The 67,408-nt window shown below is 44.4% G+C and overlaps 3 protein-coding genes across 3 annotated transcripts in view; 1 reads left to right on the forward strand and 2 right to left on the reverse strand.

Moving 5' to 3' along the window:
* Positions 1-20,323, reverse strand: part of LOC107295070 (sialic acid-binding Ig-like lectin 11) — a 22,973-nt gene extending 2,650 nt beyond the window's left edge. The window contains exons 1-10 of the mRNA XM_015824361.1: positions 20,208-20,323; positions 16,655-16,791; positions 14,443-14,862; positions 11,940-11,993; positions 11,338-11,622; positions 6,905-6,970; positions 6,533-6,784; positions 5,651-5,974; positions 4,220-4,307; positions 2,207-2,327 (exon numbers count right to left, since the gene is read on the reverse strand). Coding sequence (XP_015679847.1) covers positions 2,207-2,327; positions 4,220-4,307; positions 5,651-5,974; positions 6,533-6,784; positions 6,905-6,970; positions 11,338-11,622; positions 11,940-11,993; positions 14,443-14,862; positions 16,655-16,754 — 1,710 coding nt within the window. The 5' untranslated portion in view covers positions 16,755-16,791; positions 20,208-20,323. The remainder of the gene's footprint in view (positions 1-2,206; positions 2,328-4,219; positions 4,308-5,650; positions 5,975-6,532; positions 6,785-6,904; positions 6,971-11,337; positions 11,623-11,939; positions 11,994-14,442; positions 14,863-16,654; positions 16,792-20,207) is intronic.
* Positions 20,324-29,642: 9,319 nt separating this feature from the next.
* PPP2R1A (protein phosphatase 2 scaffold subunit Aalpha) lies at positions 29,643-45,668 on the forward strand. Its single transcript, XM_015824367.1, has 15 exons — positions 29,643-29,730; positions 32,722-32,812; positions 34,025-34,125; positions 34,719-34,951; positions 35,095-35,242; positions 35,366-35,521; positions 35,738-35,852; positions 36,594-36,664; positions 37,113-37,247; positions 37,846-38,019; positions 38,387-38,447; positions 41,522-41,676; positions 42,951-43,093; positions 43,505-43,596; positions 44,833-45,668. The coding sequence occupies exons 1-15, from the start codon at positions 29,653-29,655 to the stop codon at positions 44,847-44,849; spliced, it is 1,770 nt and encodes a 589-aa protein (XP_015679853.1). The 5' UTR covers positions 29,643-29,652; the 3' UTR covers positions 44,850-45,668.
* A 5,977-nt stretch (positions 45,669-51,645) lies between these two features.
* On the reverse strand, positions 51,646-53,906 carry LOC114923166 (chemokine-like receptor 1). Its single transcript, XM_029285764.1, has 2 exons — positions 53,848-53,906; positions 51,646-52,612 (listed from the first exon to the last, which is right to left on the reverse strand). The coding sequence occupies exons 1-2, from the start codon at positions 53,904-53,906 to the stop codon at positions 51,646-51,648; spliced, it is 1,026 nt and encodes a 341-aa protein (XP_029141597.1).
* Positions 53,907-67,408: the final 13,502 nt, after the last annotated feature.

Consider the following 67,408-nt stretch of genomic DNA (forward strand, 5'->3'; position numbering starts at 1 on the left):
CTGCTCCACCCCTGCCCCACCCCCACTCCGCTTCCACCCCACCTGCCCACAGGGCCACTCACCGCCTCCAGGGCCCACCGCAGATCACCCGGGCAGCCCAGCAGTGCCATGGCGGCCACGCCCTCTGCCCACATGATGGGGCATGAGGGCAGAGTTTTGTCTACGCTGCCTGGCTGCCATGTCCTTTGTTGCGCTGCTCCACGTGGGCCATGCTCGGGGGCGACTCTCCTCCAGGGGGGCTGCTGGTGAGGAGGGAGTCGTGGGGGGGAGGCGAGGCTGGGGCAACAGCACGTGTGCCCACAGAGAGGGCTTTGAGTGCCGCCTCCGGCACCCGTGCCATAGCTTCGCCACCATTGAATTAGATCATTCCAAGCCTGAAGGAATTTACAAAAATTGTTTACATTTTTTTAAAATACCAGGAATCTATCTGATTTCAGAAAAAGCTTGATGGCTTCTAAAAGATTACTGGGGACAGGCTTGCTGATCTCTGCTTTAGTTATCTGGGTCCTCTTTTCTAATACATTGGCTTTTTAATGTATCTTTTCACAAGGTTCTTTTCGCCAATAGAAAGGTTCCTTACAAATGCAATAAAGCTCATAAACTCTTCTGGCAAGCTACATTTAAGGAAGGATTACAGCTTGACCAAAAAACAGGCCACGTTGGCTTTTGATGAAAGGATTACAACAACAATGTTTTGTTAGCTTTGGAAAACCCCTGACTTAGGATCTCTTAGGGCAGCAAGAACTGGTTTTGTACGAACGGAAGAGTAAAACCAGCCACAGAAATGAAAGGTGCTTTTGTTAGGTTTGAATTTGACAAGATTGCTTGAGCAATCATTTTGCACTCCTAGGATGGATCAGTAATTTGGAACAAAATGCCAGAAGATGGTGATGAAATTCAGTTTCATAAAGACCTTGATTCAACCAGCCTGCCTTCCCTTGAGGACCTGTAAACTGCACCGGTCAGAAAGAAGGCTGAGAAAATAGTTAAAAGTTAATGTCCAAGATGTGTGAATAGTCTGTATATTCACATCTTGGACATAAACTTTCAACTCCTTTCCCTCAGGAAGGTGCTACAGAGCAGGGCTTTTCAACCTTTTCACCCATTGTACTACTTTTAGGATATGGCAACATCCGAGTACCACCAGTCACCTAGCAAGGTGTCAAAAACTTGATGACAAAAAAAGGAAAAAAGTGATAAAATACAGGTAGTCTTCGACTTATAACAGTTCACTTAGTGACTGTTCGAAGTTACAATGACACTGAAAAAAGTGCCCCCCAAGCCACAGTCGAGCAAGACACCTGCTTGCCCACCCGGCTGCGCTCTTCCTCCTGTCTGAGGTTTTCATTGTTGTGAGCATTTCTGTTGAGGATTGGCAGCGGGGGTGGGGTGGGGGGTTGGTTTTTATTCCCCCCATCTGCTGGGTGGTTGCAGCAGGTTTTGGTCACTTCACATGACCCTGGGACACTGTGACTGTCATAAATATGAATCAGTTGCCAAGCATCTGAATGTAAATCACAAGACCCTGGAGATGCTGCAACATTCCAGCTGATCGGTGCTTCTTCTGGGCTCAGCAGAAGCACCAGGATCAGCACCGAGCTCCAGCTGGAGCCTGGCGCTGATCCTGGCGCTTCCACTGAGCCCTGACAGCCCTGCAGCTCCAGCCATCTCTCCCTCAGGCTTGTGCGGTGCTGCCACCGGTTCAGCTCATTCCCCTCCCCTGCTACCACTTTTCTAAGATGGTCACGTACCACCTGCCAGGTGCCAATGTACCACAGGTGGTACCCGTACCACTGGTTGAAAAGCCCTGCTACAGAGCATCGCATGCCAAAACCACTAGACACAGGGATAGGTTTTTTCCCCTCATGCTATCGCTCGCTGAACACCTAATTCCCACAGTACTGTCTTATGCCTAAGTATATTTACCCATGTAGTATGGCTGTATTACTTTTATCCTTCTCATCTGTTCCACTACCTTCTCTTATTGGTATCATTATTATAATTATTATTAATTAGTTGATTTACATGTACATTGAGAGCTTATGCACCGGAGACAAATCCCTGGTGTATCTATCACACTTGGCCAATAAAGTATTCTGTTCTGTTCTGTTCTGTTCTGTTCTGTTCTAATTTAGTTTGAACTCACTACTTCCTTCATTTTCCAGATGAGGAGAAAGAGAAGAGCAAAAGTACATGTGAAACCTACCATTGGGAAAACGTTGCTGTAGATTTGGCTGGAATACTTGGGTTTCTCATGAGGTTCTCTTTCAGAAGAGGTTCCTTCGACATGACCAGCTTTGGACAATGCTTTCTTCTGCTTAAAAATCCTGGGAGCAAGTCAGTAGGACAATGTTAGGTTCTTACACTGTACATCCATGGAGTCATAGAACGGACGGGACCTAGAAAATAATCTAATTCAGGGTTCCCCAAAGGGATCAATATTGACCCCAAAGGCTGACGGGACTATCCAAGGGGTAATCAACACTACTTTAACTAACAGTACTATAGGACTATCCAAGAGATTGTTGCTATTATTTTTGTATATTTGTTACATTATTTTCATATAATAAATGTCTGGGGTCCAATGAGCAATTAGAAACTTCATCAAAGAGTTTGAAGACTCCTGATGTAGCCCAGTCTCTACTACTAGAGGAATCCACTAGTACAGCACTAGTTATTTCAGAAATGAAGCCACAGTCTTCTCTATTTTTTTCTCCTAAAACTGATCTCTTAATCCCTAGCTTTTTGCTTGTGTCAATTCCCTAATCAGTTTACATCCATCATTTTTCCATCTCTTTCTCTTACTAATGGTGCATTTCCTCCCCACAACAATGCAACACTCCATTTATGTGAAATCGTAATCAAATTGGGTTGGGGGCTTGTGTCTCTGTACACACTATATAAACAGTAAGGATTCAGATAGTGTCACCATAGTGGGGTAAATCATACTTTGGCTCCTCCCAAATGTAACAATGGCAGATGGATAGTTTAGGCCAGTGATGGCGAACCTTTTAGAGACCGAGTGCCCCAAATTAGCCCCGCCTCCGCTCCACCCCCTGCCCCGCCCCTGCTCCGCTCTCACCCCGCCTGCCCGCAGGACCACTCACCATCTCCAGGGCCCGCCGCAGATCACCCAGGCAGCCCAGCAGTGCCATGACGACCACGCCCTCTGTCCGTGCCCCGCAGCATCAACTGTGCGTGATGGGGCATGAGGGCAGAGTTTTGTCTACGCTGACTAGCTGCCATGTCCTTGGCTGTGCTGCTCCGCATGGGCCATGCTCAGGGGCGACTCTCCTCCAGGGGGGCTGCTGGTGAGGAGGGGGTCATGGGGGGAGGCAAGGCTGGGGCAACGGCACATGTGCCCACAGAGAGGGCTCCGAGTGCTGCCTCTGGCACCCGTGCCATAGGTTCGCCACCACTGGTTTAGGCTGAATATCTGGAGTCAAGCAGAATGTTTTCTGCACTATTATAGATACCCCTACTTGGGAGTAGCTTAGTGATAGTAATCAAGCAAGCAATTTGTTTTTAAACAAATTCCCATCCCTTTATCCAGTATGCTTCTAATCCTAGAGAAGCTGCTTCCTACTTTGAGATCTGTCTAAAGTAGACACATTAAAATTAGTAGTGGATGTCATTTATTCTACTGGATCTATTCCATGCATGAAAAGTTGTGGATCTTTAAAATTTAATGTGGCTTATTAAAGCAGCTGTGTGACAAAGCCTGAAAGAGTGGCTGCTTTAAAGAGATGCTGTGCCAATGCTGCTGCATGTACTGAAACACTTCATCTGAATCTTTTTGAAGCATAGAATAAACACACATATGTTGCTACACATTCTCTACCTTGTTCCTTACTTCCATCCCTTTTCCTTCTTTCTACAGTCAAATATCCCACAGAGAACGATATTTAGTATGTTGGCCCAGTTCTTCATTGTTGTTGACAACAGAACAATTAGCAAACTGTTCAGCATTGTAACTCTGCTGAAATATACTAGATCTAGAGCATAATGATTGTCAACATTTAATGATGCTTCTGAATTTCACCATTTACATATTGAAAACCTAGAATCTGGAATGGGAGACCAGGGCAGAATCTATAAAATCTGCAATGGGCTGGCCATGATTAACTTATAGTGAGTTTTATAGATTGATACAAGTTATTGGTCAGAATGTGATTTTTATCAATTCTGCCAAAACATAATGATCTGGAGAAAAACTCACCTGATCAGGAATAAACATACCATGAAGATTCCAGCTCCCAGAAAAATTCCACAGAGCCCGGCAATGAACAAAGTCTGATTAGATCTTTCTGCAACAATAAACCAAGAACTTTGGAGAAAACCAAAGAATAGTTTCTTCTGGTAATTGTTTGGTAAGAGATTTTGGGAAATTTAGGAAGTCTAATTCCTAAGACTATACTGCATGGAGATAGAGGAGGTCCTCTGTTCCCAAGGCTATAGAGCAGGGTTCTTCAAACTTGGCCCTTTTATGACTTGTGGACTTCAACTCCCAGAATTCCTCAGCCAGGCACGCTGGCTGAGGAATTCTGGGAGTTGAAGTCCACAAGTCATAAAAGGGCCAAGTTTGAAGACCCCTGCTATGGAGAATCAGCATGATGGTCTTCAAGAATCAGTCTAGGTAGTTCTTGACTTACAGCCATCCATTTAGGGACTGTTCCAAGTTATAATGGCACTGAAAAAAATGACTTACAACTGATCCCCATCCTTATGGCCATCACGCCCTTTCTATGGTCACATGATCACAATCCGGGCACTTGGTAACCAGCATGTGTTCGTGATGACCGTAGGATCCCAATGTCATGTGCTTGTCATATGCAACCTTCCCAGCTGGCTTCTGACAAGCAAAATCAATGAGGGGGGGGGAGCCAGATTTGCTGAACAGTTGTGTGATAACTGCAGTGATTTGCTTAATAAACTGCAGTGATTTGCTTAATAAACCTGGCAAAAATGGTTGTAAAATCAGGTGCAACTCACTTAACGACCATGTTGCTTAGTAATAGAAGTTTGGATCCCAGTTGCAGTTGTAAGTCAAGGGGCGTCTCAGGGGTCCTTGGTGCTCTCTGAGCTTGCTTGTTTTCTTGCAGACGTTTCATTACCCTAACTAGGTAACATCATCATCAGTGCTAGACGATGTTACCTAGTTAGGGTAATGAAATGTCTGCAAGAAAACAAGCAAGCTCAGAGAGCACCAAGGACCCCTCATTTCAACCCTGAGCTATAAATATTCTCCTTTAAGGAGTACCCATAACAGAAATTTGCAAGCCTAAAACTATCTTCCCCTTCTCTTACATTTACTCTCCTAAAAATTACCGAGGGTCCTTTCTGAAATGTCTCCACCCTTCCTTGAGAGTCATATTTCATTTATCAGACTATTGTCTAGGCCAGGGGTAGGCAACCTTGGCTCTTTTATGACTCGTGGACTTCAACTCCCAGAATTCCTGAGCCAGCATGGCTCAGCTTGGAAACCTCTCCCTTTCCCCTCAGCGTGGCTGGCTCAGGAATTCTGGGAGTTGAAGTCCACGAGTCATAAAAGAGTCAAGGTTGCCTACCTCTGGTCTAGGCTGTAGGTTTTCCTCCTTCCTCCGGGGATAATTCCCACGTATCCTTACACGCGCCTGGTGGAGTTCCTTACCTGTGGACGATTCTGAAGTTGGGCCTGTCTTGGCGCTCAACTGGAATTGCATGGTTTGGATTCCATAAGAATTGCTCCCTATGCAGATAATATTATGAGCTCTGTCCAGGCTGCCAGTCCAGTTTAAGGTACTGGTGACCTCATTCTTCTGGATTGAAGCTTGGACTATGCAGTTTTCTTTTCTCCTGGTTATCCTCTCCCCATCCACTTCCCACTCGATCTGGGAAGGTGGTTTAGCATGCAGGGTACAGCTACACAGGAAGCCGTTGTCGTGATAATAACATGTTGTATTTTTCTGGGGGCTTCTGCTGACTTTGGGGGCATCTGGAAAAAAAAAACAAAAGAGCCATGTAGTTCAAAGGTCTTTCGTTTGGTTAAGACTTTCATTTATCTACATGAAAAGAAAAAAGGTGCTATGTTTTTTTCCAAACCTAGGGCTGCCATAGTGATAAAAGTATCATTGATAAGAGTCTTACTCTCCTATTACAGGCCTTCAAATCTCATTTCACTCCCTCGTTATGAACATCCTAGTTGGCTTGTGGTATCCAGGAATCTCTCTTAGATTCTTTCTCTCTGCCACAGAACTGATCCTTGGTTGGTTTTCTGCCAAGGATGAGCAATGTCCTATAGCTCAAGACGTCAACAGCTTTAATATCTTCCCTCTAGAAGGAAGTGCCTTCTAGAGTAGGGGTAGTCAACCTTGGCTCGTGAAGGTAGTCAACCTTCAACTCGTGAAGGTAGTCAACCTTCAACTCGTGGACGTCAACTCCCAGAATTCCTGAGCCAGCTAAGCTGGCTCAGGAATTCTGGGAATTGAAGTCCACGAGTCATAAAAGAGCCAAGGTTGACTACCCCTGTTCTAGAGCATCGTGGATCACTCACATGTCACGTAGAGCCGGAACGTCCCGTTAACAAAGCCAATCGAGTTTGTGACTTTGCACATATATACACCTTCATCTTCAACTGTCAGATTGGTCAGTCTCAACTGGTTTTCTGGAGTGTCCTGCAAGTGGCTGTCGCCTTTCATCCAACTAGCTGTGGCTGGAGGATTGCTATCTGCTTTGCAGAATAGCTCCAGCGAGTCACCTTCTTGGGCTGTCAACTCAGAGCCATTGGCCAGTTCCCCGGAGCAACCTGAAACCAGAGTAAAGCCTCCATCATTTCCATGAAAGAGCTAGAGAGCCTTGGTCAAGCCAGCCACTGGCCTCCCTCAGAAAAGAGAGGAATCCTGCTCATAGTTGCACCCTAAGGTACCTTGTGTGAGTATGGAGCCTCTCCTGTGAGTTTGGGAGGTCTTGAAAATCAGCATCCTTGGACGATCTGAAGAGAAAAAAAACAGCATATCAAACTCCATGAGAGAAAAACTTTTGTGGAGAAGAAAGAGAAAACCTCTGGCCTGCAAGACAGGGCATCTTAAAGATTGCATATGGTCACTAGATGACAGGTGTGATGAAGTGAGAGGTTTCACTTTCTCTCACCAAAGGGTAAAGAGGCAAATTTTCATGGCTTTTCAATGACAGAATGAGGAGTCAGAAGTTCAAAATAAAGGATCCAAGCTGTGTGAATTCTGTACTCTTCAGCCCAGGGGTTTAGGACAATTGGCCATAGCCACACTGTTGTGGACACTTCACCACGGCATCGGGGCCTCAGGGGATCAGCTAGAGTTGGGAGGCAGGAAAGTGGCCACAACAATATGACTGCAGCCGATTGTCCCATTCCATCAGCCTAGCACCCTGACAATAAAATACACATTTATGAGTTACTGACTATATTTCCCGCATTGTGCATTGTACACGTTTCCTGAACGGGACAGCATGTATTCTTTTCACATCGTTATTTGCAGGAGGGAAAGGAGGAAAGCGAATGATGTACAATAATTTCTAATTTAAACTTCCTTTTGGCATTCTGAGAATCTAGATTTTTTTTTTTAGGAGTAAAAAAGTGGCAACTCCTAGAGAAACAAGCCCGTATCAGATTTTGCATCCTTACAGCAATTCTACAGATGCAACTGTGCAACCCGTAGCATTTCAATACAATTTCTTACTGAGGAAGATTTTTTTATCTGTTTTTAGGGGGAAAAATAATTTTCATTTTCCCTGAGGCAGCTTTTTCTAATCTTGTATCTCTCTCAGTACTTTGGGTTATAATTTCCATCATCCCCAGCCTTCAAGACAGAATAGAATAGATTGATATAGATGTCTCTCCAAAACGAAGCACACCAAAAGCTGAAAGAAAAGGGTTTGAAGCAGCAGATCAGAGAAATATATCCTACGAATTTGGTTTGTATGGTTTCAAGCAAGTTTTTCTTTGCAAGGATTCTTGTATGTGCCCCATATAAAATTTGTGCCAATGTTTTGGCCTCGAAAAGTTTTAAGGCAGCAGGTACTAATTGACCTCCGCCTGTATAAAAGTAATGTTTGATTGCATTTAAGGACCTATTGGCTACTTGCAATGTATGATCCAGGTGTGCCTTCCATGTCCCTTGCGAGTGGAAAACCACCCCAAGGTATCTAAATGTTCTAACCTGTTCCAAATTATGTCCTTCTATTTTCCAGGAGTATTGGCTGGGTTTTTTTTTTTAGCAAAAACTAAATTTTTTGATTTATCAAAGTTAAGAACCAACTTGTTCTGTCTGTAGTAGCCAAGTGTTGCCCTAATTGCTCTCTTCAGTCAGTACTATTTTTATTTTATCTTTTTCTCCTTAAATACAGGGCTTTTTTTCAGCCGGAACGCGGCGGAACCGCGTTCCGGCACCTTTTTCCGGGCCGGCCGCACCGGAAATAGCCCCTCCCACACCGGAAATAGCCCCTCCCAAATTTTACTTGCATTCCTGTTCTCTAAAGGGGCGGTCCTAGGGTTTGATGAGGGCGTGGCCAGGTTTGAGTTCCGCCACCTTTTCNCTTAAATATATTGTAAAAAGTGACGTCTACTGCTGGTCTATGACCGTAATAAAGTTATGTTGTTGTTGTTGTTGTATCCTATGAATGGATCCAACTTTCCTTGCTCAAATTTTCTTTTAGGAAATAAAACACCACAACCTTATTCCTTTCCTCAGTTTATACAATCGTAACTTCCCCTCAAAAGTGTGTAGCCTGTTCTTTTGTGGTAAAAGGGAGATGCAACTGAAATGTTTTTAAGAAAGGAAATTTGTAGTTTGAGCACTGATGCTTATGGCAACTTTTGTAGAAGGCTCCATTCCTTGATAGCTCTTGTATAATTGTAAGACAGCAGCTGTGGCTGACAAAGGATTAAGAGATATGGTACTATTCATTTGGTACCACAAGGGATCTTCTTCAAGGGACCACAAGAAGACCTTCTGCTATTTATAATGAAGTAGCTTCCAATCTTCCTCTTAGCAGTTATACATACACTTCTAATCAAACCTCTCTCTCAATTCCCTTTTTTCTATAACCCGTTTTTTCAAATCCAAACCATAAGTCACAAAATTATTTTCTTTCTTATGCAAAAAGTATGCATGCATACATGTCTGTAGGAGAGGACCAGGCTGAGCCCAAGGGAGGGGTCAAACATGTTATCAGTCATGAGTCCTTGCATGCTCACAAGAGATCTAAATCCAGCCCATCTTGAATGCTTTTCTTATCTCCCGCTCATTTCCCTTGACCGTTAGTAGCTCAGATTCTTGTAGAGAGCTTAAGCTTGCCATAAATCTTTATACTCATTTGAACTGCCAGAATCTCCTGACTCCCCGGCGCTTGGCAATGTACATGTTTTCTATTCTTTTATTTTTTTTCTCTCTCTACCTACTATTCTTCCTTTTTCTTTTCTTTTCTTTTTCAAATTTATTGGTCACTCATCTCACCACAGGGTAACTCTGGGCAGCTTACAATATTAAAAAAAAATAATAAAACTATATAAATGAAATACTACTAAAGTATAAAAAATCTATATAAATAAAAATGTAAATGTTCGTTTGTTCAAAATCTTAAATCTCCGAAAGTTCTTCACCGATTGCTTTGAAATTTTGACACAACGTTGCATTCGAATACACGCGTGTTTTTATATACCTACTATTATATAGATGTTACACCTGTGACAGGTAAAACATGCTTTTTTTGAAAAACAGCGCCAACTGTTGGATGTAAAAGCAACAAACGCTACGAGACAATCTCTATATCTGCACAGACAATAGAACAACAAAAATATTGTATACCCACAAGCATTGTGAAATTAAACATATTACAAACGTGCGCTTTCTCTTTTCTTTCTTTTCCATTTAACCAGACTGAGCCACAGCAACGCGTGGCCGGGTACAGCTAGTACAAAATAAATAGCTAAAAGATGGGTAGGGAGGGAGTAGGATAAACAGAAAGGGTCTGATGTTAATCTATCAACCAGCCCACATGAAGATCCTCCTTTGGAGCTCCAGGCCAGCGGTCAGAGACAGATCTGTAGGCTCTTGCAGAAGGTCAGTAAAATTAGAGCAGACCTTCTAATTCTATATTATATCCAAAGTTCTTTGCCCATGTTATCATTGTTTCTTTTACTTGTTCTTCCTCCATCTTTAAGTTTAACAGAAATCTATAGAGTTTCTTAATCAACCTTTCATCTGTTTTTAGCAGTATCTGATCAAATTCTATCTGTTCTTTATAAAATCCCATTGTTTTAACATCTTTTTCCTATCTCGTTTGGATTTGCAGATATGGCCACCCGGCTAGATCAATACCTTGTTCTGGTAGATCTTGTCTGTCTTTCAATTTTCCTTCATTGTCCGAAATATCTTTATAAGTCCCAACTTTATCGTAGTTAATTCAATTTGGGTAAGCAAAAGCTTCCATTGTTGAAAGCCATTGTTGAGTGGTTAGTATTGTTTATTATAATTAACTATTTTCTATCATTGTTTGTTAAATACATGAACCCAGACATTATGCTGTTGGCTAAATATTGAGAATGTTACTTGGAAAAACCTTAATCTCAACTCTAATCTTAATCCTAACCCTAACCTAAATCCCAACCCCAACCCCAACCCCATCTTATTCCTAAATTCCTTATTCCTCATAAAAACTAATAAAATCTATACAAAAAAAAAAAAAGATTAGAGCAGACCTCATTCCGGGGGTCAAGATGTTCCAGGATGCAAGCGCCATGGCAGAAACAGCTCTTCTGGACCACACCAGTCAGAATACCCTGGCTGATGGGGCCAGCAACATGCCTCCTCTGCCAGCACTGGTGGAGCAGCCAATCCCAGTGAGATGAGACGATCACTTAAGTAACCTGGATGCACGCCATGGGTCACATTTTCACATTTACTCTATTTTTTTTCTTTCTTATGAGCTAAAATCTTTGAATAAAAGCCTATTTAAAAGAAGAAGACCTTCTGATATGCCACCTAGATGGTTAACAGGCACCCACACCGACACTCACTTGTGGAGACCCCCATTAATGGAAGATTCACCTGGGTAAGGATGTATTGACCATGTTCTGCTGCAGCAGATGAAGTGGGAGGAGGTTTGCTGGATCGATGTAAGTCAGGGGTCCTCAACCTTGGCCACTTTAAGACTTGTGGACTTCAACTCCCAGAATTCCTCAGCCAGCAAAGCTGGCTGAGGAATTCTGGGAGTTGAAGTCCACAAGTCTTAAAGTGGCCAAGGTTGAGGACTCCTGCTGTAAGTCAAGCTACAGTGGATGAGTGTTTTCAGCTATATAACCCAACAACAAGTAAAGCTTACACTGGACAATCACTTCAATCATCGTCTGGACTGATCCGTACTCATTATTTGCCAGGCACTGATATTTTCCAGCATCCTCTGGTCCAATTTCACTCAGTTGAAGGTGATCCTTGGCTTGACCACTCAGTTGAAGGGGATCCTTGGCTTGACCAATTTTCTCGTTCCCCTTCATCCAGGATAGGGTGGGAGCTGGTCTACCATCAGCAGTACAGAATAGGGTGACAGTGCTTCCTTCCTGGGCCATCACACGGTTCGATCCCTCTTTCCTTTGCCATTCTGATGAGCCTGCAAGCATTTAGGAGCGTCAAACAGGGAACTACCCAAAACCGCACATTGGAAGCCGCCTCTACAGATTTGGCATCATTTCAGAAAACCAAGATAACTGAATATTTTGTTGGTTGGTTTCATTCGTGAAATATATAATGCAAATGGACTTGACCTTGTAAGATGGGGGGGGGGGGAAAGAGATGTTGCTTAAGGAATGATCAGATGAAACGGGGAGAGCTTTTCAAGCTTGCAAGAACATTTGGGGAGCAGAGAATCAGCATTCTGGTACTGGGTTTGAAGGGATCTGCAAAAACGTCCACAATTTGAAATCTTACCATGGTGTCCTGAGTCCATCGTGTTTACTGTGATATTGATTTTCTGGGGTGGTTCTGAAACACAGGAAGAGGAAAAGTGGGAGTTCCTTGCCAAGAAGGCACACAGGGTCAGCAAACTCACGGAAGACAGACAGAAAAACACAAAGCTTTGACTACTGCAAGGATAAATATGAGATTACAATGTAATCAACCTTGGTGGCTGCACTTTAGAGTAGGAGGTTAGAATAAATAATAGTAGTAGTAGTAGTAGTAGTAGTAGTAGTAGTAGTAGTAGTAGTAGTAGCAATAATAATAATAATAATAATAATAATAATAATAATAATAATAATAATAATAATAATAATAATATAAAGTTGGAAGGGACCTTGGAGGTCATCGAGTCCAACCCCTTGCTCAGGCAGGAAACCCTACACCATTTCAGACAAATGGCTGTCCAGTCTTTTCTTAAAAACTTCCAGTGTTGGAGCATTCACCGCTTCTGGAGGCAGGTTGTTCCACTGGTTAATTGTTCTAACTGTCAGAAAGTTTCTCCTTAGTTCTAGGTTGCTTCTCTCCTTGATTAGTTTCCATCTGTTGCTTCTTGTCCTGCCTTCAGGCACTTTTGGAAAAAAGCTTGACTCCCTCTTCTTTGTGGCAGCCCCTGAGATATTGGGACACTGCTATCATGTCCCCCCCCCTTGTCCTTCTCTTCATTAAACTAGACATACCCAATTCCAGCAACCGTTCCTTATATGTTTTAGCCTCCAGTCCCCTAATCATCTTTGTTGCTCTTCTCTGTACTCTTTCTAGAGTCTCAGCATCTTTTTTACATCGTAGTGACCAAAACTGGATGCAGTATTCCAAGTGTGGCCTTACCAAGGCATTTCACATGATCTTGATTCTGTCCCTCTGTTAATGCAGCGTAACACTGTGTTGGCTTTTTTGGCAGCTGCAACACACTGCTGGCTCATATTTAAGTGATTGTCCACTAGTACTCTGAGATAAGTCAAGCTCAACTCCTCATGACATCACAGAAATATGCATGTGGTTTTCTAGGCAATGATATAGAAGAGGTTTTGCCACTGCAACCTTCATGAATGTTTTGTCAACTTTCTAATCTAAGCCCTGGGATTTTTTACTGGTCTCTTAGTTTAGCGCCAAACAGCTTCAACCCTTAGCTTTCTGAGATCAGTTAAGGTTAGCATGGTGCTATGGGCAAAGTAAAGAATGCTGTCCTTAAAATCAAAGGTAACATCTCTTTCACAGGGATTTTAAAGATCCTGGCTGGAACATTCACACTGTCCAATTTCTTCCTAAAGACTTACTATCTTATGTAGAACAAGAGAGCCGTTGTGGCGCAGTGGTTATAATGCAGTATTGCAGGCTAACTCTGCCCACTGTCCGCAGTTCGAACCTCACTGGCTCAAGGTTCTCAGCCTTCCATTCTTCTGTGGACTCAGATTTTTGGGGGCAAATCGCTTAGAAGGAGCTATAAAGCACCGTGAAGCGGTATATAAGTCTAAGTGCTATTCCTAATAGGTTCAATTCTGTAAGAATCAGAGTACGTAGGAAAGAGATTTGTGTTGTTGTTGTTGTTGTTTTCCTACTTGGTTTTTCTGTTTTCCCATGTACTTTTTTGCACCATTGAATACTGTTTGAGCAATTTCTCAGATACTTCTTATATTTGGGGGTCCTATCCAAAGTGATCTACTTTAATTCTTCCTTCACTTGGCTTGCCTTCTCTTCCTTCATAGTGATATCACTAGCACTCCGTCTTTTCTGTGCTAAGAAGCAGTGACCAATTTGTTGTTTTGACTGCTTGGCATCCTGATGTCCTTCAAATATTGTGAACTACAAGTTCCACAATTCCCGGTCAACACATGTGAAAGGGGCCGTAATCCAGAATATCTGGAAGGCATCAAGTAACATATCTCTCCTTTAAAGCAAGGGCCTCCAACCTTGGCAACTTTAAGAACTGTGGATTTCAACTCCCAGAATTCCCTAGCTAGCTATGCTATGTTGGCTGGGGAATTCTGGGAGTTGAAGTCCACAGGTCTTAAAGTTGCCAAGGTTGGAGACCCCTGCTTTAAAGCATCAAAGGGGACCTCAACAACAGATTGCATTTTGGTACTTAATATTGGCAGGATATATTCTAATTTATTTCCTTTGCTGAGTCAACATTGGAAGATACTGGAAGGAGAGGAGGCAATTCTTTGCTCATCACTGTAGTTGCAGGCCTCCAAAGGAGTGGAGGGATAGAGGAAGAAAGTCAAAAAAGGCAAAATGGCGGGCACTGGAAGTGACTGAAGGCTCAATTTTTTATAACATGTAATGCACATGTAATGAAACAAGGCTTCAGTCACACAGTCACAGTTGCTATCTTGCTTGGGTTTTTTTTACCCAAAGCATAGATATCTCCTAATAGCTAATCTCCTACTGGTAGATCTTTTCTGATCTCTTTATAATAGAAAAGAGACAAACGCAACAAAATGAATAAGTCATCCAACAATAGAAAACTACTTACCTATCACCCAAACATAAGGTGAAGTATGTCCCATGTTTGGGACAAAAGAAAATTTTAAATCACCTGTTCCCTCAATTCTCAAGTAGTATTGTCCTTCATCTTCTATTTGAGCCTCCGTGATGACAAGTGAGCAATTTCCTTTAATTGAATCTCCTAATAAATAGAAGCGATCCTTGGCCGAATGTTTGACTGTTTGCTTTTCGTCATTGGTGGCTACAGGCCTGCAGGTTTGATAAACCGATGGAGAACAGGGGGCTAATTGTGACTGAGATTTAATCCAGTAAGCAGATATACTGCCTTGCCGCAGGTGTTCCCTTTTATAAGTGAACTGGCACGGAATATGAACAGCGAGACCATGTTGCACGAAGACAGAAGAAGGCACAGTGATACTATAATTCTTTGCTCCTTGACTTCTGATTCCTGATCCAAGAAAAACAAAACAAAATTAGTTTGGATACAGACAAAGCCTAAATGAAAACACTGGAAAACCTCTTGAGGTTTCTTGCAGGAATAACTCATAAAGTGGAGAGCATCACAAGTTGTCAAACCCCCCAAAACGTGAGGCCATGTGTCCACTGTGCACCTTCTCCACCACAACAGTGGGCTTAAGAGATTGAAAGAGAAGACGGCATTCAGCAGCTAAGGGTCCTCTATGTTGTGGCATTATTTGGCTATATTGGTGAACAAGAACGTTGTGCTGAACCATGGTGTAGTGTTGGTGTTTGGGAATTGTATATAACAAAAACACAGCAATTGTCTATTATTAAGCTGGGTTTAGAGTGATATGTCCACTACAGACATAGTGTCCAAGACAATAAATAATAGATGGAACTCTACAATGAAATGATTCTCTGTTGTTTAACAAGATGCAAGGGAAAAAAAATAATTGGACAGTTCCTTATAGGACAAAAAGTGAACTTTGCCAAATGGTTGAACCATCTCAGTTGGAAGGGATAGACTGAATCAAGAGATGTGTAAAGACTGCAGCCAAAATAGCAATAGCAATAACACTTAGTGTCATGGTTCCGATAGATGAGACCAATTAAAGCAGAACTCTTAGACAAGTTTTCCTCTAAGAACATGTTTATTGGTTACAAAGTATCGGCACGGTCAAAAGTGAAACCAAGACTAAAGTCCCCTCCAAAAGAAACAGTAATACAAAGTTAAAATTCCCACCCCAAAACCTTTGCAATCAACTGCGTTTCCCAATAGACTAGTTTGGCGGGCTTTCTGACATTAGGCTCAGCCCCCCAAGTTGAGGGAACAGAAATGACCTTGGTTCCCACAGAACAGAGAATTGTTGAGACTAGCATAAAACGTCTCATTCTTCCTCCCCCCAATTGTGTGGCAACTGAAAACGAGCAAGATGGCTTCAGTCAGGTTTCATGCAGGTTTGACACTTAGACTTATATACCACTTCACAGTGCTTTACAGCCCTCTCTAAGCAGTTTACAGAGTCAGCCTCTTACCCCCAGCAATCTGGGTCCTCATTTTATCCACCTCCAAAGGATGGAAGGCTGAGTCAACCTTGAGCCAGTGAGGATTGAACTGCTGGCAACCGGCAGTCAGCAGAAATAGCTGCTGTACTGCATCCTAACCACTGTGCCACCAATACAATCAACATCCAACTGTTGGAAATTTATCTAAGAATTCTCTAGATCTCTCACTATCTTTATTTATAGATCTCCCTGTCTGGGAATAACCCATACAATCTTCTGTATCTGTGCCTTGGTTACACAGTTGGGGTTCTGTCTACAATATTGCTAGTGTCTCATTCTGCCTTATAGCCCTAGTATTCTCTGGAGGTCTCTCATCAAAGTCTAAACCAGGGGCAGGCAACCTTGGCTCTTTTATGACTTGAGGACTTCAACTCCCAGAATTCCTGAATCAGCATGGCTGGTTCAGGAATTCTGGGTATTGAAGTCCACAAGTCATAAAAGAGCCAAGGTTGCCTACCCGTGGTCTAAACCAAAGCTGATTTTTCTTAGCTTCTCAAAATAAGCAAGTTGTTTTGTAAATAAACCAAATTTCCTAGAAATGTCATCAGTCTCCAGTATGAGAAGAGAGTGGCAACCACTGCTCCAAAGGAAACTGAAAATCAAAGTAGAACAACTTTCTGTCCACCGGATATGTTGAACCCTATCATCCCTAATGTCAACCGGACAATAATTTTTAATTCCGTATTTTTCTTATTTTAGTACATTGCACCTACCTTTACATAGAATGGCCAAGATCATCGCCAAAGACAGAAATGGTTTCTTTTTCTTACAAGGAAGAAGCCTTATCCACCAAGCACTCTCGTTGGCTGGCATCTTGTTTTACCTTGATATTTATGTGAAAGGATGAGCTCTGTAGTAGGAAGAGAAGCCGTGTGATCTGGTGTGCTTACAAGAAGCAAAATAAATATGTTGGCAACGGTCATAGAGATACCTGGACACCACAAAGAATAAGTGCATCCAAAGGGCTTGGAGTATCTAGGAATAACTTGTTCAATTATCTTAAGGAGACCACCTTATCACTTGAATGGGTTACCAATGCAGGGCTACGTTAACAGAATTCACCTGAAATCAATCAATCAGAATGGAGCCAGAAGGGACCTTGCAGGTCATCTAGTCCAACCCCCTGCTCAAGCAGGAGACCCTATACCAGTGATGGCGAACCTTTTAGAGACCGAGTGCCCAAACTGCAACCCAAAACCCACTTATGCATCGTCGAGTGCTGAGTGGGTGTGGCCCATTGGGTGGGTGTGGCCAATTGGGTGGGCATGGCCAATTGGGTGGGCATGGCTGCGGTGGTAACGGCAGATTAGGTGGGATTAAAAACTTCAATCAATCAATTACAACTTTGCAAGATCTTTTTTTTCCCCGCGAGAAGTTGAAATTGATTGATTGAACCTTTTTTTTTTTGCACACGGCGGCGGAGACCTAAAGCGAAAAGGTTTTATAAAACCCAGCTGAAGGCCTAGGACTGGGGCGACGGCGCGCGTGCCCACAGAGAGGGCTCTGAGTGCCGCCTCTGGCACCCGTGCCATAGGTTCGCCACCACTGCCCTATACCATTTCAGACAGATGGCTGTCCAGTCTTTTCTTAAAAACCTCCAGTGATTAAATATTTTGGAAGTAAGATGGATGAGTTAACGAGTGATCCTCTGTCTGATTCCAGGCTGAACAATCCCAATAGTCACAATTATTAACCTTGAACATATTATTATTTGACATATTTGTCTTTTAACAGCATCCAAATCTGTTTTGCATAGTATTTTGGCATGCTTGGTCTCTGGTCTACAGAAGAGATAATATGTTCTTTTCTTTTTTTAAAAAAAAACCTTAAGAAAAGATCTTACAATAATTTAGTCAGTTAGGAAAGGGGAAAGTATTTTTATGGGAAGCGAAATTATTATTTGTTTGTTTGTTTGTTTTTAAATTTTATTTTTTCTTTTTCTCTTTACAAAAAACAAAATACAAAGTACATTTTTCTTTTTTCTTAACAATACTATGTCCTATATCTCTTACATTTATTTACACTTATTTACATTATTTCTCATACTTTTTTATTCCTCAATTCTAACCAATTGTAATACCTGTCCCATATCTCATAAAATTCTGTAACTTCCTTGTCTTTTATTTCCAGAGTAAGTTTGTACATCTCAGCACATTCTAGTATCTTGTAAATAATCGTTACATTTGTTGGTATATTTTCCCTTTTCCAGCATTGCGCATATGCAATGCGTGCTGCAGTTATTATGTGTATAATAACGCATTGAAGTTGTTTTTCCATCTTTGGATTGATTAATTACTTTAAAGTAATTAAAGTAGTTTAGGATCAGGGGAAAAAAATTTTATGAGGAAAAGTAAAATAGAAAGTGCAGCTTCTGTATGGCTTCCCACTTCCTCTTAGCCAGATTCTGATACTCTTCAAAACAACGGCCCCAGAGAGGAAGCATAGAGTTGGTTTGGTTGGTTTGCTTCAACAAAAAACTGTCAACTTACTTCCTGAATTAGTTATATAGTGCTGCAGTGAAAATATATCTGGCTGTTTTTGCAACAATCTCTTCTGATTTTATGAAAAAGGAACTACTGTTCCACATTTTCTGTGTTCTGTGTTTGCTCAAAGGAACACGTTTGGGTGAACTTCTAGTAGGTAAGGTGCACCATCTCCCACTGACATTGACATGTAGGGTAGCTGAAAGATATGTGAGTATCCTGTTTCTCATTGTATAGTCTTTTTTCCAGGGAACATGTGATGGTACACTTAGAACTGGAGAGAGATTCGCATTCTTAGTACCGTCACTGATTTTCCTGTGTAGTAAGGTAGGACAACTTACTTGTTCACACAGTAGCCATGAGGAATAGACTAAGAACTTGGGAAACAAGTTGAATATTAAAAAGGAAACCAATCCAGTTGCTCTGACTTCTGTAACTTTATCCTAGCCTTTTGCAATAGGAAAGGAAACTCTGAAAGAATCTTTCTTTGAAGGTCAAGCAGCCTTCAAGAGCTTTCAGATCTGATGTCTCTTGACCTTCCCACTAAATCTAAGACAGAGGTGTATGATCTGAAGCTTCATGACTATCTACTGTGCATCAGAGAATTCCCAAAGTTGTTAGAGAACAACAGAATCTATGAACTCCCGATAAGTAACTACAGAAAAAGTAGGAAGCCATTAAGAAAGAATTCTAGAACTGCTGGGTATCAAAAGCAAGTCCTCTATCTAAGTGGGGGTATAGTAATCATATTTCTGTGCCTCTTTCTCCAGATTGAGCTCTGTAGTAGCTTAGACAGACTCCCTTTTGGGTATAAGGCCTAGTTACCCTCTGTCCCTCATGTTAGCAATGGATTGTGTTGATGTCTGGTTGCTTTCCCTTTTAACATGGGAGAACTAACGTTGGCATGTCTTAAAGGAAGAAGCAATTCTTCCCATGGATTTCTTGTGCCCTTATCTCAGTTATGAGGTGACAGACTGCTGTATGAATGTTCTTTCATTTTGTAGCTAGGCTTCAGCCTCCCTGCATTTTGATTTAGTCCCCAAGGAAGAAGGAATTTCTCCATGGACTGTTTCCTGATTAGGAAACCAAACTAGCCAGAAAAAAAATTCCGGAATGGAGACACAGATAGTTGAATGCAGCAACATCTGCATGCTCTTTAGCCTTGAAACAGCAAACACCAGCAAAATAACTCTTTGAAATATATATATAAACATTGAAAGCATCCTTAGAACAACGTCAAAGATTCAAAGACTTTTTGCACTGTGAAGGAACACATTAGAGGAATGAGAAGAATTTCCACAGCCATCTTATTTTTATGCGTGGCCCTATGGTTCCCGCAATCCTGACTTCTATTTCAAAGTGGAGTTAACTTCCAGATTGAGTTCTGGTTTACAAAAGAAAGCATTTTAAACCCAGTTTTGAGAGACAGTTTGGTGTAATGGTTTTAAGACATGAGGCCAGAAATTGGAAGACTATCAGTTCTATTCCTGCTAATCGTTTTCTCTCCATTTTGGGGAAACGGAGAAGACAAACCACTTCTGAAAAATCTTGTCAAGAAAACTACAGGGACTAGTGCAGACAGTCACCAGGAGACAACAATGACTCAAAAGCTTCCATGTGTGTGTGCAGACACACACACACACACACACACACACACACATTTTATCTCAAACCAGTATCAGGATTTATGTTCTAAATTATCCTGAGTCAGGAGTTATCCAGAGGATCAGCATTCGAATGAAAATACACCACGACTTTCCTCAGAAAAGTTCCTTAAACTCACCGCAAAACTATACCTTGGTTCCTTGTTCCAGATTTCTTTCCTTCTGCGGTGAGATCTTTTCTCTGTTATTATGGCTAAATAATCTACTTTCTCTTCACACCGGGAGCAGTGCTTACTGATTCTGCTGTGAGACAGAGGACTGCAGGGAGACGTTTTCTGATATTAAAAGAAAAGCAGAAGCGTGTGAAAGTTGTGGGTGCAAGGGGAGTGACATGGTATTTTCCTCAATTACAACATGCCTTCAAGGGTCATTTGGGAGGTGGGACAGAATTCCAGTGGCAACTTTTTATTTTTATTTTATTTATTTATTTATTTATACCCTGCCTTTATTATTGTTTTATAAATAACTAACTCAAGGTGGTGATCACCCACAATATTCCTCCCTCCTCCTATTTTCCCCACAAGAACAATTCTGTGAAGGTTGGGCTGAGAGAGAGTGACTGGTCCAAGTTCACGCAGCTGATTTTCATGCCCAAAGCGGGACTAGAACTCACAGTCTCCTGGTGATTGACCCAAGATCACCCAGCAGGCTTTCATGGTCTAAGGCTGGACTAGAACTCACAGTCTCCTGGTGATTGACCCAAAATCACCCAGCAGGCTTTCATAATCTAAGGCAGAACTAGAACTCACAGTCTCCTGGTGATTGGCCAAAAGTTACCGGCAGGCTTTCATGCTTAAAATGGGACTAGAACTCGCCATATCCCGGCTTCTAGCCTGATGCCTTAACCACTAGAATTTTTTTTCCCCAATTTTTCTTTTTATCCATTTTTCACAACAGGAAAATGAGAGACAGGCTGCTTCAGATCTTGAGGAAAATAATCATTTTGATGAGCAGCCTACTGAGAAACATTCAGAAGCCAAAAAATCATGAGACAAAGCAGACAGGAGAGAATTCAAACGTGATGGATGGACCTTTAACATATAACTATTGGATTGGTCTGCTGGAGAATGCTGGAGGCATTAAATGAAGCTGGATATGGGTGGAAAATTCTGACTAAGAGATACAAATTTTGCCTTAACCTTTGATTCATAATGCACGCCTGAACAGATTGCTTGTCTAGATACAGGTCATTCTGGGTTGAAAATAGGAGCAGAAGAGTAACTAAGATGCATGTCATAAGTTCATTTTCCACCCATTGGAAGTGTGCAAAGTAATGAGATAGTTCACTGTAGCCTTATGAATAAACGGTAGATTTTGGAGACACCTGATGAATATTAAGACACAAAACCATTGAGGCACAATCTACAAACCTTCAAATAATGCAAATATTGCAAGCTTCTTGCAAATTTCCTTTGACCTCTTTCCCAAGAAAAGCTCCACCCTTCTATTTAGTCACTAGACAACGGAGGCCTTTTTGCAACAAAATTATTTCACCCTGGATATTATGCAAATGAAAAAAATGTTATTGGTGTGCTCAGATGGCCCTGCGTCTATTAAGTAGCTAGGTTGGCAAAATGGGCTACTTTTCTTGGGTTACTGAATAGATCTTCCCTGGAACTTCTCTTGAATCATAAACTTAACCATATGGTTTGCATTCACAGAACACTGAGGCCCCAAAGAAAAATGAAACAATGCTAAAATTAACCAGCTTAACCTATTGTACGACCCAACCATGAGAATCTTGGATGGAAACTAATCAAAGAGAGAAGCAACTTAGAACTAAGGAGAAATTTCCTGACACAACAATTAATCAATGGAACGACTTGCCTCCAGAGGTTGTGGGTGCTCCAACACTGGAGGTTTTTAAGAAGAGATTGGACAACCATTTGTCTGAAATGGTATAGGGTTTCCTGCTTGAGCAGGGGGTTGGATTAGAAGACCCCCCCAGGATTCCATCCAACTCTGGTTATTCTGTTAAATTTATTGACTTGTTACAGCAGACATGTCAAACACAAGGCCCGGGGGCCAGATGCGGCCCGCGAAGTGGTTTCATGTGGCCCGCGAAGTCATCCTGGAAACAGTGAGGGAACGGCCCCCGCTGCCTTGGCCCTGGCCCAGGCCAGCCGGGAGCCAATGTACAATTTTGTGGTGGCCATCTATGCTGAAACGCATTCAGTCTTAGCTCCACAAGGTCATCTGGAAACAGCGAGGAACCAGCCCCTGCTGTGTCGGCCCCATCCCCTGAGTGCATGCTGGGGAGGTGTCACCCTTTGTGAGGAATGAAGAAATGGACCATGTCTTGGCGCTTGCCCCGGTCCCACCCCCTTCTGCCAGAGACCCTCAGATCTGTCCCACTCCTGCCCAGGCCCCCACAGGCACCCTTGACGCAAACGATTGAGTTTGACACCCCTGTGTTACAGGTATGAACACTGAGTCTAAAGACAGGAACAAAGTTCTCAGGATTAATTTTGATAACTACATCCGTTCCATGGGAATCATACACTGCCAGAAGATTCATGCACATTCGCCATGGAGCTACCTGAACGTACAAGTGAGTCTACTTCAAGTTGCGCCAATTATCCAAGCTCACAAAATTCAGTTAAGTAAGCATTTTCTGCCCACCAGGGCTCAGGAACTGTGACACAAAGGGAGACAAAGCCTTATATTGCAGAGTGTTTCCGCTACAGGGGAATTGGTTAGCTATTCAATATGCATGCAGGGGGTTTCCAGACAGGGGACACAGACAGTAACTCTATTTTGAGAAATTCCATTTGTTCAGTTCCTCTTGGAGATGCTCTTTGCGCTAAGTTAGCAGACAGAACATAAAATGGTCGACTAGGCACAGATTTTTCTCTTTCTCATAACACGGGTAAGAAATAACTGGCATGAGGTGTGGGCTTTTTTCACCCCAGGAGAATAAGACAGAAGAAAGTGGAACTTGCGCTACAGCAGACTGAATTCTTAGTTCCTCAAAATATTTAAGAAGATGGGGCTTCCTAGTAAGAGCTAAGTGCAGTGATGCTAAAAACCAAAAGCAGTCTATGCATGGGGCTACTCACAGCTGCTCAAAAATGTTCTTCCTTCATGTCCCAAAGATGCTTTTTCATGAGGCAACTCGTGATGCATTGTGAAAAAGCATCTTTGGGACAACTAGGACCTGGATGACTGAGAATCTCCATAGATGTTCTCCGTCCATGTGAGGAGAGAGACAATGTCTGTCAGGTGGGACACAAAGTCTTTGAGGTCGAATGATGGTTGAGATGGTTGGGTCAATTCATGTTTGAAATGCAAGTCTGATATTTAGATACTCAGCAGCTCGAGGTCTGGAGAGCAGAAGGGAAACATTTGTTCCCCTTCTGCTCTCCATACCTACATACACTTGTTGTATCTTATGATTAATGATTGCAATCTATGATCTAAGTCAGTGATGGCGAACCTTTTAGAGACTGAGTGCCCAAACTGCAACCCAAAACCCACTTATGCATCGTCGGGTGCCGGATGGGTGTGGCCCATTGGGTGGGCGTGGCCCATTGGGTGGGCGTGGCTGCGGTGGTAACGGCAGACTGGGTGGGACTAAAAAGTTCAATCAATTAATTCCAACTTTGCAAGATCTTTTTTTTTTCCCGCAAGAAGTTGAAATTGCTGATTGAACCTTTTTTTTTTTTTTTTTGCACACGGCGGCGGAGGCCTAAAGCAAAAAGGTTTTATAAAACCCAGCTGAAGGCCTAGGACTGGGGCGATGGCGCGCGTGCCCACAGAGAGGGCTCTGAGTGCCGCCTCTGGCACCTGTGCCATAGGTTCGCCACTACTGATCTAAGCTTACCACTTTGTTGTTTGTATGTACACTGAGAGCTTATGCACCAGAGACAAATTGTCTGCCTGCCTGCCTGCCTGCCTGCCTGCCTGCCTGCCTGCCTGCCTGCCTGCCTGCCTGCCTATCTATCTATCTATCTATCTATCTATCTATCTATCTATCTATCTATCTATCTATCTATCTATCATCTACTGGTCTGTCTGTCTGTCTGTCTATCTATCTATCTATTTGTATCATCTAACTATCATCTATGTCTGCCTATCTATGTCTGTCTGTCTATGTCTATTTATCATCTATGTCAGTCTACCAGTATCTATCTACCTACCTACCTACCTGCCTGCCTGTCTGTCTGCCTGCCTGCCTGCCTGCCTGCCTGCCTGCCTGCCTGCCTGCCTGTCTGTCTGTCTATCTGTCTGTCTGTCTGTCTATCTATCCATCTATCTATCTATCTATCACTTATTTGTATCATCTATCTATCATCTATGTCTGCCTATCTGTGTCTGTCTGTCTATGTCTATTTATCATCTATGTCGGTCTACCAGTATCTATCTATCTATCTATCTATCTATCTATCTATCTATCTATCTATCTATCTATCTATCTATCATCTATCTATCTATCTATCTATCTATAGATTTGTCTTGAACCAGGAGGACATGCCATTCCATCCCAGAATAAAGCATCATGGCAAGGTGGGGACTGACATTTATTTATTAAGAAAATGTATGTGGCTGCAACTGACTCACAGAGACTCCGGGCAGCTTACAGAAATAAAAGTGCAACACAAAAGCCAATGAATGCCCATCCCTCTCTGATAACAATCAAACCAACCACTTAATGGGCTCCAGATCACCTTGAAATCCTCAGACCTGTTGGCAAAACCATGATTTCAGGGCCTTTTGCAAACGAGTGTCAAAGTGGAGGCTAATCTTATTTCAGCAGGGATGATGTTCCACAGGGAGGGACCCATCATAGAGAAGGCCTGTCTTCTTGGAGCCATATCAATTTATTAACATGGCCGTATTAATTGCCCAGAGAAGAATCAGCTGCAGTGACGTTCTTCCTTTCACCCTCAAAGTATGCCAGAAAACATGGTTTGCTCCAAAGATAGTTTGCCTTTTAGGTTGGCGTCAAAAGTTAGACATATTCTACTTTCTCCCATCAATTCTGAGACACTCACTGCCGAAGCTCAGTAGAGAGTTTTTCTTGCATTTTTCTTCCTCCCACCAAATTTTTGCTCCGTGGAATGAAAGAGGATTTGTTTCTAAATATTTCATCAAAGAAAAAGAGCGTGTTGGAGAAAATTGCAAGGGTGGAATGTGCCGTTCTTGCCCTTACTCTGACACGGTGTGCCCAAGGGGCGATATGGTTCTCCAGCATTTCCTTTAAATCCCATGAGGCTTTTCTATCATGGCGCTTCAGTTTTGCCCTTGAGAAAGGGTGAAGTTCTCCTTTTTTGTGGGAAAACTTTTGCAAAAAAGGAAGAAGAATCCAGCAGTACCACACATTTGCATTGACTGCATTCTATAGTTTGTCTTCCTCTTGAGAGTCTATGTGGTACATTTGGGAAAATCCATTTTTATTTCCCCAGGTCACAGTTTTGCAAGCGTTGGCCTTTGAGAGGATGGCTCTTCTAAAGTCATCCATTGGAAATGTGTGTGTTTGTGAAGTAATTTCTCATATTGCAGGCAATCCTTGATTTACAACCGTTCATTTAACAACTGTCTGAGTTACAACAGCACTGAAAAAAGTGACTTACGACTGGTCCTCACTTTTACGACTGTTTCAGGATTCCCATGGTCACGTGATCAAAATTCAGGCACTTGGCAACCAACAAGCATTTATGATGCTTGCAGAGTCCTGGGGTTGTGTGAGCACCATTTGTGACCTTCCCAGCCAGCCTTGGACAAGCAAAGTCAGTGGGTGAAGCTGGATTTATTAACAACCTAGTGCAGGGGTAAGCAACCTTGGCTCTTTTATGACTCGTGGACTTCAATTCCCAGAATTCCTGAGCCAGCATGGCTCAGCATGGAAACCTCTCCCTTTCCCCTCAGCATGGCTGACTCAGGAATTCTGGGAGTTGAAGTCCACGAGACATAAAAGAGCCAACGTTGCCTATCCCTGACCTAATGATTCATTCAGCTGTGGCAAAAAAAGGTCGCAAATTTAGGTGCCACTCACTCAACAACTGCCTTGCTTAGCAACAGAGATTCTGATCCATATTATGGTCCTAAGTGGAGGACTACCCATATTACCTGGCAGTTATAAGCTGCCCGGAGAATAACATGATTAAAATCGGGTTAGAAGCCTACAAAACACATACAATAAAAATGGTATTCGAAGAAACCCTTCCTTTTTTCTTTTTTTTTTCTTTTTTGCATGTAACCTATCTGTCAGTGTAGAAAAAGGAATCCTAGAAAACTGGGTTTTGTTGGAAGTTGAATTGTACACAAGGTAACAGCTCTCTCCAGAGTTGTAAATAGGAAAATAAAAAAGATTAAATGTTCTGGTTTATTAATATATCAAGTGCACACCGCATGGACACAATTGTCTGATATGTCATTTCCGTTCGAGAGAGTGGAAATCAAGATCTGGGAAGTTTGCAGATGAAGTCTTAAAGGAGGAATGGGATGAAATGTCTGTGGATTGCGACTTCTAAATCCTATTTCACAATCCAATCTAATTATGTTTGAGACATGTTTTTTTTTCACTCGTTCAGAAGGAAGGAAGGAACCAAATCAGCATCATTTATGAACTTTCTGAACATCAGACCTGCAAAGACCCTAACTCTTTTCAAAGAAAACTCCTGTTCTCCCCCCATTTGCTGCGACAGCTTAGTATCTTCTGGAGCAGCCAGAAAGCTTTGAACAAGTAGGTGGAGGATATCTTAAAAGGTCAGCAACTGACTGAACCCTCAGAATCCTTGATCGTGCAATTCGATTTAGCACTCTGTAAAGCAGGAGTTGACGAGTTCCATCTGAAGGTCCAACTTGACCAGCTGTTGTGATTCCGTGCCAGCCTGTGTTCCCAACAGCTGAGTCTGAGGAATCTGAGGAGGAGGTGGAGGAGGCTGTTGAGGGGCCATCAGGGTCAGAGGGAGGCTCTGATGAATTACAAGACTCACGGCTTGATGAAGAGCCTGGCCCCTCCAGTCGTGTTTCTGATGAAGCTCAGCTGTGTGAGGAGCAGGAGTCANTCTTGTTTGCAACGTGTTCCTGTGGACTATTTCCTTCCTTTGAACTTGAGGTTTGCTGTTTGTGTTTTGGACTTATTGACAGGATTGTCACCCAAATAAAAGGGATTTTGTTTTGTTTTAACGTTTCCAGCCTATTGTATCAGCAGGGGTTGGTCCTTGTGCCTTTAACAAGGACGGCAATAGGCTGGGATAGAACACCAGCCAAAACTTTGTGTTCTTTGACTAGGGAACTTTGAAAGGAAATGCTTGCTATTTAAGATCTGTTATCTTGACTACCGGGTGGGAAAAGCACGGTGTGGGACACAAACAGACCCTAGGAGTGTGTGTTGGAATGGGAAGAGGGGATTCAAAATAGAGGAAGGGGCTGGGCAGTACTTGGAGGGACATGATCCATAGAGGGATTCAATCAAGATCACGAGAGGTTACTACCTCTATAAAACCTTAGTAAGACCACACCTAGAATACTGCAACCAGTTTTGGTCTCCACACTATAAAAAAGATGTTGAGACTCTAGAAAAACTGCAGAGAAGAGCAACAAAGATGATTAGGGGACTGGAGGCTAAAACATATGAAGAACGATTACAGGAACTGGGCATGGCTAGTCTAGTGAAGAGACGGACCAGGGGAGACATGATAGCAGTCTTCCAATATTTGAGGGGCTGTCACAGAGAGGAGGGGGACAACCTATTTTCCAATGCACCTGAAGACCAAACAAGGATTAACAGATGGAAACTGATCAAGGAGAGATTCAACCTAGAAATAAGGAGAAATTTTCTGACAGTGAGAACAACCAACCAATGGAACAGCTTGCCTTCAGAAGTTGTGGGAGTTTCATCACTGGAAGTTTTCAAGAAGAGACTGGGCAGCCACTTGTCAGAAATGGTGTAGCGCAGTGGTGGCAAACCTATGGTACTGGTGCCAGAGGTGGCACTCAGAGCCCTCTCTGTGGGCATGCACACCGTCACCCCAGTTCAACTGGCTTTTATAAAACCTTTTCGCTTTAGGCCTCCACTGCCGTGTACTAAAAAAAAGGTTCAATCAGTCAATTTCAACTTCTTGCAGGGAAAAAAAAGATCTTGCAAAGTTGGAATTGATTGATTAAACTTTTTAGTCCCACCCAGTCTGCTGTTACCACCGCAGCCACACCCACCCAATGGGCCACACCCACCCAATGGGCCACACCCACCCGGCACCCGACGATGCATAAGTGGGTTTTGGGTTGCAGTTTGGGCACTCGGTCTCTAAAAGGTTCGCCATCACTGGTGTAGCGTCTCCTGCTTGGACTGGACTAGATGGCCTACAAGGTCCCTTCCAACTTTGTTATTCTATTATTCTATTCTATTCACTTTCCCCCCTTACAAAGATCCAACATCCTGTGTGGGTTTTTTTGGAGCCAATTCAGTCCAGGAAAAATTCTGTCCTAAAAGGGAAGCAGATGATAAGACTTTCATCGGGACAAGCTTGTTAGGGGCTGCTTTATGCATTGACAGCACAACATGGATAACTTTAAGCTTTTACTGAAATCACAAGTGATGATTTTCTAGCAAATGTTAGACCAGTTCTCTTAACATTCCAGATACAGGACATGGATATGGGATTTAATTTAGTAGGAAGATAGAAAAGAGCGATTAATCAACGTTCCAGAGGAGTGGGTTCCCTGGATGTTTGCCAGTCAAGTTAGAATGTTGATAGAAAAAGCTTTAATCTGGACTCCTTCAGGAAGGGAGAAGTTGAAATCCAGATTTAACACACACTCCCAGCTATGTAATTCCATTAACAATCAACGAAGTTTTAATGTGTGCAGCAAGTTCTTAGTTGCATATGAAGTTATGTGTGTGTCTATACACATACAGTCAGCCATACATGCATACAATCCACAACGATTTTATTTTAGAAGAAAATAAGATTGGCAAATGGGCACTTAAAATGCCTTTGCATCAAGCCCCCCCCCCGCTGAGGTGAGGTCATAGATCTATGTCGTCATAAATTACTGACGTCACCACAATGGCAAGAACAGAGGCAAAGTTGCTTTGGCAACCCAGTCATACACTCGCCCTCCTCTACTTCTGCTGAAACAGAAGTTGTTTCCACTCTGGGATTGGTTATTATGAGCTGTCCCTCAAAGCCACTGGCGAATCGCCTCTCCATTATCGGAAAACGGAGTTAAGATTACACTCCAGGGGCGGGACTATTCCTTAGTCCTTTGTGAGCCTTATGACAGAATGGATAGATTCCTATTATGAATCGGAAAAAAGGCGGGGATATAGTCCATCTAACCAATTGAGATGAAAAAGAGGCGGGCGTAATCGACCTAATTTCCCAAATCTCTTTGTGGGTGGCCTAGTTCTGTCCAATGAAGAACAAGAAACTCAATGACAGCTCGACAGCTATGCTAAATTGGAAAATCGGAAAGAGGGAACGCGTCTGAAAGAATCCAATCAGCTTCTCGTATACGACAGAGTGACACCCCGAGGAACCAATGGCATCCCACCCGCCCCTGCAAGGCGACAGTGAGAACCCCGCGCAGTCTTCAGAAGAGAAGCCGGGAGCTAAGATGGCGGCCGCCGACGGAGATGATTCCCTTTATCCTATCGCTGTGTTGATCGATGAGCTGCGGAACGAGGACGTTCAGGTACGGCCCGATTCGGCGGGCGTTCAGCTGTTGCTGAGGGAAAAACAGCCAACGGGGGGGAAGAACACGTCCAGGCCCGAGAACCCAGTGCCCGGCACGATGACCAATCAGGGGCGGTCTTTTATCTGAGAAACCCGGATGGGAGCGCTCAGAAGCCGAGCCGGATTGGTCGCGAGAGATTTCATTGAAGAACACCAAAAGGAAGGGGGTGGCTAATGAGAGAGGCCGTGTTATCTGCTCCCCCTCCTGCGGCAATGCAAGCAGCCGCGCGATTGGTTGGGCCACCCATTTCTCTGATGGGGGAGGGGGACCGGGATGGTGGTTGGGGTGGGGGGGGGTGTGAAGGCTGGTCGTCTTTTATAAAGCATACTTGTGGAAGAGAGCGGAGGGTTCTGATTGGGTCGTGCCAAGCTTCCTAGCCAATCGGTGAAGGGCCCGGGGCAGCCGCTGGGATGGTTTTCTGATTCTGGCCTTCCCTTGTTGGGGATGTATTAGGCCGCCCCCCCCCCCCACCATGAAAGGCGGGAAGGGAGGGGCTGTCAATAAAGGGGGCCCTGATGGAGGTAGCCCTTGATGGCTGAGGAAGGGGCGGAGTCTTCCTCTCTCCCCGCCCTTCTGGCTTCCGGATGGATGCCCTCCAGATGTGTGGCCCACAATCCTGAGCTTTCTGGGGCGCCTGTTGGGAGAAAAGGCTGTCACAGCCATTGCTGATGGGGGAGGAAGCTTCGAAGTATTTCTACTAGAGCAGGGGTAGGGCAACCTTGGCTCTTGTGTGACTTGTGGACTTCAACACCCAGAATTCCTGAACCAGCCGTGCTGACTCAGGAATTCTGGGACTTGAAGTCCACAAGTCATACAAGGGCCAAGGTTCCCCACCCCTGTCCTAGAGGACTACCAGATTCTATGACAGCTTTGTCCCATCCGCCTGGTAAACTTGCACGATTCGTTTTTCTCGCCCGTGTACAGGTAGTTCTCGACTTATGACCGCAGTTTTTGAGCCCAAAAGTTCTGTTGCTAAGTAAGACATTGGTTAATTGAGTTTTGCCCTATTTGACGACCTCTTTTGCCCCCGATGCTAAGGGAATCGCCGCAGTTGTTAAATTCGTAACACGGTCGCTAAGCGAGTCTGGCTTCCCCAATTTGCTTGCCAGAAGGTCACAAAAGGTGAATCACCTGACCTCAAGTTACTGCAACCATCATGAATATGTGTCAGTTGCCAAGGGTCTGAATTTTGATCACCATGCTGCAATGGTCATAAGAGTGAAAAAGGGTCAGAAGTCCCTTTTTTCAATGCTTTGAACGTCACTAAATGAATTGTTGTAAGTCAAGGACTACCTGTATATATATATATACATCCAAACTAGACTGTTGTTTCTGTGGGTCAGATGTGTGTGTGTATGTGGGTTTATACATAATTATGTTTTTGTCATGTTTATGCAGTGTATATTGGAGATGGTTACTCTTTGAGAGCTGTATGCAAAAAAATCTCATTTATTAATGTACATTTAAAGTGACAGTAAAGTTACTATTCTATTATTCTCTTTTAAAGCCACAATTGTTTCTGCTGTAGATACACAAGAGAAAAAAAAACTAGGTCTGTCTTGTTGCAGGAGTACCTTTAAGGCTGAGACTCGGTCTGTTGGGCATCCAGCCAGCAGAGTCAACCACCTTATGTGTTGTAAAATGCTTCAGGTCTGTCTATTGCAGTGTTTCTCAACCTTGACAATTTTAAGGCATGTGGACTTCAACTCCCAGAATTCCACAGCCAGCATTGCTGGCTGTGAAATTCTGGGAGTTGAAGTCCACATGCCTTAAAATTGTCAAGGTTGAGAAACACTGGTCTATTGGGTCAGTGTCTCTTAAGCTTGGTGACCATAAGATACAAGGACTTCAACTGCTGGCTGGGGAAATTGAGGAATTGAAGTTCATGCATCCTATAGTAACTTACCACATTTGAGAAACACTGCCTTGCAATAAAGTAAGAGCGAACAGGGATTCTGGTGATGAAATTGATTCTTCAGAAGGATGCAGTCCTATCTGGAAGCTTCTAACTTTCATTTTTACTTTGAGCAAATGGACATGCTAGGCAGTGTCCTTTCAGACCCTTGAAACTGAACTAATTCAGCAGAATGGGATACAACTGTATGCATCTAAACTTTCAACAAGACATCTCCAATTGAATAACCCACCAGTGGTTGGGGTGGAAAAACACTATTGTTTGAAAATAGTGCCCCCACCACCATCATTTTTTTTCCAGTTTACACTTATACACATGCTTCACTTGAAAAGGAATCCAGTGCCTGTTGGAGATGAATGAAAGCAATACACCAGGATAGGAGTAAATGGTCATCTAAAGGAGCAGTCTGTATTTTTTACACTATATATATCTGTGCTTAATGTATCACAGATAAATGGAGAATAAGAGCATTATTATGTATTACACATCAGATGTAAACAGCAGCTCCGTAGCTTTTGTGTGAGGGAAAAGAAGGGGGGGGGGAAGGTGAAGTCTTGCTGAGTGTTGTATTCATTATATCCTATCATCTTAGTAGTATATAACCCTGGATAATCAGGATTATTCAGTTGCAGATCTTGACAGTTCATGCAGTCATAATTTGTAGAAAGATTTAAAAAAATCAGCATGCACTAGACAATCTAGATAGGGAGCTAGCACCTATTTATAGAATTGGAACAAAAGAAAAATTGTGGTTTATATTAGCCATACATACTATTTTTATCTATATATATCAATGATTATATACGTAGATGTGCAGACAGATTTGTATGTTTGAATAAATATATGTAAAGAGGCACCTGCTACCATGTGGGTGGATTATGAAGATGTGTATAAAAATGGAGTGCTTTATTAGTGCCATAATAGTTTCAGTTATATATAAAGTCAGTATTCAGCATTCAGGCAAAACTGGCATATTTCTCTTCATGGTTCATCTGTGTGAATCTGTTCCTTGCATTTCTTCCCCCCATATGCAGCTTCGTCTGAATAGCATCAAGAAACTCTCTACCATTGCACTGGCCCTGGGTGTTGAGAGGACGCGCAGCGAGCTCTTGCCTTTTCTCACAGGTAAATGAAAATACTTGGCAAGGTAGGAAATAGAATGTGGAACTAGGCTAGGTAGGAAATAGAATGTGGAACAGTTTGGGCACATTTCTGTTCCAGTCATTCATTTTTGAGGATTGCCCCGTGCCTGCTCTGTGAGCATGAAGATCCTGCAGAATACTGTGACATCCTTTACACCATGCTCATTGACAGAATCCCAGAATCTTCCAAAGGGTAGTGAAATTTCATGGGGGCTAATTCTTTGCTGATCTGCATTAACTCGTGTATGTTTCAGTTGTCAGATGTTTCTCCTCTTTATGAACGATTAACCTCCTCACTTCAGCTTTCATTTGTCATTAGTAATTTTGGGAACAGGTAATATCTAAATAAGTTAATCATCTTTATATGGGGTCGCGATGGGTCGGACACGACTTCGCAACTAACAACAATATATAAACCTGACAAAAAAGAAAAAAAAATGTGGAAATACAGTTTTCCTGGACCTACATCTGTATCTCATGGCAATCAAGTCTGAAATTGTATGCCAGATTTCCCCTAACATGAAGCATTCCAGACATTTTGCCCAATAGCTCCATTCCGGACCATTGATCATGCTGGCCTGGGGTTGATTGAAGTTGTAATCCAACAGATATGGAATCATTTCCTGTAAGCAGTGTGTATCATTGAGGTCCCTTTGGAGTTGTATAGAGTATTTTATATTCTAAAGTATTCAAATTCTGCGCAGTATTGATTCTTGGATCTTCCCAAGACAGTTTGTGAAATATTGATGGTGTTATATTAAATTGGGCACGGTTCTACCGTGGTTCATGTGTGTCTCATCAAATCTTTCATTAGATTTCTATGTTCCCATAGGCCAGGGGTCTTCAAACTTGGCACTTTTATGACTTGTGGACTTCAACTCCCAGAATTCCTCAGCCAGCGTGCCTGGCTGAGGAATTCTGGGAGTTGAAGTCCACAAGTCATAAAAGGGCCAAGTTTGAAGACCCCCTGTTGTAGGCATTTAAACTCAGTCCTATTTATGACCATTTAAAAAATAAATATCAGTCCAGCTATTCAGAGACTCAGTTTGACTGCCTCTCAGTTCTCCCTATACATGTGGAAGAATAATAAAAATAAATTGTTCATGAATTGGCGCTTTCTCATTTTTTGTTCTAAGAATATACAGGCTTTATCTTACTTTTTATTGGTTTTTTGTTTTTTTTTTACTTCTTGCAGATACTATTTATGATGAGGATGAGGTCTTACTTGCTCTGGCAGAACAGCTGGGAACTTTTACAGCTTTGGTCGGGGGGCCTGAATATGTCCACTGCTTGCTGGTAAGTTATAGGCCACTTTCTGTGAAGGACTCGGGAAGAGTGACTAACACAGAAGGAAAATGGAAGAACCACTTCCGTTCCTTTCAAAAGATGAAATTGGGGTACGCACTTTGTTAAATGCCCAGATGACCAAGCTGCTGAGAAGTTAGCCTGGGTGGCTAGGATCCTAGTTGGTTTGGTTAATTAGTAAAGAAAATGTTTATCCCCTTCCAAAATAATAAAAGTATTAAAATGATAGTTGGTGATCATTGTTTGATTCCACATTATAGGTGGATTTAACAATAACAGTATAGGGGGATTTTTTCCCCCCAAAGTTAGAATTGTACCCAGATAGAATAGTATGACTGGAATGTAACGTTTCCCATTTGAACGCACAAATCCCAATTTTCTGTCACATTCCTTGCTCCCTGTGTAAGCTTTCTCATCACCTTCTCCTCTTGGAAAAAGAGTGGCATTACTTGAATTCCTATGACGAACTCAAACAAACAAGCCAACCATTAAAATATTGGCGAGCTCTTAGGTTTTTCCTTCCTGGTGGTTCGTGGAAAATGCATACATAATGTGCCATTTCCTCCTCTTCCTCCTTTCTCCAGCCCCCGCTCGAAAGCCTTGCTACAGTGGAAGAGACGGTGGTGCGGGACAAGGCCGTGGAGTCCTTGAGGGCAACCTCCAATGAACATTCTCCAGCTGACCTTGAGGCTCACTTCGTGCCCCTGGTGAAGCGTCTGGCGGGAGGCGACTGGTTCACCTCTCGCACTTCTGCTTGCGGCCTCTTCAGCGTCTGTTATCCCCGAGTTTCCAGCTCAGTGAAAGCTGACCTCCGCCAGTAAGTCAAATGCCTTGCAGTCAAAACCGGGACCCCGTCATAAAATTCCAAATAATCAAAAGAGGAGAGATTCTTCCCCCGTTCCAGTATGTTGTCCTTAATAAGTTGCTGCCTTTTCTTTTTTCTTTTCTTTTTTTTGGCAGATATTTCCGAAATTTGTGTTCGGACGATACGCCAATGGTGAGGCGAGCCGCAGCCTCCAAACTGGGAGAATTTGCCAAGGTCTTGGAACTGGAATATGTCAAAAGCGAGATCATCCCCATGTTTTCGAACCTGGCGTCTGACGAGCAGGTCTGTGTATGGCATCGTGTTAGCTTTGGGGGGGGGAGGATAAAGGGGAGCGAGCTGAATCCGAGGGGTGGGCTGTCTACCCCTTGTGCTTTTTGTGAGGAAGATCTTCATGTTGACACACAGGACTCTGTGCGCTTGTTGGCTGTGGAGGCCTGTGTTAATATTGCGCAGCTCCTGCTTCAGGAGGACTTGGAGTCCTTGGTGATGCCGACGTTACGACAAGCCGCCGAGGACAAATCTTGGCGAGTCCGTTACATGGTGGCTGAGAAATTCACAGAGGTTTGTACAAATACTTGTGTATTTTGACGTTTACGTTCTCTTCATTTTTGAAAGTTAAATTACAGTAAATGTTTAAAATGTACCAGTGCTTTTGTTCCTCTGCAGACCAAGAGTTTTCGTGGGTAGAATTCTTTCTGGCAGGGAGGAAAGTTTTCCTATTTTGGAGTGTTTGCATGGTCAGTTTTGGGACTGTTTTTTGTTTTTCCCCTCCTATAGCTCCAGAAAGCTGTTGGGCCAGAAATCACAAAAACCGACTTGGTCCCAGCCTTCCAGAATCTCATGAAAGACTGTGAAGCTGAAGTGCGAGCTGCAGCCTCCAGCAAAGTCAAAGGTTATTTTTAGTCAATATCAAGATGTCTTGATATTTCTATAGAATTTCCCTGTACAGGTAGCCCTCAAGTTACAGCCATTCGTTTACAACTGTTCAGAGTTACAGCAGCATTCGAAAAAATGACTTGCCACTGTTGCAGCATCAGCATCGTCATGTGATCAGAATACATGCAACCAGCGTGTATTTACAACAGCTGCAGTGTCCCCGTGATCCAGTGAACACCTTTTGCAACCCTCCTAGCTGGCTTTTTGCAAGCAAAGTCAGTGGGGGAAGCAGGATTTGCTTAACAACCTTATATTTGCTTATCCACAGTGATTCACTTAACCACGGCAAAAAGGGCATAAAATTGAGCACGAGTCACTTAACAACTGCCTTGTACAGCAGTGGAAATACTGGTCCCAGTTTGGCTTGTAAATCAAGGACATCTGTATTTCTGAAAGGGATGGACTCTGGGCAAGAAAAGAAGAATTTGTTTCATTAAATACATCTAGTTGTGTAATTGTTTTAAGCACTTAATATGTAGACCTAAGACAATTGTCTGGATCCAGCTGTAGGAAGACTTTTAAGTTTTCAGAACAGAGGTCAGGAATATTTTTGCCTACAGTTTCAAGGATTAATATATAGTATGTCTTATGTTGGGCCGGAGAAGTTTAAGTATTTAGTTGATAATTAGGAAAAAAAATATATTACCTGGGTGAAATCTGCACTGAAATTCTTGTTTCTCCATCTTTCTTTCCCAAGAATTCTGTGAAAATTTGTCTCCTGATTGTCGTGAAAATATCATCATGACTCAGATTTTGCCCTGTATCAAGGTACGTACCAGAAAGCTATCTTCTCTGGTAACTTTTGAATGGTTCTTAAAAGCATCAGTTCATAGTTTTAACTGGCCCAATCGGAAGCATGCTTGCAGGAAGGCTGAAGACTGGAGGAATTGTCTTTAAAGAGAACACGTACAAAAGAAGCAGTTGCGTGCTTCTGCCTCTAAAACATTGATGTTTGCAAGGTGACCAAATTGTAAAGAGAATCTGGTTGACTTCCTCTATGAACGTGTGTTCTAGATATGTGTCTATGAGTGTCTGATTGTAGAGGTTTATAGATTGTAGGTGTGAATACATTGACATTGAGATATATTCCAATATTCCAGTTGTTTATTACATTCAACAAATAAGATGGCAGCAATGGTGTGTATAAAGGCAGTCAGATCGGAGGCGTGGCATAAATAGCTTGTGATGCCTTAAATTATGCCATTTTATTATTTAGGAACTAGTATCAGATGCCAATCAACACGTGAAATCAGCTTTGGCATCCGTGATCATGGGATTGTCTCCTATTCTGGGCAAGGACAACACAATTGAGCATCTTTTGCCTCTCTTCCTGGCTCAGCTCAAAGACGAGGTGAGTGTTCTTTCCCTCCCCCTATTTTTGAGGTCACTTAAGGGTCTTTGTGGTTTACTTTGAGGTAAAGAGTAGTGTTGTCTACTCAGATGGCTTCACTGCACTGAGATAATTGAGTAAGAATAATTAAAGAAAATCTATTGGTTAGTGTTGTGTTTCTCAACTTTGGCGACTTAAAGATGTGTGGACTTCAACCCCCCAGAATTCTGCAAGTTGAAATCCACACATTTGAAAAATTGCCCCAGTTGAGAAACACTGGGTTAGTGTTAAGGCATGTATATACCTTAACCTCTAGTTAAATGATCTTAGGCAATTTATAGACGACATTTCCGGCTTCTAGGATGAACAGCTTTCTGAATAGCATCAACTGCATTTGTTATACAGGATTTTTTTTTTCAAAACCTTATAACTAGTTGCATTAATATCGGCATCTTTTAGCTATTCAGAAATTTGAACATTTTAACTTTTGTTCCCTTTTTTCATCTTACCTATGTTCTTAGGAACCTCCCCTTAAACTAGCACATCCGGAAGCGTTTTAGAAGTGACCATTGTGGCAGTGAGTCTTCTCCATTCTCATCCGTCTGTCTCTTTTCTGCAGTGCCCTGAGGTCCGACTCAACATCATCTCCAACCTGGACTGTGTGAATGAAGTGATTGGCATCCGACAGTTGTCTCAGTCTCTGCTGCCAGCAATTGTGGAGTTAGCAGAGGATGCCAAGTGGCGTGTGCGGTTAGCTATTATTGAGTATATGCCCCTGTTAGCTGGACAGCTGGTGAGTGTGGGGATTTTTTTTTACTGTTTGAAAATAACTGTAAACATTTCTGTTTTTTACTCAGCAACCTGGACATTATTAAATCAGTTAGAATGTGAATAGCCACAGGTGCTTGTAGGGTTCCTGCTTTTCTGTGATTAATTCTGCTAGGGCTGTTTTGTCAAAATCTCCAAATTTGATGATCACCTATTGGGTTGCCCTGAAGGGTCTGCTAATTGAACAAAGTCTGTTTCTCCAGATTTCTGTTTTTGTTCTGTTCGTTTGTTTTTTTGTTTAAGGATGAGGATTCTATAACTTTATTTGTAACCTCGTAATTTGCAACCTTGCTGATTCATTTGCTGTCACTTTTAATGTTCCCTGTCTTCAGGGTGTGGAATTCTTTGATGAGAAGCTAAACTCCCTTTGCATGGCCTGGCTAGTGGATCATGGTAAGACTCAGATCCTGATGATTGATAGTGGCTCGTTTCTCCTTTACCAGTCATCTCCTGTAACATTGGTTCACAATTATGCACTTCACTTCTAAGTTGCCTGGTACATGCCAAGGAAGGTACAGTTCCAAATCTGAAGGTATCTGCATTTTTACAAGTAGTTTTTCAGTTACAATCAGTTGCTTAACAGCACCCAAAAGGTGCTTACAACCTGATTCCAACGTTCTGATGGCTGCCATGCTCCCACCCCCCAGTTATATGACCATTTTGGGGGCACCTGACATCTGGCCTGTGCTTAAGGCCGCTTGTAGCATCCCGTGGTCAAATAAACACAATTTGCAGTGTCTTTGCCAAAAAAACTGGCATTTTCTTCCGATATTTGGCAAAAAAACCCAACAACAAGCAATAGATTTGCTTAACTGCTGCAAAAAAAGGTCCTAAAATCAGGTTGGTCATGTGATGTGCCATTGGCAGGCTCCATTATGGTTATAAATCGAATATTGAAATCACCAGAATCTGACTTTTCGAAGTGGCGATTAATTCTGTGTTTAACTCTAGAAGCATTAATAGCTTCAGGGCATCTTTAGTTTTAACTATTATGCCAGCTGCAGTTTCATATGGACCGGAAGCACTTCCTCAGATCTCCATTCTCTGGATGGAGAATATAATCCAATCAGGCTTATATGGTAAACTCTGGAGTTATTGAGTAGGATATTTGAAGAGTTAGCTCTTTTTACATATTCCATACTGAACGTGAGACCATCTGAGAAAAAGCTTTCAGTGGCTCCCAGTAAGTGCAGGGCAGTGGGTAACTTTTAGTACAAAGTTCTTTTTTGAACTGAATCCTTGGAATAACATCTTTAGTGAAGATTGGTTTCTTATTTTTTGTCACTGGTTTTTCATATATCTAAATGCCCTAGATCCATGGTGGCAAACCTATGGCATGCGTGCCACAGGTGGCACGCAGATCCCTCTCTTTGGGCACACATGCCATCGTCCCAGTCCTAGGCCTTCAGCTGGGTTTTATAAAACCTTTTTGCTTTAGGCCTCTGCCGCCGTGTGCAAAAAAAAAAAAGGTTTAATCAATCAACTTCAACTTCTCGTGGGGAAAAAAAAGATCTCGCGAAGTTGGAATTGATTGAACTTTTTAGTCCCACCCAGTCTGCTGTTATCACTGCAGCCACACCCACCCAATTGGGCCATGCCCACCCAGCACACGATGATACATAAGTGGGTTTTGAGTTGCAGTTTGGGCACTCGGTCTCTAAAAGGTTCGCCATCACTGCCCTAGATATTTAGTTCATGTATCTGTTTCATAGTTGATAACTTAAACCACTTTATATAACTTTTTTCATGGGTATCAAGTGGAGGTTACTAATCAGTTTTTTAAAAATGGTAAATGTCTCATAGGAATAGGAGCACACTTTCCTTCATCTCAGCTACTAAAGACATATTGGATTGATTGATTTTTATCCCGCCTTTATCAGGCAGTGAACGTACCTAATACACCTTCCTTCTCCACAACAACAACCCTGTGGGGTGTGTTGGGCTGAGTGGGGGTGACTGGTCCAAAGTCAGCCAGCCAGCTTTCTTGCCTAAGGTTCTACGGTGGGACTAGAACTCACCGTCTCCTGGTTTCCAGCCTGGCGCCTTAAACCACCAGATCAAATTTTCATGCAGTTCATCCCAATTACATATAGAAGAAAAGAGGCTGTCGTTCAAAGGGAGAATATAAGTTAAAGTAGTTATTGGGTTTTTGGTCCACATTTTTAAAATTGGAAGTGCTTTTACCCAACTAGTAATCTATAGCACTGAAAGCATATTTCAGAATTAATGGGATACATTGTGTCAGCAATTTTCTCCAGCTGAGAAAGTGAATCATTGAAGGCTTTTAGTGCTAAAGGAAAAAAAGGTTGAATCACATTTTGGTATTTAATGGGATAATCTTTTCTAGCAATTAATTTCTGATTTAATGCAAGTACATTACCAAAAAAATAAATAAATTACAACACTCTAGCTTTTTTCGTCTTTTTTTTTTGCCCCTGTTTCAAACTTTTGATTATTCGGTATGCAGCATTCGTATAATTTTCAGTTATTTTTATTGTTTTCTGTACCATTTTGAGCGTGTTAATGATACTAGTGAATTTGCGCTTTTTGGTCTCATTCTCGCCTAATAAAATGTGTTCAAACTCTGACTGGTAATTATATAACGTGGTTAAAAGCTCATTTTCAACCTAGAAATTCTCTTGTCAGTTTCAGTTATTTCTGGGATAGGCACCGCGTAGGTACGGCATCAAATGAGGATATAAATTGCCAGTGGAAGCCAACGGTAGCAAAGCTCTCACAATTATATTTCAGTTTCCAGGGGCCATCAGTTCCAGTTGGATAGGAAAGAGGTAATGCAGACTGCAAAAAGAATACAGTCGGCTCAATTAGAAATGCTGCCTGTGGCATAAAATAGAACTGGTTTCCCATGCTGGGTTCCAAGAAAAATGTATAGATAGGACTCCAGCAAAGAATAGCAATTTGGCCAGTGTCAAAATGCACGATAGAAACGTGGTCAGTCACACTTTCTCTAATTAAAAGGTATTTCTGCAGCCCCAAAGTATCTCTGCATTTTAGAGAGAGGATTTTTTTTAAAAATTCAGGTTATTTTTTCCCTCTCATAATCTTTGACACTCTCCCGTATCCCTGAATATCTCTGTGTGCTGCAGAATTCACCTATTGCATGGGTAGGCAACCTTGGCTCTTTTACGACTGGTGGACTTCAACTCCCAGAATTCCTGAGCCAGCCGTGCTGAGGGGAAAGGGAAAGGTTTCCAAGCTGAGCCATGCTGGCTCAGGAATTCTGGGAGTTGAAGTCCACGAGTCATAAAAGAGCCAAGGTTGCCTACCCCTGACCTGTTGAAACAGAAAATCGTGTGATTATTGCAGGTATATCTCAAATCAAATCGTAGATATTGTGGCAAAACTACCAGAACTTGGCTCCCTTAAGTATTCTGTGTGTAGCTGTTTTGGAATATGTGTGTGATATTCTTTAATCTGTTCTATGGCTCATTATTTCTTCCATGCAGTTTATGCCATCCGAGAAGCAGCCACCAGCAACCTTAAGAAGCTTGTGGAGAAGTTTGGCAAGGACTGGGCTCATGCCACCATCATCCCCAAGGTGCTGGCCATGTCGAATGACCCCAACTATTTGCACCGCATGACTACGCTGTTCTGCATCAACGTGAGTTGGGGAAGGGATGAGCAAGAAGAAAAAACGGGACAAATTGCGGGAACGTGGAAGGAGGTGTGGGCACTGGTTGTAAAGAGTCAGTGCATGAACTGGGATAAGTAAGAATTGTCCTTGGGACCTGGGACTTTTTGGTTGGGAAGAGCAGATGGCCTTGCTGGGGAACTGAATCAAAGAGCTGCAGAACAAGGTCAGCATAAGCCCAGCTCCAAAACAGCAAACTTCTTCTCTTTTTTTAAAGATTTATTATTATTTTTAACAGAGTTATAATAATAATTATTCAGCAAAAACATGTTGTCTGAGTATCTTATTCACTAATACAAATTAAATTCCTAATCCCTAAATCTTTTCTCTAGCCATCGCTAAAATAGGTCCCAAGTTTGAAAATATTCCGTTTCTTCTTTTTCTTTCAACCTTAAAGTAAGTCTGTCCATTTTCCGCACAGTCCAATATTTTTTTGATTTTATTTCTTCTTCCGGTGGTATTTCTTCGTTCTTCCAATATTGTGCAAATATAATTCTTGCCGCTGTTATCCCATGTAGAATCAAATATGTACTTTGCTTATCAGGTTTTTCTGGCATTATGCCTAGTAAAAAAAAAAATCAGGTTTATAGTCTATGTCAGTGATGGCGAACCTTTTAGAGACCGAGTGCCCAAACTGCAACCCAAAACCCACTTATTTATCGCAAAGTGCCAGGGCTGCATCAACATTGTGGTGCCCTCAGGGGGGATGGGCGTGGCCCACTGGGTGGGCATGGCTGTAGTAGTCACAGCAGACTGGGTGAGCATGGCATCGCCGGGGGGCCAACGCCGCTTGCTCACTCACTTCCTGCCCTGTCGCTTCCAAATGCCACATTGCTCACTACGCTGGTGAACTCTGCTGGGACAACGGCGTGCGTGCCCACAGAGAGGGCTCTGAGTGCCACCTCTGGCATGCGTGCCATAGGTTCGCCACCACTGGTCTATGTGTTTCTTTAACATTTCTCCTGCCGGTTTGAAGAGCTTCCTCGGTCCGTTTGGGCCAACCGCCGTTGGGTCCGAACTCTCAAGGTTTCCCTTCCTCCTCGTTGCCTCTCCAGGGCGACTTTCTGACCTCTTTGGGTCTCCAGACAAAGCGAAATCGGACTAGGAAACCGGAGCTCCGCTTTCTTTCATCCGTGTCGCCGTGACGCCCGGGGTCAGAACCGCAAACTTCTTAATTATAAGAGCTCCTCAGATCCAAGTTGCATAGGGCCCTTGATTGACCTTCCTGGCTCTTCCTTTGCTAGGTGCTGTCAGAGGTCTGTGGCCAGGAAATCACCACCAAGCACATGCTTCCCACGGTATTGCGGATGGCCGGTGACGCAGTAGCAAATGTTCGCTTCAATGTTGCCAAGTCACTTCAAAAAATTGGACCAATCTTGGATAACAGGTACGGGGAACAATAACTTGTTGTGGGTGCCATCTGGGTTTGGGGCTTATCTTGGTCATTGGGGTGGGAGGAGACAAAAGAGAAGAGATAGAAGCTGTGGTGGCACAGTGGTTAGAATGCAGTATTGCAGGCTAAACTCTGCCCACAGCCAGGAACTTAATCCTGACCAGCTCAAGGTTGACTCAGCCTTCCATCCTTCCAAGATGGGTTAAATGAGGACCCAGATTGTTGTGGGGCAATGTGCTGACTCTAAACTACTTAGAGAGGGCTGTAAAGCACCGTGAAGTGGTATATAAAGCTAAGTGCTATTGCTAAAGTGGAAATACTGAAGCTTTGGAGAATCTTAGATAGAGGGCCTTCTGCCTACTTCCTCCCCCTCATTCTCTGCCTTTATTTATTTATTTTTCCCAGCACCCTTCAGAATGAGGTGAAGCCGGTGCTAGAGAAACTCACCCAGGACCCTGATGTGGATGTCAAATACTTTGCCCAGGAGGCACTGACTGGTGAGTGTGCTGTCCCTAGTGGAGTTGAGCCTATTTCCTTCCTTCCTTCCCTCTCTCTCTCCCTCCCTCCCTCCCTCCCTCCCTCTCTCTCTCTCTCTCTCCCTCTCCCTCCCTCTCTCTCTCTCTCTCTCTCTCTCTCTCTCTCTCTCTCTCTCTCTCTCTCTCTGGTTATTTTTGTAGATGTTTCATTACCCAACTAGGTAACATCACTGCACAGTGCACTGATGTTGTTATCTAGCTGGGTAATGAAATGTCTGTAAGAAAATAGCTAAGCTCAGAGAGCTCCAGTGACCCCACACCTCAACCCTGAGCTAAAAATGTTCTCTCTTTCCTTCCTTCCTTCCTTCCTTCCTTCCTTCCTTCCTTCCTTCCTCCCTCCCTCCCTCCCTCCCTCCCTCCCTCCCCCATCTTAACCTAACACTTTTAGAGTGCATTTCTCTTTTCTTGCTAGACCGCTGCCTAATTCTTACCATGGAAGGCCTTATGGAGGAAGGACATAAACCTTCTCTTTTCTTAGGCTTCCTCTTTAATTTCTGTTTCCAAGGTGATTTCAAGCTCACTTGGCATTCAGCCTGAGTGCACATGGTCCTTTATTTCTCCTGCTGTTAGCTGTTTCCATCAGAAGGCTTCCAGGAGAAGTTTCTTGATCAGCACCTTTGTAACCACTTTAGAGAGGGAAATCTATGGGGTGTTGGTGATCTTGGGCCTAAGTATGCTAACTTTATCTGTGAGGATTACTTTCCAAAATCATCTCAAAAGGTCTCATAGTCAGCACCCTAGTTTCCCTTTGCAGCCAACCAAATATTTGTGGGAAACGCATAAGCAGAACCCCAGGCCTGGGTAAGAGTTTCACAGCACTGGAGATGTGGATCTTCTCAAAAGCTCAATCCCCCTGATAATTCAGGGTTGGCTTCCGTGAACTCTTGGAGCACCATGGTTCTCCAGGACGGGGGGGAACTGTGTACACAGTTACTCAGGGTCAGCTACACGTTTGCGATGATGTGAAAGTTGTAGCAGAAGATCCCACTTGCACCCTGCAGGGACTGGCCGATGAGCACCTAAATAGCCGAGGCCTGACTGCACCTGGAACTCTCCTTTTCAAATTAATCCTAGCATGTGTGAGCAACAGTGTACAACGGGCACCGCACAACTGAACCTACAGCTGTTCATGAAATAGTTTATTAGCTTTCGTAAACTATGAACATGTAATACACCCTTTTCCTCTCTCCCCTACAGTGTTGACGTTAGCTTGAATCCAGGACCTGGCTCTGTTGTCTCTCCAACTTGGATGCTGTTGGGCCAACTATCTTTCTCCCTTTTCCCTGCATGTGTATGACCAGCCCACCCATCTCCTATTGGATGTACATGATGGAATAGGCCATGGCTGACTATTGTCCTCTCGGGAGTCCCACCTGCCTCTTCTCCTCTTAGCTCCGTGTTGTCAGACCTTCTTGGGCAGCTGTGACATTCTCTCCCCTTCTCATAATGGTCAGGTTCAACTTACCCTTTTGTTCCCACCCTCTGGGGGCCACAGGTGACCCACCCACCCACCCCCAGAGCAGGGGAATGGGAGGCAGAATCGATTCGTGGAAGCCTCCTGTCCCTTTTTGGGCCACAGTTTGCATGGGAATGCCATCGCCGTGCAGCCCGTAACTGTGCATGAGATACCCAGTTGAGCGTTCTCTCCAATCCACGCTCGGCCCGATTGGTCCCTTTTCCATCCCGATGATTAAAGCCGCCATCTTTTCCCTCCTCCTCGCCGTTGAAAGTATCAGTCAATGAAACGCGTTCCTTCACTCAAAATCCAACGCCTCGGTTGTTTTGCTCCAGAGAAGGTAGAAGGGTAGTTAAATCCTTGATTTAGACCTCTCGGTTTATTAGGCTTCCTAGTACAGTGTTTCCCAGTTCCTCTGCATGATTCTATTTCTGTGCCCTTTCTGTTTCCTTTCCCTGGCCTTTGCTGGAAGGAGGTAGCTATTTGGTGTACGTGTGTGTGTGTGTGTGTGTGTGTGTCTGTGTGTGAGAGAGAGAGAGAGAGCAAGCAAGCAAGCTGTGGAACAGTTGACATAGGCCAGGGATAGGCTGACTCAGGAATTCTGGGAGTTGAAGTCCATGAGTCATAAAAGAGCCGAGGTTGCCTACCCCTGGCATAGGCTGTAGAGTAGAAAACTCAAGTTGCTTTGGCTCATCACAGTGGGAGACTACCTCCAGGCTCAATTTTGTCCCATATTCCCACTGAACCTCCAAACTGGAACCATTCCCAAATTCTGGTGGTGCAAAACGAAAAGATGCTCTTTGATGAACGACGCATCAGTTGGCAGAAGAAGAGGGGGCATTGGGGGGGGTGGTTTCTCCATGCTTGAATGGTCCCATGGGCTCTTGATTGATGGGAGATCTGATTTCTGTACTGTAGAACTTCCTCGTCCCTTCCAGCTTTGCCTCGATGATGTCCCAGTTTTCCTTCTTCAGCACCTTTGAGTTCCTTGCTGTCGGCTCTCTAATACTTGCACTGGACATGTGAAAGAAGTGTGTATTCTAACCACTCAAACCCCCCCCCCTAACACATACACACACACACACTTACACACTGTCTCCCGTGCTCCATTAGCGGAACGTCATTTTTAAAATGTCAGATTTTCTTTTGTCTGTGTGTATGTGTGTGTACACGTGTTTTATTTTTCTCCTCTCTCCGATTAATAAAATGCTCGATCGTTACTTAACAAGGCTGGTAAGATTGAAGCTGGGTCAGTGAGTTCTTTTGAAATGAGGGCGCGGAGGAAAACCGGTAGGAGTCCACAAGTCTTAAAAGTTGCTGGCTGGGGGATTCTGGGAGTTGAAGTCCACACATCTGAAAGGGTTGAAAAACCCTACTTTGGGGAATAGCCGAGCTGCTTGGGAGCTGGATCGGGTCCTTCAGCTTGTTGAAAAGATTTCAGTCACATCTTTTATGCCTCATTTATTCTGCCTGCTTTTTCTATTCTAGTCATGCTTTTGGCAAAACAAACACAAAAAAAACCCTGCATGTTTCATTCGTTCTATCATTTGCTACAATGAAAGGACCTAGCCTTTTACGTACTTGGGTTTAATTTATCAAAATCTGTTGTTAAAATTAACTGCTGGCAGCTGGGCTGGTGAGAAGGTGGGAAGCAGGAATGGCTCATGAAGAAAATTTGCATAGAATTTCTTTTTAATGAGTGGGGCTTAGAGTTCCCAATGAAAATTAGCGCGCCACTGTCAACACGGTCTTGAATCAAACCAGTTCTGGTGCTTTTTGTAATGGATCTTCTGGGGTTTTGCCTTGTGTGCACAGAACCCTTATTTGTGTTCCTTTGATGACCAATGTGGAAAACAAAAGGTTTCAGGATCAACAGTCCCAACGCCTGGGGGTATTTTAATTCAAGAAATGATGTATTAAACAGGACCCCATCACCCATTCCAAACCTCTTTCTAGACGGGAAGGCATAGGAGACTTGTGATGTCTTTATCCCACTTGCTTTATTTATAAATATACAAACAGCATAATTCAAAGCAAGCAGACATTTTCCAAGAGAAAAACCCCACATCCAAGCTTAGCAATTTATAGCCAGTTTTTCTTCTAACTGCAAAGGTTTGCACTCTCCCAACGCCTGGATTTCCCCCTCAGGAGCATCTACAACCATTAAACCAGTGTTTCTCAATCTTGGCTACTTGACGATGACTTCAACACCCAGAATTCCCCCAACCAACATGAATTCCTGGAATTGAAATCCATATACCTTCAAGCAGCGCAGGTTGAGAATACTGCATTAAAGAAACCCTTAGGTCTCTTTTTTTTTAGAAGGACCACAACCCAGCCTACCTTCTTAATTGACTACTGATCATCCTTGGCTGCAGGTTGAAAAACTAGAAAGGGATATGATTTAACCAGTATTTTGACTGCTGTTTAACCCCACAACCTCATTTGAAGCAGCAAGTATCCCACGGTTTCCCCATGGACGTGTTTCCGGAGGTTGAGGGCCAGAATACCAAAAGAGATCTAAAGCATTTTATGCCCTTGAATTTTAAAAACTGGTTACTGTGGTGTCTGGCCCTGTGTGTGTGTGTCGCCATCACCACCCGTATCTGGAGATGGAGACTAGTCTACAAGCTGTCCATCTTATAAATAAGATTTTATGTGCCTTTTTTTTAATGAAGAAAATAAGTTTTGCTTTTCCAGCAGCTCTTCCACCCATACTCGAAAAGCTTCACTACCATGCTAGGGTTTTGTCTTTTGATCGTCCTGCTTCTCTGATTCAGCCGGTGATTCTACTAAAAATGACTGTCCTTTGTTCATCCTGTGCAATTGGCAGCCGCTGGGCTAATCAAAGGATTTTTGCATGGCAGAGAACATTGTGCCTCGCTAGAACCGGCTCTGACGATGAATTTACATCAGAGGCTGGTTGTTCTACACTCATCCTCCCAGGGAGACACTGCGGTATGGAGATGATGAGAGAAAGATTATCCCCGTCCATCATAGAATGCCTGGTGCCTCGTTGCTGCCTGCAGGGGCTTATGGCAATTGTAGTAACAAGACAGGCATTTGGCAGGGGGTACCACTGACCCTCCAGAGGATGGCTGAGATACACTATAAGATGAGCCTCAACTCTTACCTTCAAGTAGCGTGCTGAAGTGTTCTCGGCTAGGCTGAGAAAAGTATAAAAATGTCAAGACAACCCCTCCAAAAAGTGACTTAATTTTACAGTTAGGCTATGCTGAACCTAGTAACTAAACACATCTGCACTTACATGATACGTCAAGCTGTGTAAGCTAACCAAACGGGTTGAATTCAGACAACATACGAAAACAATGCGATTACAACAAACCTTTACATGCTGGGCAACCGTAGCTGCTAAAAACGGTGGGAAAACAAGCTTTTAAAGGTTAATGGGCTATCTTTTTCTAAAAATGCATGTGGTTCATCCTCAAGCACATTAGGATGTAAGACGTGGTAGGAGTTGGATGATGGCAGGAGAGGGTGGCTGTCCCTAAATTTGCTCCCCATCTCTAAATTTTGTTATCTTAAGCAGCAGATAGCTGTTTTATGCTTCTTCCTCCACCACAATCAGTCTGGGGGGCCAAAGAATAGGCAATTTTTTAGCTTGAGTCCTTGCTTTATGCAAAATATGCAAAGCTAGCCACATTTTGCTGAAACAGTCCAGAGACGAGAGCCATCATTTGAGACATCCTGTATCATTAACCAAGTCTGGTTGCTAGCTAGTTGGAATTAGTTTTCTTGCACAATCCAACTTTTGGTTTTAGTTTCGCACACTGGTAAAGTTCCTCAGTAGGAAACTTGATCTGAAGTAAGGGAGATAATGTCTCACTTAAAATCAGCCACAAAATTGAATGGAGAGAGAGGGGTCTGTAGCCATCCAGAAAGCAAATACTCTTCTTTAAAGCTCTGGAAAGACGGCTCTCCATCTTTCTAGGCCATAAATGGTCTTAGAAGTCTCTTTGCAGCTGAAAATCCAGACAAAACTTGAGATTCTTCTCTTTTTAGTGGGTGGGTCACATTCGCCTCTCCAATCTTATTTCTCTAGTCTCAAGAACAGGCTACCTAACCATGGTAATGGAATGAGTGTTTTTTTTTTCTCCAAGAAGCAAATTAAAAAGGTAGAACTTCCCCCCCCCCAAATCCCTCACCCCATGCTCTACACAAAATAAAAAGGGTTGGTATAATTGATTTTAGGGGATGTGGTCTTTAGATGGTCACTTAAAAGCAGAAGGAAGAGATTATCCTATCCATTCTAGAGAACGGCCACACTCTCTTGCTTTTCAGTGAATTAATTAACAGTGGCTATTACCACCCCAGGACATTATGAAGGATGGGATAATGGTAGCCAAGGTACACTGTGCTTCTTGATGGTGATCTTTACAAACAAAAACATTTCGGGAACAGTGAGAGCTTTTGCTAGTAATGGCCGAGAAACAAAGAGGTCCTATTCTTTCTAATGATGAAAGTGATGTAAGGATCCTCTTAATTTATCTTAAGCATTGACCATTTCAGGAATATAACCCTATCTGAAAGCTAACTTAGAAGGTGAGCAGGTTTTCCTTGATAATAGAGGGAACTATGATTCTGATTAAATAATGTCATGGACTCAAACCTTCTTCTTAGACAGAGAACTTTCTTCAAAATAACTCACAGTATATATCTTGGTTTTCCCTCAAGGAGCGCAAAACACAGGTTCCTATTTTAATTGACAGAAGTGATTGATTAAGTTTAAAAAGTCCCCATAGGTGCAGACACAGAAACCCTGCAACGGGCTTTGAAAAAAAATGAAAAATCATCCTATGCTACATAAGTGAAAAGAGGTGCCCAGAAAAGGGAACCTCCAGAAAAGGGACGCTTTGCAATACTTAGATTTTTAAAATGGGACCATTTAAATTTTTTAAATAATTCCTTGGGCTCTGATTACAGTTCCAAAGCTCGGGCATCACACTAAATCCGTGTTTTTAAAATTTGGGAACGTTAATTTGTGTGGACTTCAACTCCCAGAATTCCCCAGCTAGCTGGGGACTTCTGGAATTTGAAGTCCATACATTTTAACAGTTGCTGAGAATGAGAAACATTATTACGTAAAGGAATCTCAGGGTTATTAGCTATACTGGGAAGTCAAAATAACAATTCTCCAGTAAAAGCAGTGGCCAATTATTTCCATCTAATGCCCAAAAAACAGCCCTGATGCCTGTGTGCCACCAAGAGCCAGGCTCAGCTTGAGGAAAAAATTGTATTTTTACAAGGAAAATGGAAAGAAGGGAGGAAAGAATGCATAAACTAGAATGAAGGGAGGAAAGAATGCATAGACTAGGACAGCGTTTCTCAACCTTAACCACTTGAAGATGAATGGACTTCAACTCCCAGAATTCCCCAGTCGGCATGGCGGACTGGAGAATTCTGGGAGTTGAAGTTCACCCATTTTAGGTCGCCAAGGTTGAGAAACACTGGAATAGGATGAAATCTTGAAAAGGTAACCAGGAAGCCAGCTACTGGCCTCCATGACAGAAATACACCGAGCAGTAGGATTTTTTTTTTCCCCTGCAGATTTTGCTCTTACAGTGATTTACATTTTGAGGCAGGGAGATAGGGAACTGCTCCAGTTCCTCTCCCCCCCCACACCCCAGTTTCCAAAGGAGTCTCTGGCCTGACCCAAAGCATTTGGAGGTGAGAACATCTGAACACCGATAAGCAGGACGGCTTCTCCGCAAGCTGCTGCAAGTTGAAAAACGGAGCAGTCGAGCCGATAAACACACCAGATGCGTAACTGTACTAGCTTAAGTAAGGCAGCAATCTTTTTCATCGAAGTGTAACTCCCACTGAGCTCAGAGGGGACTCAAGTTTGAGCAGACACAGATAAGATTCACTATACTTACTACAGGAAAAGGAGGGAGCCAGCATTGACCAAAATAGAGAGATCCACAGCCAACCCAGTTATGCACATCCAGCAATTCTGTGCTTGCATTGCACGAAGGCAGTGCACTAATTATCTTATAATTTTTGATTCTCTTCTGCTTTCTTTTTTTTTAAAAAGCCTCTAGTTCAGTGGTTCTCAACCTTTTTAATGCCGCGACCCCCAACCGGTCGTAAGTCGAGGACTAAACCGGTCGTAAGTCGAGGGCTAAACCGGTCGTAAGTCGAGGACTACCCAACCGGTCATAAGTCGAGGACTTTCCCTGCCCGGGAGCGCCGCACATGCGTGGTTCCGCCCCCTGTGCCAGCCGAGGCGTAGCTGGCAAACGGCAGAGATGGAGCAGGCCGACCACCAGCTGGCCCAGCCCAAGGGAGGTAAGGCACCCGCCGGAAAAGGGGAAAAAAATGGCGGACAGCCTTGCTTGGCGACCGCCGTGAAATGGTCGATCGACCCCAAATGGGGTCGTGACCCATAGGTTGAGAACCGCTGCTCTAGTTTTTAGTCCTTTAGGTTCTCTCTCTCTCTCTCTCTCCCCACACACACACAAGCTCCCAATGGTTTGAGAACGCCCTCTTCTGCCAGTGAAATCCTGAGAGACTCGCTTTCCCAGTGACCCCTCTCAGAGGTTGGCAGCCAGAGGCGCTTCCTCGAAAGCGGTCTTGAAGACCTGCAGCAAGGATCTCCTGACTGCATCCTGGAATTCTTGCCCTACAAAGACATAAAGCAGAGGGTTGATGCAACTGTTGAACAGGGCCAGACACTTGGAGAGGGGGATGGCTACCAGCCGCATGCTCTCGGGCACAAGATCCATGGAGATCCTGGCCAGAGCCAAAGCATGGTAAGGGAGCCAACAGAGGAAGAAGCAGAAGACCACTCTGGTGACCACCAGGAAGGGTTTGCTCGATTTGTTCAGCTTCTTCTTCCGCATGGTCACCACCAGGATTGTGTAGGAAACGGAGATCACCAGCAAGGGGAGAAGGAACTGATAGAGGAAAATACAAATGGTGAGGACTTCGGCTTGCTGCCAGTCCTGAAAGATGTCCAGGTTGTTGCAAGAGCTCCGGTTATTGTTATCCACAGAGACCTGGGTGAAGAAGTAGGAGCTGGGGACGAAGAATGCCAACGACAGCAGCCAAAGGCATCCACAGGCTGCCCAGGTGAGCCGCGGGGTGCGGTAGTTCTGGCACCAGACGGGAGCCACCACCAGCACGCAGCGATCCACACTGATGGAGCTCAGTAACAGCACACCGCTACACACGCTCAGCCCAAACAGGCAGTTGGCCACTTTGCAAGCCACCGAGCCAAAAGGCCAATGCAGGTCAAGAGCCAAGTTGAGCACGGTGACAAGGATGAGGGAGGTGGATGCCAAGTCAGCTAAGGCCAGGTTGAAGAACCAGACGGTGTTGGAGGTCCATCGTAGCTTCCAGCCAGTGACCCACAGGACTACCCCGTTCCCAGTCACACCAGTCAGAAAGATGAAGCTAAAAATCACCCCTGTGATAATCTTTATGCTGTCCCGCACGGGGTTTTCCTCCACGAGCACTTGGGAGGAGGAACCATTGGCACCCGGATTTGTTGACATCTCCCTGTCAAAAGAGATAAGAACAAGGCAGAAGATCCACGATTATCCATTATCCAGACCAAGCAATGCAATTTGTTTGCAAAGGACCACATTTTTACCAAAAAGCAAATTATTCCCAAGGGCCACAAAGTTATTGATGGTAATATCCCACCCTTACACTTGTTGTTGTTGTTAGTTGCGAAGTCGTGTCCGACCCATCACGACCCCATGGACAACATTCCTCCAGCCCTTCCTGTCCTCTACCATCTTCTGGAGTCCCTTTAAGCTCACGCCTACTGCTTCAGTGACTCCATCCAGCCACCTCATTCTCTGTTGTCCCCTTCTTCTATTGCCCTCCATCTTTCCCAGCATCGGGCTCTTCTCCAGTGAGTCCTTCCTTCTCATTAGGTGGCCAAAGTATTTGACTTTCAACTTCAGGATCTGGCCTTCTAAAGAGCAGTCAAGGTTGATCTCCTCTAGGACTGACCGGTTTGATCGCCTTGCAGACCAGGGGACTGCACTATTAACTATTAAAATTGTACTGCATCAGAAAAATGCGACTAAGCTTATCCCAGCTCATGGATGACACAATGGGATCTTATCCTGAAGAACACAAAGTCTAGCATTTGACCTAGGAAATTGTAGGATTTAGGTCTGGGCAATGCCTCTAGTTGCTGTAGCTCCCAATAGCCCCAGAATGACCAATGCATTGCATTCATAGCCTGCCTTTTCTTTGGGAACTCTATCTTTTATCCCAACTAAGCTGAGAAAGGGTGACTGGTCAGTGTTACTGGTTCAATGAAGGCTTGGTTCTAGATAAATGTTTCTCAACCTTGGCAACTTTAAGACATGTAGTGTAGGAGATAACCAGGATGAGCCTGAGGGAGGGGTCAAACGTGTCATCAGTCATGAATCCCTTCATGCCCACAAGAGATCTGAGTCAGGGTCCACCTTGAATTCCTTTGAATTTGCTTTGACCCTTAGTAGTTTGTACTAGTACAGAGCTGAAGCTTGCAATAAATCTTTATACCCATTTGAACTGCCTGGATCGTCTGATTTCTTCATCCCTTGTCATGTGGACTTCAACTCCCAGAACTCTTGAGTGTTGGTTGAGGAATTCTGGGAGTTGAAATCCACACCTCTTAAAAGTTGCCAAGGTTAAGAGACACTGATCTAGAACATCGCCTAACAAAGCGCTACGCTAGAGTGGTGCTCCTAAGTTGCAATCTGACCTCGTCTGGAAGACTATGAATTGCTTACCTTTGGATTATACCTTCAGAGGACAAACCGTGATCTAATTTGAGGACCATGCGTAGCATAAGTGCGGGTGGCTTCCTTGAACAGGAAGCTCTGTGGGACTGTGATATAAAATCAGATATGATCTCTTACTTGGATAAGATCTACGTTGCAATAAGCAGGAGCAAAGCTATATTAAAAGGAAAGAAGTATCGTCTCCTTGTTGGACTCACCTCCGGGTAACCACATGGACCACATTTGACCTTGCCATTTTCCAGGATAGTTTATCAACGTCCCAGTTATAGCTGATAGTCCCGAAATTTCCTAGTGATCCATCTAAGTTCTAGCCAGGTCCAGCTCCTCTCACTTCCTATCCATGCCTATTCAGTGAGCAACAGATGCCAAACGAAATGATGAGAGCTATGTTGAGGCATATGAGAATCAGACTGGGGTCCTACACTGGCAGCCAGTGGGGAGCAAACTGGGATCTAAAGAATCGCAAGGAAGCTTAGCTGTCCTGGTGGTAATTTTTCCTGATTATGCAGGTTTTATGGGTTGCACTAAGCCAGGGGTAGGCCACCTTGGCTCTTTTATGACTCGTGGACTTCAACTCCCAGAATTCCTGAGCCAGCCATGCTGAGGGGAAAGGGAGAGGTTTCCATGCTGAGCCATGCTGGCTCAGGAATTCTGGGAGTTGAAGTCCACCAGTCATAAAAGAGCCAAGGTTCCCTACCTCTGGTCTAGTGCAGGGGTAGGCAACCTTGGCTCTTTTATGACTCGTGGACTTCAACTCCCACAATTCCTGAGCCAGCATGGGGGAACTATGGCCCCTTCATGACTCGTGGACTTCAACTCCCACAATTCCTGAGCCAGCCATGCTGAGGAGAAAGGGAGAGGTTTCCAAGCTGAGCCATGCTGGCTCAGGAATTCTGGGAATGGAAGTCCACGAGTCATAAAAGACCCCAAGGTTGCCCACCCCGTCCTAACCTCATCCCTCAGGACAGGGTGGGAACTATAGCAACTTTATGACTCGTGGACTTCAACTCCCAGAATTCCTGAGCCAGCCATGCTGAGGAGAAAGGGAGAGGTTTCAAGCTGAGCCATGCTGGCTCAGGAATTCTGGGAGTTGAAGTCCACGAGTCATAAAAGAGCCAAGGTTGCCTACCCTTGCACTAAGCCATCACATGGTGGATTGAGGTTTCACGGAGTGCGACTTGTGAAACCCACCAATTAGCCCATAGTGGTTTGCAACCCAGTTTTCATCTGGTGCGCTGGACAAGCCCAGCCGAATTTTACCCCAACTACGGTTAAGCAAACCAGGAGTTAGGACAAAGCAGGGAGAAGGCCTCCCCCACAGATACAAACATCAATCAATTCGATATATAGGGGCAGGGGAGAAAGAGGGAGAAAGTTAGATATTAGAATAGAAAACCAGGCGTCTGTCAGCATCTTCAGCCTGTGGCTGAAGACTGGATGAAATGGAAAATGTCTGTGTTCCTGAATTTTCCTCTCCCTAGTGTGCTCTTAGCTAAGCTGAAACCCAACTCCTGTACTACACCCATTGTCCCCATCATCTGTATTTTCCCCTCTTCCTATCTCCGTACTGGAACTTTTCAAGGGCAGTTCTCTGTTGCTCTGGTTACAATATTACTTTCTCACATTGTGAGAAATATTGCAGAGAGAGGCAATAACATCCATGAATGAGCTTCTATTCAAAGCTAGAAAGTTGCCATGGGGTTGTACGGGGTGGGGGATGGGGGGGCTCGGTTGCCAAGTGATACGAAAAGAGTTGCCAAGTGCCACAAGCTGAGCCACCAACCAGGTTCAGGATGTAACCTCTGCAAGCTGAATAGATGTGTGTGTGTGTGTGTTCCAAAGAGCGTCAGAAAGAAATATAGGCAGATCCAGCCAGCAAAACATAGTCATCCTGAACACCATCAATATTTCGATGGACTGCCATTCTTTGCAACACCGAGGAGGGGGGGATTTCCAATGGATTGCAGTCAGAGTTACGCAGCCTTGCAGTCCAAAGAAATTTTGGGGTGGTGGTGATGGTGGCGCAGTGCTTAGAATGCGGTAGTGCAGGCTGACTCTGCCCACAGCCAGGAGTTTGATCCTGACGGGCTCCAGGTTGGACTCAGCCTTCCATCCTTTCAAGGTCGGTAAAATGAGGACCCCCAGATTGTTGGGGGGGCAATAGGCTGACTCTGTAAACCACTTAGAGAGGGCTGTAAAGCACTGTGAAATAGTATATAAGTCTAGGTTAGTGGTGGCGAACCTATGGCACGCGTGCCAGAGGCGGCACTCAGAGCCTTCTCTGTGGGCACGCGCGCCATGCCCCGGAGATGGCAACCGTCCCTCTTCAATCAGCCGCCGGCTAACTCGCTGAGGTCCCACATAGCTGGATGCATCTCAGCACAGCTGGTTTCCTTCCACCCGTTCCATCCCTCCTGGCTTTGCATGCTCTCCTTTTCCTGGGCACAACCCACTGCATCACCTCCTCAGCTGTCGGCTGGCTGTCCAGCTCAGAAGCAGCTTCTCTGAACTGCTGGCAGCAGGCTGCGGAGCCCCAGAGTGCACCGGTCGAGGGGCCAACAGGCTGTGGCTGCTGACGGACACTGTTGGCCCCCATGCACTCTCTGGCCTCTGTGTGGGGGCCGATGGTGTCAGGCAACAGCCGTCCTGGCCCCTGCCTTGCCTTGCCCTGCGACAATGGCACCCCTGCCCTGCCACACCTTGCTTCGCCTCACCCCGCAGGACGAGCCTCCTGCCCACCGCCCCACCTGCCAGAGACCCCCTGGATCTCCCCCAACCCTGCCCGGCCCCTACAGACGTCCCTCCCCACGAGCAACATCGAGGTGACCACGCCCACCTTGGCCACGCCCACCCAGCCTGCCATGACCACCACAGCCACGCCCACCCAGTGGGCCACGCCCACCTGGCACCCAGCGATAAATAAGTGGGTTTTGGGTTGCAGTTTGGTCACTCGGTCTCTAAAAGGTTCACCATTACTGGTCTAGGTTCTATTAGTGCTATTAAAATGGTTGCCTATTCACGGGTTAGATCTGAATAAACCAACGAAAACAGGATGAGGATTTACCCAAAGGTGCTTTTTTCCAAAAGGCAACTGGATTTTCTTAGGATTATTTTTTTTTCCCTTGAATACGTTTCGTTTCTCATCCAAGCAGCTTCTTCAGTTTTCTCCATGGAAATTTTTCCTTTTCAAAGGAAAAAAAAAAAACCAAGAGAGTCCAATTGCCTTTTGTAAAAGCAACTTTGGGACAACCATGAGCTGGATGATTGAGAACTGCTGGTTGGGGATTTGAGTTTCCCTGTCTGCAACTTGGCGGGGGGGGGGGGGACATCTGGGCAGGGAAAGTGTGAAATGTGAGTGGATTGGGCCAAAGAGAATTTGTAGGGAGAGGGTATTCGTGTGGCAGTTTTCTAAGACCTGTTTGACCAGGCATGGACAACTTGCAGCTCTCCTGCGCTTAGCCTGCTTTCAAAACCCATCCGCAAGAGGATCTGGTCTCCGGCCAGTGATCTGCTTCATCAGAAAACCTCAGACAGATCAGGCATTCCTCAACAGCCAGCCAGTTCCCTAGCTAGGCTTTGGTTTTTGCGACTGGCAATAACGTTCAGGGCTTAGAAGTTGTGATTACCCTTTTGGCAACAGAGAGCAAGCTGGTTGATGACTGGAGTTAAGTTTCAGTCCAGCACTGGGCATTTCAGAGCTGAAAACATAAAACCAGCAGGATGTTCATCCTTTCTAGTACTGCTTGTTGCTTGCTGGCAGGTCGGCATAATAATGTGAACCTGTTATGCAACCCTGCTGCTTCAAATGGGGTTATTTAGTTACAACTGGTTTGGATTTATTGGGGATGGTTGGAAGGACAACACTCTCTCTCTCTCTCTCTTCCTCCCTCCCTCCTTCCTGTGTGTGTGTGTGTGTGTGTTGGGGGCAGTGGTGGGATTCAGAAAAAATTAGCTACCGGTTCTGCCGAACTGGTGCAAAGTGGCTGAATCCCACCACAGGAAGGAAGCGAAGTGGCTGAATCCCACCACAGGAAGGAAGGAAGGAGGGAGGGAGGAAGGAAGGAAGGAAGGAAGGAAGGAAGGAAGGAAGGAAGGAAGGAAGGAAGGAAGGGAGGGAGGGAGGAAGGAAGGAGTGGTGGGATTCAGATATGGGAACAACCAGTTCTCTGTGTGGATGCCGCTTCTGGAAGTCCATTCTGGGCCTGGGCAACAAAAAATTAGCTACCAGTTCTACCGAACTGGTGCAAAGTGGTTGAATCCCACCACAGGAAGGAAGGAGGGAGGGAGGGAGGGAGGGAGGGAGGGAGGAAGGAAGGAAGNCGGCTGAATCCCACCACTGGTTGGGGGGCAAGTTTCAGATGTTGCTCAAGAAGCACCTTACCTGGAAGGAGATAAGAAAAACGGAACAATGGCTACATTTGCCAGTTGTTGTTTTTGTTTTGTTTTGTTTTAAAAACAAAAACATCTTGTTCCGCTGCCTAAAAACTGAAGCCCATTCTCATCTGCCTGAAGGTGAAGCAAACCTCCCATGTTTTGTTTTGTTTTTAATTTTCTCACTGGCTGTGCAAAACCCGCAAATAACACACCTCCTTAACCACACACCGCTTTATTACCCTTTTGGCAACAGGGAGGAAGTCGGTCGAGGAACTTGCAAGTTTCAGTTCCAGCACTGAGCCTGCCAGAGAGGAGAAACATCCACTCAGCAGGACGTCAAACAAAAGAGTTCACCCTTTCTAGTCCCAAGAAACCTGTGGATTATTATTTTTTCCAAGAGTAAAAAGGAAAGAGGCATGTTATGTAAGGAAGCACAGAGTTTTTGGTGTATGGTTTGGGAGTGGGTAGCAGAAATGGGTATACAAAATATTCAATATAAACCTGAGACACTGTTATTAGGAATTCTTGAAAATAATGTTAGCAAAGAGGATGTTTTTATTTACTCATGTGGTTACAGCGGCAAGAATTATATTCGCTCAAAATTGGAAAGCTATGGTGATGCCTAGTAAGGAAAGCGTAATTCATAAAATTATGCATTGCGCAGAATTAGATAGGTTAACTAGACGACTTAAAAATCAGGATGAAACGGTTTTTTTAGCAAATTTGGAACAAATTTTACAGATGGTGGGGGGGGAAGCAGGGAAGTTATTGCACTGAGACAATTCAAGATTGTGATTAGAGTGATGTTATTGTATAGGTTTTTCTCATTAGTAATTTATGGTAATAGTGAAATGAGATATATGTCAAATCTGTGTTACCATGTTCAATGTTTTTAATGTTTTGCTTTTCAATAAAATTTTAAAAAAAAAAAATTTTTTCCCAACCGCCTTTGCGGTTTGGACTCAGCTTCTGCATTTCATCCTCTGGGTTTCACACCGAGTTTGGAAAAGACACAGAAACCAGCCCGATAACAAATACAGGGTGGTTTTATCAGACTTTTCCAAAGTTTTTTTTTTTCTTTTCTTGGCAGTTGGCTTCACACAACCTAGTAAAGCCTCCGTGTTGTGATTCTTCTGGGTTTGGTTCAGAACCTCGCCTGGCCCCCCCAACCACGCTTATCTGGAGGCGAACCAAAGTTTTGAGTGTTTGCCCGCTTAAATCTGGGCATTTGTAATTTGGGCATTTGGGGAGGAAAAGGCAAATCTCTCTCCTTTGTACACTACTGCTTTTACACCAGATATTTATATAGTAAATGCTTTTCCTTTTGTGCGTTTGGAAGAGGAAGAAGACTGAAGCATTTGCCTCCCAGTACGGAACTACGACGCTCGAACGGCAGCATCCAACAGGACCAGGCTACATTCCCACGAGCCTCTTTCCCGGCCCTCCCTAAAACACGCAAAACCGCCGCCTTCACACAACCCGGACGGCCCGGCTCCGGGTTTGGCGTTCCGCGGATGGCGCGGAGAGCCGTCTCGTTCGATCGCTCTCGGTTTGCAAACCCGACGCGTGTTTTTAAGTCGCTGACTCGGGGTCGGCGTATCGTGGGAAAGCAGGCGGGCGGCCATCCACAGGCGGCCCGGCTCCGGGTTTGGCGTTCCGCGGATGGCGCGGAGCCGTCTCGTTCGATCGCTCTCGATTTGCGACCCCGACGCGTGTTTTTAAGTCGCTGACTCGGGGTCGGCGTATCGTGGGAAAGCAGACGGGCGGCCATCCACAGGCGGCCCGGCTGCGGGTTTGGCGTTCCGCGGATGGCGCGGAGCCGTCTCGTTCGATCCCTCTCGACTTGCAAAGCCGACGCGTGTTTTTAAGTCGCTGACTCGGGGTCGGCGTATCGTGGGAAAGCAGGCGGGCGGCCATCCACAGGCTGGCTCCTTCCTTCGTCCGCCGGCCCAGGGCAGGGCAGGGCAAGGGCAGCGGCGGCTGAAGCTCTCGGCGACCCCCCCCCCCACAATCCCCCCGCTTGCCTTTCTCCGCGCTTGGCCCGCCTGGTTCATAATTAGGCCTCGGGATGAGCCGAGCCGCGCTCCCGGGAGCCCCCGAGGCGGCGGGGAAGGGCGGCGCACGTGCTGCGGAGCTGCCGAGGCCCATTAGCCCCGCGCTAATCGATGCGCGCCCAGCTGCTCCGGCACCGGCGCCCGGAAAGGCCGAGCGGGAGGGCCGGCGGCGCTGCGGGGATCGCTTGCTTGGAGCAGCGCCGCCCCCGAAGCGGAAAAAGAGGGGGTGTGTGAGTTGGGGGGCGCCCCTACCACCCCCCTGTGAAGCAGCTTGCCTTCAGACGTCGTGGGTGCTTCACCCCTTGAAGTTTTGAACAAGAGACTGGGACAGCCGCCTGTCTGAAATGGTACTATAGGGTCTCCCTCTCGAGCAGGGGGTCAAGGGGGGGGGGTTGGACTAGAAGACCTCCAAGGTCCCTTCCGGCTCTATTCTGATTCTGACTCCATAATGCCTTGGGAAGACCCCACACTTGGAAGACTGCATCCAGTTTTGGTCACCGTGATGTTAAAACAAAGGGGACTCTAGAAAGAGTGCAGAGAAGAGCAACAAAGATGATTAGGGGACCGGAGGCTAAAGCATATAAGGAACGGTTGCTGGAATTGGGTATGTCTAGTTTAATGAAGAGAAGGACGAGGGGGGACAGGATAGCAGTCTTCCAATATCTCAGGGGCTGCCCCAAAGAAGAGGGAGCCAAGCTATTCTCCAAAGCGCCTGAGGGCAGGACAAGAAGCAACAGGTGGAAACTAATCAAGGAGAGAAGCAACCTAGAACTAAGGAGAAACTCCCTGACAGTGAGAACAATTAACCAGTGGAACAACCTGCCTCCAGAAGCGGTGAATGCTCCAACACTGGAAGTTTTTAAGAAGAGACTGGACAGCCATTTGTCCGAAATGGTCTAGGGTTTCCTGCCTGAGCAGGGGGGTGGACTAGAAGACCTCCAAGGTCCCTTCCAGTTCTATTCTGATTCTGACTCGATAATGCCTAGGGAAGACCGCACACTTGGAAGACTGCATCCAGTTTTGGTCACCAGGATGTTTTAAAAAAGGGGACTCTAGAAAGAGTGCAGAGAAGAGCAACAAAGATGATTAGGGGACTGGAGGCTAAAACATATAAGGAACGGTTGCTGGAATTGGGTATGTCTAGTTTAATGAAAAGAAGGACCAGGGGTGACATGATAGCAGGGTTCCAATATCTCAAGGGCTGCCACAAAGAAGAGGGAGTCAAGCTATCCTCCAAAGCACCTGAAGGCAGGACAAGAAGCAACTTGGATAGAAACGATTCAAGGAGAGAAGCAACCTAGAACTAAGGAGGAATTTCCTGACAGTGAGAACAATTAATCAGTGGGATGGCTTGCCTTCAGAAGTTGTGGGTGCTCTAACACTGGAGGCTTTAAAGAAGAGATTGGACAACAATTTGTCTGAAATATTACAGGGTTTCCTGCCTGAGCAGGGGGTTGGACTAGAAGACCTCCGAGGTGCCTTCCACCTCTGTTATTCTGTTACCATCACCCCCCCCCCAATCCTAAAAGATTTGGCTGGTTGAGGGATTGGCTCCAGTTGTGGGTCAGCCCACTCGATGGAGGTTATTCCTATAAACTTTGGTTTAGCAAGTTAAGACACCCCAATAGTTGGAATTCCCCCCCAAAAGGTGAGTTGAAGATGACCCCTCCAACATCCGTGGGCTCCCCAAGACCCATTCAAGCCCTTTTGCATTGCTGTGCCCACCAGTGACTCCTGCTAGCCAGGGGCAAAGACTGAAGGTGCCAATGCTATAAGCCCCTTCACCTTTTATCCCTCCCCCCTCCCCAGAGGCTGTTGTGACTGTGTACACTGATTGCAGAAGGCATTCACACAACTTTTCGTGGAGGAAATAGGTACAGCTCCCGCCTCCCGAATTTAGGACCCACAGATTCACCCTATGAGGGTTGTTGCCCCCCTCCCCATGGATTGAGGGTAGGTGTCCATGCACAACAGGTCAGCATTGACGGGAGATCTATTTATTAAACGTATCTGCCGATGCCACCCATCTGCCCACAGGCGTCTTATAATCATTCCGTTAAAACGCAGCAAACAACATTAAAACAATGGAGAAATTAAGACTCAGTTAAGATAAAACAAACCAAGATGGATAAGAACGGTATCAGGAAGCAGAAATCCATGAGTAATCTACTTAATACTCTGCATCTTTCACTTTCTGTCTCTCTGTCTCTCGCAGAAAGTCGGGTGGAAGAGAGAACTTGGGATTGTTGTCGAGCGTTGTGCTTTCTGAATCCCAGTGTGACACCCAAAGGAAAGAAGATGCCAAGATGCTTCTGGGTATTAGCCAAGCTCCCTGCTGGCTTTAATTTTATTTGCTTTTAAAAGATGACTTTAATTTTAAAAAATGAATAGCAAACCAGTGTGCCCTGAACAAAGCTTCAGCCTGAGGGATGAACTGTTTTTCTAGTTATTTTTCCAGGAGGCCCCTTAGACCTCTGGGGCATTCTTAGAAAATACAAATGGGAGCAGAAGTTCAGAACTTCCTTCCTTTTTTTTTTTTTTCCTTCTTAATAAATGGGTGTTTTGTGATTGGCCACATCCACTCTGGCCATTATTCCACAAGTGTGCCCCAAATATGCACTCAAGATTCCCATTGTCCCCTCAAAATTAGAGTACCCACATTTGATTAGATGAGCCTCTATTTGCCAATCTGGAAACAATCAAAATGCAAGTTACGAATCGACTAAGCTAAACTTTAGACTATTCTTCAGGGCTGTGTTCACACAAACAGCCCAGCCCTGGTTAACAAAGCACAATCTCTGGGTTCGCCTAACCTGCCAGGGTCAAACAAACTATGATGTATTTTAATGAGATGTCTGTTTCATTCTACACACACAGACAACGGCTGTGTTTTTAGCCGGGGCTTCGTTCAAGCTCGTCTTAGCATGTTGTGTGAATCCAACCGCCGAGTTTGTTTCCTCCCTTTTCGATAGCTTCTTTTCACTCTGGTTTAATTCTTCCCCGTCTCTCTCTCTGATCAATGGATGCATTTACTGCCTCTTATAGCTAATGAACTGAAAAGGAGAGGCAGAGTGCATTAAAACACACCCAGACCAGAGGGCAGGTGTGTACAATTCCACGAACAGGTGGGTTGAAGCAGGAGTCGGATGGATCAACTGAAAGTTGCACCGCTTCCTTTTGGGGTGGGCAAAAACCATCATTAGAGGGAGCCATTGTTTTAAAAAAGTTTCACATCTCTAATAGCAACAATGCTTCAAGGAAGCTTCCTGCTCAGAGCTTCTCTGCGTGACGTCTCAAAACAGCCACAATAATCTTCTGTAATAAACTTAAGTGGTCGGAGCAATGAAATATAACTTGGGGGGGGTGGGGAGTCATTTTAGAAAGTCCTTTCTTATTCTTCCCATTTTATTCGTATTATTTCTCCCGGGGTGGGTGGGGTGTGAACAAGGCAGCCCTTGCCGGACTCCACTCACCTTACTTCGCTGGCATTTGCTGCCTCTCCCGGATAAAGAAGAGGGGGCAAGGTTTCCAACTGCCCCCCTTTCCGGCCATCGGCAGCAGCGGCAGGAGAAGAGAAGAGGGTTGTCCACAGCTGCTCAGGCAGGGGAGATGCTGCTCGGTCCAGACACCGACAGGGAGTACCTGGGCTCCAATAGAGAGGAGAAGGAGGAGGAGGAGGAGGAGGAGGAGGAAGAGGTGGTGTTGATGGTGCTGTCCATCAAGCTGAAACTCAGAGATGCACTGTGAAAGGACAGATGAATGAAGCAGATTAGCTGTTCCTCGAGAGGTGGCTTCTTTGCATGTGTGAGTGTCGGTCTGTCTCTCGGTCTCTGTGAGTGTGTGTTGTGTCTGTATATGTGTACGTTGCACTAGGCTGATGGTAGCTTGCTTGCATGTGGGTGGATGTGTCTCTCTGGGTGAATATGTTGCACTGGGCTGATATATATATATATACCATATGTAGCAGAAGACTAATCATGGCTTGTTTGCATCTGTCTGTCTGTCTGTCTGTCTGTCTGTCTGTCTGTCTGTCTATCTATCTATCTATCTATCTATCTATCTATCTATCTATCTATCTATCTATCTATCTACTTACCTATCTACCACTTGTGGCTTGTTTGCATCTCTCTCCCCCTCCCCCTCTCCCTCCCNCTCTCTCTCCCTCCCTCCCTCTCCCTCTCTCCCTCGCCCTCCCTCTCCTCTCCCTCTCTCCTTTTCCCTCTCTCTCTCTCTCTCTCTCTCCCCCTCTCTCTCTCTCCCTCTCTCTCTCTCTCCCTCTCCCCCCCCTACTTGTATAACTTAAAAAAGGAGGTAGGAACCACTGGGCTTAAGTAAGCTGCTCTGGCTGTCCAATCAGACGGAGGGATTGCTCCCTTCTTCCGTTCATTCAAGAGGTGGGCGTGAGTGCAACTCGACCTCTTTCTCCCACTCCCAATTTGCCGGTTCCGTGGATCACCCTGAGAGGGAGAGCAGGTCAAGTGACCTACTAGAGGCGGCGGATTCTAGCACCCACCTGGTTTTGGAGCCACTTTGGTGGCTAATAGTCATTGCTTTAGAGAAAGTGAAGCATCTGACATGCTCCCTGCGGCATTCTTGAGCCCAAAGTGTATGAAAGAAAAGGAGACTGCAAATGTCCATTACTCCCACTGAGCTTCAAGACCTCAACATTGGCAAGTTTAAAATGATGATATTTATAAACTGCCTTGTGCAAAGAGGCCTCCGTGTGGCCAGGGATAAGAAACCACATTTTTTTTTAAAAAAAATAAAAAATGCTATCGACTAGTACAAGATAGAAAAAATGCTGAACTCTGTTATGAGACGGTTGAAAAGAGCTGCAGTTGGAGAGGAAAATATAATAAACTGCTTTTATTACTCCTTCATATGTCTGATATGGGTCCCCTAAAGGGACATATTTTAAAACAGTATTCTGTTAGAGCGTGCAAGCTTTTGAGTTTCACTGAAGTCTTCATTAGAAGATGCCTGTTGAGCTGTCAGTAAAAGCTCCTGTCTGGGTTTACACATTGGGCTAAGCATTCCTATAATTGTTCAGTATCAGCTTCTTGTGTACTTTGACACCCAGTCTTTCCGAAGGCTAAACACCGATGTACAATTTGATGTGTTGTGTGAATCCCACCATGCTTGCTTTAAGAAACTATTCTTTAGCGGAACAAGCCTTTACGTATACTATAAACCCATCTCCACTTTTTGGAGAAGGGGGGAGATAAACAGAATAACAGAGTTGGAAGGGATCTTGAAGATCTTCTAGTCCAACCCCCTGCTCAGGCAGGAAACCCTATACCATTTCAGACAAATGGCTGTCCAGTCTCTTCTTAAAAACTTCCAGTGTTGGAGCATTCACCGCTTCTGGTGGCAGGTTGTTCCACTGGTTAATTGTTCTAACTGTCAGGAAATTTCTCCTTAGTTCTAGGTTGCTTCTCTCCTTGATTGGTTTCCATCCATTGCTTCTTGTCCTGCCTTCAAGGGCTTTGGAGAATAGCTTGACTCCCTCTTCTTTGTGGCAGCCCTTGAGATATTGGAACCCTGCTATCATGTCACCCCTGGTCCTTCTTTTCATTAAACTAGACATACTTCCATTAAACTAGATTTTCTAGGCTTTTATCACAGGCAAATATTTGTCTGGGCTGACTTGTCATAGTATTGCAATTCAATTCTAGTGCTGGGGAAAAAAAAAAACCCGTTGGTTGTAGAGTTTCTTTTGCCTACGGTATTTTGATTATGACTCGCCAGCTGATGAGTGGTGGAATGGGTAATGGCACTCCAAAAACGGCTTCCGGTAATTTGTCCTTATTCTTTTGGTTCCTATATTTAGCTTCCTTGTAGTGTTAACAATGTCCAGCCGGAACACTTATCCGCATGGGATTGTTAAGAGATCCTACTGAAATATAACATCTTGCAGGAAGTTAATTACATTTATCCTCAAAATGTAAGCTGCTATTTCCTTAGCAAAAAAAAAGCTATTTTTGTTAAAGGTGCCTGCCGGGACAAATGCACTGGAGGCAATATTTCCTACTTCTCATTCTGAGACCCCTCTGCGTGGCCAAATGCTTGTTTAAAGAGAGGAGAAGCATTTATTACATCCCCTACATCAGTGGTTCTCAACCTTTTTAATGCCGCGACCCCCAACCGGTTGTAAGTCGAGGACTAAACCGGTCGTAAGTCGAGGACTACCCAACCGGTCGTAAGTCGAGGACTTTCCCTGCCAGGGAGCACCACGCATGCGTGGTTCCGCCCCCTGCGCCGGCCGAGGTGTAGCTGGCAATCGGCAGAGACGGAGCAGGCCGACCACCAGCTGGCCCAGCTCAAGGGAGGTAAGGCACCCGCCGGAAAAGGGGAAAAAAATGGCGGACAGCCTTGCTTGGCGACCCCCGTGAAATGGTCGATCGACCCCAAATGGGGTCGTGACCCATAGGTTGAGAACCGCTGCCCTACATAGACAGAAATTCAGCAGGTGGGTTAAAAATTAGTCAAGGTGGCATCCACAGCTAAATAATCAAAGCCCCCTTTTTAATGACTCATCAGAAAAGTACGACTTCAGTTGGGCGATTGTGGCTGCCATTTTGATTGTTATGACCCCCCTTCCAGGTTCTCCTAGCTGGGTCCCTATCAGGAGGATGGCTTTTTAGAAAAAATCAAAACCCAGCAAAATTGTAGGAGAAACAGCTAAAGGGGTGTGTGTGGAGAGGAAGGCTTTTAACAGCTTTCCATTTACCCCACGTTAATTCTTTGAGATCTTTAGTGCCGGGAGTAAAAGCATTAAAAACCCAAATAGCTGCTCTTTTTTTTTTCCCCTCCAAATTGCCCACCTTCCTCCAATTTTGTTCTTTCTCAGCCACTTTCCTGTACCTCCGAATAATCAAATCATTATGTGTGGAAGCCTCCCTCCCTGCTCCCCCCCTTTTTTAAAAAAAAACAACCAAGTTTTTAAAGCACTTGTTGCTTTTAGCAACGTTTTTGTCTAAGCTGCAGGTCAAATCTTTTCTGTCAAGAAAAAAAGTCATGCAGCTGCCTTGGGGGCAATTCAAGAAAGATGGACAATCAGGGGCTGGGCTTTTATTGTGTTTGTGCGGCATTTTATTTCCTCTGAACGATCTTTTCCCCGT

The sequence above is a fragment of the Protobothrops mucrosquamatus genome, unplaced genomic scaffold (assembly GCF_001527695.2).
Source record: "Protobothrops mucrosquamatus isolate PMUCROS unplaced genomic scaffold, P.Mucros_1.0 scaffold2209, whole genome shotgun sequence".
Lineage (NCBI taxonomy): Eukaryota > Metazoa > Chordata > Lepidosauria > Squamata > Viperidae > Protobothrops > Protobothrops mucrosquamatus.

Coding starts and splice junctions, on each gene's coding strand:
- PPP2R1A (XM_015824367.1), top strand. CDS start 29,653: ATGGCGGCCGCCGACGGAGATGATTCCCTTTATCCTATCGCTGTGTTG. Junction 34,126..34,718: donor AATATGTCCACTGCTTGCTG/GTAAGTTATAGG, acceptor TCCTTTCTCCAG/CCCCCGCTCGAAAGCCTTGC. Junction 34,952..35,094: donor GTGAAAGCTGACCTCCGCCA/GTAAGTCAAATG, acceptor TTTTTTTGGCAG/ATATTTCCGAAATTTGTGTT.
- LOC114923166 (XM_029285764.1), bottom strand. CDS start 53,906: ATGCTACGCATGGTCCTCAAATTAGATCACGGTTTGTCCTCTGAAGGT. Junction 52,613..53,847: donor TCTGAAGGTATAATCCAAAG/GTAAGCAATTCA, acceptor CTCTTTTGACAG/GGAGATGTCAACAAATCCGG.